Source organism: Gopherus evgoodei, chromosome 3 (assembly GCF_007399415.2).
Source record: "Gopherus evgoodei ecotype Sinaloan lineage chromosome 3, rGopEvg1_v1.p, whole genome shotgun sequence".
In the NCBI taxonomy this organism is placed as follows: Eukaryota; Metazoa; Chordata; order Testudines; family Testudinidae; genus Gopherus; species Gopherus evgoodei.
In genome coordinates, this window is record NC_044324.1 from 17,981,590 (window position 1) to 18,053,453 (window position 71,864).

At 44.0% G+C, this 71,864-nt stretch overlaps 2 protein-coding genes across 2 annotated transcripts; both read left to right on the forward strand.

Annotated features, from left to right (window-relative positions):
- The first annotated feature begins 5,685 nt into the window (after positions 1-5,685).
- On the forward strand, positions 5,686-17,035 carry LOC115649478 (gallinacin-13-like). The gene is made up of 3 exons (XM_030558411.1): positions 5,686-5,743; positions 12,205-12,350; positions 16,994-17,035. The coding sequence occupies exons 1-3, from the start codon at positions 5,686-5,688 to the stop codon at positions 17,033-17,035; spliced, it is 246 nt and encodes an 81-aa protein (XP_030414271.1).
- Positions 17,036-24,479: 7,444 nt separating this feature from the next.
- On the forward strand, positions 24,480-57,037 carry MTMR9 (myotubularin related protein 9). Its single transcript, XM_030555200.1, has 10 exons — positions 24,480-25,333; positions 28,237-28,345; positions 32,906-33,031; positions 39,849-40,022; positions 43,365-43,582; positions 45,423-45,584; positions 50,851-50,992; positions 51,611-51,831; positions 53,898-54,049; positions 54,752-57,037. Exons 1-10 carry the CDS (start codon positions 25,149-25,151, stop codon positions 54,913-54,915), a joined length of 1,653 nt encoding a protein of 550 aa, XP_030411060.1. The 5' UTR covers positions 24,480-25,148; the 3' UTR covers positions 54,916-57,037.
- Positions 57,038-71,864: the final 14,827 nt, after the last annotated feature.

The window sequence follows — 71,864 nt, forward strand, 5'->3', positions numbered from 1 at the left end:
TTAAGGAAAAGGAAATTCGGGCCCCAAATATCTGCCTACCTTTAGTTCTCGCCCCAGGTACCATCTCAATGACAAATCAGAAAAAGGAGCCAAGAGACATAAACAGTTTCAGATTCTGATTTCTGGACAAATCCTGACCATAATCAGGGTCTGGGAGAAGGGCAAAAGAGGGACCTTATCTACTGTCTATGAATGGGACTGAATTAAGACAGCTGGGCTCCTTTGAAAACCTTCCCAACAAGAGCATCAAGAAAGGAAGGGAACTTCAGATATGACAGGCTTTGTGGGGAGCTGCTAGGACAAATCTCCCTGCAGTAGAAGGGCAGTTGTTATAAACATCTCTGAGTAACTGCCCTTTCCCCTATCTGGATACACCGATCCCAGGCAAGATAATGGAGAGGCTGATACAGGACTCAAAAAATAAAGAATTAAGGGAGGGTAATGTAATTAGTGCCAATCACTATAGGTTTATGGAAAATAGATCCCATGAAACTAATCTGATTTTTTTCTTTTTATTTAGATTTTAAATTTGGTTTATAAAGGTAATAACATTGATGTAATATACTCAGAATCTGTAAGGCATTTGATTTGGTATAGCATGGCATTTTAGTTAAAAAAAAACTTGAACGATATAAAATTAAAATGGCATGCATTAAATGGATTAAAAGCTGGCTAACTGATAGATCTCAAAAGGTAATTGTAAATGAAGACTCATCATTGAATGGGTGTATTTCTAGTGGGCTCTTGCAAAGATTGGTTCTTGACCCAACACTATTTAACATTGTTATTAATGACCTGAAAGAAAACATAAAATCATAAGAACATAACATAAGAACATAAGAACGGCCGTACCGGGTCAGACCAAAGGTCCATCTAGCCCTCTGTCTACCGACAGTGGCCAATGCCAGGTGCCCCATAGGGAGTGAACCTAACAGACAATGATCAAGTGATCTCTCTCCTGCCATCCATCTCCATCCTCTGGTGAACAGAGGCTAGGGACACCATTCTTTACCCTTCCTGGCTAATAGCCATTTATGGACTTAGCCACCATGAATTCATCCAGTTCCCTTTTAAACATTGTTATAGTCCAAGCCTTCACAACCTCCTCAGGGAAGGAGTTCCACAAGTTGACTGTGCACTGCATGAAGAACTTCCTTGTATGTGTTTTAAACCTGCTGCCTATTAATTTCATTTGGTGACCCCTAGTTCTTGTATTATGGGAATAAGTAAATAACTTTTCCTTATCCACTTTCTCCACATCACTCATGATTTTATATACCTCTATCATATTCCCCCTTAGTGTCCTCTTTTCCAAACTGAAGAGGCCCAGCCTCTTTAATCTTTTCTCATATGGAACCTTCTCCAAACCTCTAATCATTTTAGTTGCCCTTTTCTGAACCTTTTCTAGTGCTAGAATATCTTTTTTGAGGTGAGGAGACCACATCTGTACACAGTATTCGAGATGTGGGCGTACCATGGATTTATATAAGGGCAATAATGTATTCTCAGTCTTATTCACTGATAAAATTTACAGATGACACAAATTGTGGGAGTGGTAAATAACTAAGAATACAGATAACTAATACAGAGCTATCTGGATTGCTTGGTAAGGTGGGCACAAGCAGGGCCGGTACAACCATTTAGATGACCTAGGTGGTCGCCTAGGGTGCTGGCATTTGGGGGGCGCCATTTTCTTTGGCAGCAACTGTAGCGGCTGGATCTTCGGCTGCCCTGGTTGCCGCCAGCATTTAGCGGAGGGAGCTGGGGCAGGGTAGCTCAGGGAGGGCCGCCTGCAGCAAGTAAGGGAGGGGCCGCATGCACGGGAACTCCCCACCCCAGCTCACTTCTGCCCCACCTCTTCCCCAAGCACGCCATGGCCGCTTCACTTCTCTCACCCCCCAGGCTTGCGGCGCCTAAGCTGATTGGTGCTGCAAGTCTGGGAGGCGGGAGAAGTGAAGCAGCCATGACGTTCTCAGGGTGCTCATGGGTGGAGCAGTGGTGAGCTGGGGCAGGGCGGGGGTGCCTCAGGGCGGGGGGTGGGGAGTTGCTGCAATGGGGGACGCCTCAGGATGGAGGGGGGGAGCTGCCGTGGGCATGGGGTGCCTTAGGGCAGAGGGGGCAGCGTTGGCTGGTGAGGTGCCTCAAGGCTCGGGGGGAGGGCGCAAGGTGGAAGTTTCGCCTAGAGCTTGAAACATACTTGCACCGGCCCTGGGCACAAGCAAATAATGTGTGTTTTAATATGTCTGAATATAAACGTATACATCCAGAAACAAAGTATGTACTTACATGACGGTGGATTCTGTCTTGGGAAGCAGTGACTCTGGAAAAGATTTGGGGGTCATGGTGGATTATCAGGTGAACATAAGCTCCCAGTTTGACACGGTGGCCAAAAAAGCTAATACAATTCCTAGATCCATAAACAGGGGAATCTCCTGCCAGACGGTAGGGGTTATTTTACCTCTTTATTTGGCAATGGTGCAACTGCTGCTGGAATACTGTGTCTAGTTCTGGTGTCCACAATTCAAGAAGGATGTTAATAAAGGATTAGAAACATATTTTATAGTAATAAACTCAAAGAGTTCAATCTATTTAGCTTAATAAAGAGAAGGTTAAGGGAACAAATACATAGTAGTGGATTCTCCAATGAAGCAGAGAAAGGTATAACATGCTCCAAAGGCTGCAGGTTGAAGCTAGACAAATTCAGAATGGAACTAAGGCAAAGATTTTTGTCAGTGAGTGTCATTAACCATTGGAGCAACTTACCAAGGGTCACCGTGGATTCTCTATCACCGACAATCATCAAATCATGATGGGATATTTTTTTCTAAATGCTCTGCTCTAGGAATTATTGTGGAGAAGTTATCTGGCCTGGGTTATACAGGAGATCAGACTAGATATCGCAACGGTACCTTCTGGCCTTGGAGTCTAGAAATCAAGAGATTTTCGTTCCTCACTACTAAACAGGACTGAGTATTGATGCTCCTCACTGAAAATAGCCATGTTAATTGACTCTTATTTGGGAACTTAAGGCCTGATTGTCCAATCACACTAGCTTTATATGGGTATATTCCCATCTAGAACAATGCAGTTACAGCTGATTTAAGTGAGGAGACACGGGCCTCAAATTATCTACCTCCCTTTACTTCTCGCCCAGAGATAACCTGAACAACAAATCAGAAAGATTTGCCAAGAAACAAACATGTTCAGATTCTGCTCTTCAGTCTGATCCTGCCCATTTTCTGGGCCTGAAAGGAGAACAAGGGTGGGTCCTTATCTCCTGTATATGAATTATCTGAGTTGAGGCAACTGGCTTCCTTTGAGAACCATCCCAAGAGGAGTGCCAGGGAGAAAGAGGAATTCCAGAGATAAGAGGATTTATTGAGAGCTGCAAGGAGGAAACCTTCTTCAGCCTTTATGACCACCTCTGAATTACTGTCCTCCCCCGTCTGGATGCTTTATAGTTACATTGGCTGCTTCTGCTTACTGGGGCACAGGTAGGGATCTAGCTCACAGGGTATTAAATGAGCTGGTCCAGCCACAACCTCAACTGGTTCATTGGATCCTGCACTTATAGAGGTGCGGAGAGACAAGTGGCAATGGCCATGTGGAGTAGCACCTCCTTTCCAAGGTCAGAAGCTTCCCTGTGCTAGGAGACCTGGGATAGAATGACATCTACCCCGAAATTACCTCCCATGAACATTCAGCAAGGAAAACCAAATTTAAGCCACCTGCTGCTCAGCTGTGACCTTCAAGCCAATGGCCTGCACTAAGGGTGGTGTGGGGCTGCATTGGCCCAAGGGGAACACTAGGGGGTGCTGTGCCTCAGGTAGTGAGATAGAACCCCAAGGCACTCAGAGTTTAGTTTGCCCATGGCTACACACCTTCTGTAGCTGACAAGCTCTGATGGTCGAAATGGGGTGAGAGCCTGAGGCTATTCCACCTCCCCCTCTCCCAGCCTATTCAATCCAACAAATTCTGTGGTCTGCATGTGTGCAATGCTCTGCTTATCCACAGGGCCTTACTACATAACTACACTTTCTTTCCCTCATGCAGGGTCTGGGGCAGCTCGGGACACACAGTACTGTGTGAAAAATGGTGGAGAGTGCAAATTGTGTACCTTTCCCAAAAACAGAATTGGATGCTGCCGTGACGGGGCCTGGGTATGCTGTAAACAGTAGAAACCAGCAGAATTCCTGAAAAACCCAAGAGGAGATGAGTAGAATCAACAGAACAAGCTGTTCTACTCCTGGGTCTTCAGTCCACTTATTATACAAGTGGAAGAGACATGGCCTTTGCTGTGTCCTGTGTGCTGCTTGATTCTTGTCGAGTAGTAGATTTCTCCTGCTCTGGAGTCAGTCCTTCCTCCATTACTCACCCAGCTCTTCTCCACTTGGGCCTAATCCTAAATTGGGTCTCACTCACCCTCCAGGTGTAACTGGGTCACTAATTGCTCTCTAGCTCCAGTTAACTCTTTCTCTGCCAGTGTGGGTGGATGAGGTAAACACTCCCGGTGTTGCCAACTCTTGTGATATTTTTTTTTCCTAATTCAGAGCCTTTCAGCAGGGACTGAGTCCAGTCTGATGATGATGCCAGATGCTCCAGCCCTCACATGAATTTAAGCCCAGCTTGTGAGGAAAATTCCTGTCTCATTGGCTGCCCGCCCCACTGCCCTGCCTCCTGGAGCAGAATAACCAATCAGAGCTGCTATAAGAAGAGATCTTTCTGCCCCTCTTCTCAGTAGTGTGATGCCGATCTCACAGGATGAGAAAGGGGGAGGAGGGAGCTATCGAGCAGGGGGGCAAAACTGATGGGGGTTGGGGCCTTAGAGGGTGCTAAACTGAGGCGGGGGCTGTGCAGACAGGATTGATTTGGATGTCTGGGGGCAGAATTAATTGCTGGGCAGGGGACAGGTAGATGTGGGGTGAGAGTTTCTGCAGCAGGGGCCAGAATCGCCTAACCCAGTAAATTTGGGAGAATGGGCAGCTCTGTCACACACCCACACTCAAGATGGGCCCGGGGAGTTCAAAAATCAAAAGGCAGAGGCAGCCCAAAACACCTTTCTAAACACATCTGGTTATTTGGGGGGAGTCAAACCCTTGATTATCGAGGATCTTACTCAGGATTTTTGATCTCTTGATGTTAGCCATTCTGCATCCCCTCTCATGCAGGTACCGTTAAACCAACAAACACTCAAGTGCAGACAAACCCGTTGTTATTTTACACGTTGTTCATTATACCTACACCTGACAGTGTTTTGTTGAACTGGGAACTAACTTGCTACTTGTCACATTCCCTCTGAGCCGGATCTGAAGGAGGGAGAATTTCACCCCATCTTGTCCAGCTGCTGGGGCGGAGCAGATTGTGCATATTTCATGGGAGAAACATAATGGCAATGTGGAAGGGCCAAAAAAAAAAAAAAAAAAGAGAGAGAGAGAGACATGAATGCTGAATAATCAGGGCGTGCATATTACTGAGAGTGGATCCAGTGGGTCAGAGTGACCTGAAAGGGGATTGAGAAGCCAGCAACCTGTAGTTGGGGGGTGACTAATTCATGCTCCTCCCCTTGTGCTCTGCTCTCTGGTAGGGGACTTTCTATAAATACAGGGACTTCTCACATATGCCATTCAAACAATTGCACACTCAATCTATCTCGGTGCCTCTGACGGGCTAGCCACACCTTTGGCCATGGAGATCCTTTATATTCTGTTTGCAGTTCTCTTTTTGGTCTCCCTGGCGACCGCAGGTAAGACTGAAACACGTAGGGGACTGTGTTATGCTTATTAGAAGCACGCAGGATCTTTTTCAGGGGGAAAGGCAATACACCACATTTACTGAAGATACAACCATTAGCATATGCATTCACACACACACACACTCACACTGTCCCACCAGTCAATGTTATAGTTACCAGTCCAGAGTCCGGATCAATCTAGTGGCAGCTAGGTTGATCACAGGTAGGTAGGAGCCGTGTTCCGTTGGGCACGACATGATGCTCCAGGGAAGTCTTGGCAGGTTGAACCCAAAGTTTCATGGCAAGGCACCCTGTTTGTATAGTCATTTTCCTTCATTGAGTTTTGCACCATCATGCTGTAATTAATTGTTGTTTGAGTGCTTGGTTTTTTATTATTTTTTTTAATGTTGTTCTTTTATTAAGTCTGTCAGGGAGTTACCCCATGCTGGTTTTGATCACAACTATCTCGTTCCCTTTGATAGGTCCCTGTCTCATTTTTAGTGTCGTCAATCTGCCCACCTCTGACATTTCAAGAGGGGCACGTTGCAGCTTCCTGGTGCCCTTGCATCTGGTTCTGGTTTCTTCCTAGACCATCTGGTTCAGTGATGGCCCTTACACTTCTCTCTTAACACACATTCCTCATTCCCACACAAAACAGAATTGATTTACACAGAACATTTTGAACAGGAACATCAAATTGCAATGCAAAAGCAAAACAATCACGACGTTCTTCTACTTGTTTTAAAATGCTAAGCCTACAACACACTGGTGACCCACAAAGGTCTGTTACTGCCTTGAAATTAGTCCAGACACAAAGAAATTCTGGCTGATGCATCTCTACCAATGGCACGTTAGGCCATCCTTTCTGCTACTCCAAAAGGGTGGCTGGCAGGATATGGTCAAATTGTACACCAATACATTTAATATATGCTACATTATTAGTTTGTTATTCTTTATTTTTTATTTTAAATTATACAAAATACAAACATAAAATCTACCAGTACATGTCCCCCTCTTAATTCCTCAAGAACAATTCCTGAATGGGTCATATTTTATACAATTGTTTTATAGCAATATACTGAGAGACAATTTGAGCTTGTGGTTGTAATTTAACAAACATTCTTTTCATTCAGTAGCACATACAACACATTTCTAGCAAGCAAACATAGGACAATATTAGCACAACTAGTAATGGGGGAAACATAATAGACAATATGCCTTTAGGGGTCAGGGACCAGCTTGTAAAAACATCGTACCAATGATAGGCCATCAGGTTTTTTTCAGATTTAGCAATTTTAGCATGTTTTTATTTGCATGTAATATTCGAATGACACGCTTCCCTGTGTTTCTTTGTGTTTGCTGTAAAAACTGAGTCACCTTTGTTTCTGACAACAAGTGATCAGTTAGATTGTGCCAATCCAGGCCCAGGGAAACAGACAAATTAACCAGGGTGGCAGTTATAGTGCTTTGTGCTTTTTTAAATTTTTGATAAATAGTACATTTGATTGCTAGCAGATAATACATGGGCATTACATCTCCATTCATTCACTGGGGGTTGACTGATACTTGCATTTTTTTAAAATATTGTTTCCCAGGATATAACACATACACATTGTTTGTTGTACGAAACACGTATCACATTTTTCAGTTCGTCCCATACATGTTCCCAATGATGTGTCCTTGCTGCATGGTTCTGTGGTTACAGGTAGAGACAAGCACACCCATTTCTGAGGGCTCCACTTCGTACACCCTCGGGTGTCCAATAATTTCTCCTTTTTCCCAGCCCACTGACCCATAACCTGGGGAAGCCAAAAGGATCCCATGCTCAATTTTGGGAGCGGGCTCACTTTTCAGATTTCTGTCTCCACAGACTGTTGGTAAGCAATTTTAGCAATAATTTTACCTAATAACAAATCAGGCTTAACCATGCTGGAAACATGCTGCATTTATTTATATTTGTAGGTATAGAACAAGGACCCCTTCCGTTGTTTTAAAAGATGCGTTGATACCCAAACACTCCCAGATATTACCCCAAACATTTCACGTTCAAGTGCTGCTAAACTAAGAATTTGCATGTTAGTACATTCTATGGCTAAGGCAGTTTTATTCCCTAATTCTATTTGTTGTTATATAGCAGCCAGGAGGTGGTGTTTAGCCACCTCCACATATTCCATGTTGCTTTTAGGTTTCCCAGATCTATTTGTACCAAGTTCACAGTTGTATTTGCCTGGTTGTGAATGAGATTGTCTTGCAGTTGTGACAAGGAACTTAACTTATTTTTAAATACCTTCAGGTCTATGATATTTATAATTCCTGCTTTAAAACCAATCCCTCCTAATATGGTGTTTGCTACCTGAGGATGTTTCCCTGTTAACAGACTGGAGTTCCTTGACCTCTGCCCTTTTGCAATATTGGTTTTTGTAAATACAGTTCCAATGCTTATTATTATTTTGTTTTGCTTAATGCAGTATTTTTAACACAATACACAACAATGCTAGCAACAAAACAAACAACACAAGACAAAACATAAAACACAAAACACAATTTTTGTAGATTCATGGCATTTTGGGTTGCTTTTCAACTGGTACCAGCATTTCCTGATTTTTTGAAAGAAAAAAAGAACATGTTTCTACCTCTTTTGGGGTGGGAGATTATTGCTTACAATATCCCTTTCTTTTACAAATACCCTTGCTGATTGCAGGCAAAACAGAGGAATTACCCCCATACTTTCCTGTGTTTTTGTTTTATAGGCAGGCCAGGTTTCAATGGCTTCTACTTTTTAAGGGTTTAGGGTGAATTATTCCACTGTTCAGTTATTAAATTTATGAGATGATGTACCTCAGGTTTTTTTTTTATACAGCAGACCAAGTTTGTAATGTTTTTTTTTGCTGTGCTAAGCTTTAAGTTTATTCACAGGAATAGCTGAGAAGCATCGTATGACCTTAAAGGTTCTTTTAAAAAATTATACACACTATACATTTTATTATACCATGTTTTTTTATTTAGACAATTTGTTTTTGAGGCCGATGTGTTCAATGTTCTTGAAATTTTTGCACAAGCTTTTAAATGTAATTATATTTTGAGTGTTTTGGTGAATTAAAAGGTAGGGGTATCATGCATATAAGGAGACCCCTTTTGTACCTGTCTTCAGAGTTTAGCACTGCATATGCACACAAAAAAAGTACCGGTGTATATATATTTTTTCTATTTAGGGTTAACTTGTCCTTCTTTTATTTTTAGGTTTGATTTCTTTGTGCTGCCATTTATGGGCAGTTTTCTCCTTCCGCTATCAGTTAGGTAATTTGCATTAACACAGATGCTTTCTGGCTTGTTTTTGGATCCAAAGCCATTAGCAGCTCAGAGACTCTGTCTTAAAAGGGACACAATTAACTTTCACCAGAGTTTTGATTTCTTTTTACTTTTAATTTTTTATTTCAAAACACACAGCAATCTGAAAAAGAAAACACAACCTATTGTGGCTCCCTTTGGAGCACAAATAGGATTTTAATTAAGGAGTATGGTATGTTTTCGCATTTCTTTTACCTCTCCTACAATATACACTGCACATGTTCTGGAGAAAATGCACATTTTTTTCATCATTTAACTTCTATAACATTAGCCATATTAATTTTTATATAAGGTGGAACTGTTTTGGGTTTTTTTGTGCTTACAGAGTTTTTATGTACCCTGATTAAAGTGACAGTTTGATTACCTTAAGGTTCAGTGTTCCTAATGTTTCTTTTTGTTTTGTTTTGTGCACCTCACCCCTGCAGTTGCTCCAGAGGGACACTGGGGCTTTTTTAATTAATTTTTTTTTTTTACTATAGCTTTTATTTGCTATTTTGTTACCAAAAACCAAATCCAGAATCTCTTTCCTTTCTCCTGGGTTTGACTGCTCTGCTGCAGCCACGACTTTGGTTTTTAAAAAAATATTGATCTTCATAAAGCATTGAGGTACCTTACGGGTTAAATGCTAAATTCCCAAAGCCAAACAACACTAGTTCCCTGTGTCTGGCAAAAAGTCTGTCAGTTTTGCAACTTTGAATGAAAGATTCAAATGGATTTTAGTGGTATTATTTAAAAACAAAACAAAACCAATTTATTTTAAACCTACAAAACAAGAGTTTTACAAACCAGGAATATTGGTTTAGGTCCTAAACACCCCACATATTTACACAATATATTTATACACACAGATACATACATACTTTTTTGCTTAACATCCCTTACACTGCTTTAATTTTTACACAGCTGTACATAGATACATTGACATACATTTGGGGGCAGTTAAATTCCAGTAGACACCTTTTATATTCTTTTAGCAAATTTGACTAAATTGTCCATAGTCAAATTATTTAAATTAGATTTTTTTTTGGCCTGGATTATTTACAGATATTCCTTTGGGAAAAGGGCCCATTTTCCCTCCAGAATGGCTGCAAAGAAACCAAGAATTCTCTTTTTATAACACTTTTCCTTTGGAACATTTTTACAGCATTCAACTGCTTAATTCCCTCCAGCCTCTGCAGAGTTAACGTCTCACTTTCTTTCCTTAAATCACTTGCTTATTTTCCAAAAAGACACCTTCATTAGTTCAGATATCACCATTTGCTGCCTGCCTGCTTGCCTGGGCCTGATCTTGCTTTCCTCGCTGAACTGTCCCTTCCCATGGGCACAGGCTTTGTTTCACTACCAATTTAGCAAGGAGGGTGAGCTCCTTAACTAGCCCTCACCCCTCCTGGTCCCTTTCCTTAAACTTTTTTTTTAATTGTGAAATCACCACAATATCACTCACAAAAAATACTACACTGCCCAAACTCCTATATCCTTCAGAGTTTGGTTTAACAGAGCAAGATTTGTTTAAAAGGAGTAATTTCCTGTATCAATGGCATTTTTTCCTGCTCTTTTTGAGCTTTGTTCTTAGGGGACTCTTTTATTTTTATAACTTTTCTATGCCCATGCTCATGCTGGGACTTACACACCACAAAAAGTCTATACCCACTAAAAACTGCCTGACAGAGCAGGAGGGGGGAAGGCTAAGCCCCCTAACTTTTGGCCTCGATCCTGCTACGACCGAGGATATATTCACCTAGGCAATTTTTCCCCGTCAGACGGGTCAGAGCGATGACTCTAATCCCCCCTCTATTGCCCCTCACTTCTACGACCAGGGGTGTACACACCTGAATGATCGATCACTTTATATGGCTGGAATACCTTTTAGCAATATTTAGCAGTACGTTTAACAATCACAATGCATGCTTTCCCCTTTTTGCAATTCTTCACCAAAAATTATATGCTTATAAGAAGCACACAGGATCTTTTTCAGGGGAAAAGGCAATACGCTGCATTTATTGAGGATACAACAAATGCATATGCATTCTTTCTCTCTCTCTCTCTCTCTTTCACACACGCACACACACACACACACACACACACACACATTGTCCTGCCAGTCGATGTTACAGTTACCAGTCCAGAGTCTGGATCAGTCTAGTGGCTAGCTAGGTTGATCGTGGGTAGGTAGGGGCCGGGTTCTGTCGGTTGCGACACGGTGCTCCAGGGAAGTCTTGGCCAGACGAACCCAGAGTTTCATGTACATTATTATTTTATTATTCTTTATTTTTTAATTTAAATTATACAAAATACAAACATAAAATCCTACTACTACAACTGTAAACCACAACACTAGTGAGTATTAGGAAACTACACTGATGTGGGGTACAGTTCCAGTCCCCAGTATTGGAATGAGATAGGAAATTTGGAGCATTAGGTTCCAGACATTGGGATTTGAAGGAGAATGTAAATTTGGGGCCACGGTTACTGTACTCAAGGTCTGTTATTGATGGCTTGGGAGCAGCGGTTCACACGGTGAGTCAGTCTGCCCTCCTGCTAAGTGCCAGAAGAATGAGTAATTGGTAATGGGAGAGGGTGGGTGATTCCCTTCTGCAGCACCTGGCGCATGAGTGAGAATAGAAAACCCATCCTGCTGTTGCGTTTCTGCTATACTTAGGTATCAAACACCTCTAAATCAAATCCCAGCACGCCAGGATTTTTGTGTTTAAATCTATCTTTGTTATTCATTTTATATGTGTTAGCTGGCTCCACCATTATAGGGCCTCACAAACTTTAATTCATTGAGTCTTAGGTCCCCCCCGCCCCCACCCAGGAGATAGGGAAGTGCTGTTGCTCCCATTGTACAGCTAGGCTTCTAAAGCACAGAGAGGCTAAGTGACTTGTCCAAGACCACCCAGGAAACATGTGGCAGTGCAGGGACTTTGAACTTGGGTCTCATGAGGTCCAGGTTAGCACCCTAAGTGCTGTACCATCCTTTGGCAATTAGATACTCTTCAACATAGAATATAAGGGTTGAAAGGCACCTCAGGCAGGAGGTCATCTAGTCCAACCTACTGCTCAAAGCAGAACCAACCCCCAGACAAATTTTTGCCCCACATCTTTGAATGCTTTCCCTTTTGTAGGACACCGGCGGTTTCCAGACACCCAATCTTGCATCAGACGTGATGGTTACTGTAAAGCAAAATGCACGAAGATCGATAGCCGGGTTGAAGTGAAGCTGGGGACCTGCAAGAATGGAAGGCAGAAATGCTGCCGACCTAAGCGTCTGGTAAGGCAGTTGCACTTATTTCTCTCAGTTACGGACCTCATCTGGTGTCCATCAAGCAGAATCGGAGGCTGTGGGACAGATCCTCAGCTGGTATAAATTGGCATAGCTCCACTGACTTCAGTGGATCCGTGCCAACATAGATCAGTCGAGGATCTGATTCAGTGTAACCTTTAGGAGGACAATAATGCTCACCAACCCAAAAATAATTCCCAATGTACATGCAGAAATGTGAGCATTGGGGAGTTCTATCTCCTGTAATTTCTTGCACGAGAAGGATCTGTTCAAATCCTCACTGAGAAAAAACACTGTACCCACGGGGAGAGAAATGAATTGATACTATAGGATAATGGCTTCCACTCATTTCAGATCCCCTCTTCCTTCCCATCCAGATCCCACATCCTCAGCTGGTGTAAATCAGCATAACTCCATTGACTTCAATGGAACTACACCCCTCGCTTGATAAGCTGGGCCCCTTCAAACAAAATGTATTTTAATACAGCCACATGCAAGGTCACGTATCTAGCAACAAACAACACAGGCCACAGCTACAGAACAGGGGACTGTATCCCGGAAAGCAGTGACCCTAAAGGATTTAGGGCATGGCAGACAAACAGCTCAACATCAGCTCCCATTACAACGCTGTGGCAAAAAGGGTAATGCTGTCCTTGGCTGTATACACGGGGAAGTAGCGTGTAGGAGCAGGCAGGTGATGTTACCTCCACACTGATGAGACTGCGTGCAGTTCTGGTGTCCAGAATGAAATGTGAGCAGGGGCTGAATGAGCTCTCCCCTGACATCTAGTGATGAAGAGGGGGAAGGGCTTCAGGAGCAGACCGTACTCGCATTGACACACCTACTCTGCTGAGGTTTTCAGCTGTGTTGCCAAAGTGACCAGGCTTGGCTGGTTTGGGGTTATAATTCACTTTGGTATCAAATGCAGGGGGAATGAAATGTTGTTAGACTTCTTCTATGAGTAAAGGGCAGCAGAACTGTACTTAGCCTGCCCTGATTGAGGGGGGGTCACCCTAAACTGAACCTCACTTGCTAACCAAGGGGTACAGATGCCAAATCCCGCTGTCTGTCACAAGGGATGGGGGCAAGTGTTTCTACTGAGTGGAGTAGAGTGGAAGAGAAGAGAAGAGAAGAGAAGAGAAGAGAAGAGTCGAGTCGAGTCCTAGGTGCTATTTAGCTTTTTACCTTACTTTTTAAAGAGAGAATTGCTTAGGCTCTATTGAGAGTCCTTGTTTCTGTTCAGTGCTTATTAAAGCTGAAATTGCTGTTGTAGAGGTCTAGAGGCTAAACCTTAGATCTGCGGTGGGGGTGATATTGTAGTGAAAGCCATGCAAAGGCTGAGGTTGTAATGAGGGTCCCCATGACCCAGTGAAATCATTAAGAACTGGGCTAAGAGGAGGAACCTCAGAACCCAGCATTGCAGTGATAGTGGGGACCGGCCAGCAGCAGCAGTGGGGTGTGGTGGAGGGAGAGGAGAGTGGTGTGTTACAAGGACATTTGTTCTGCGGATTTTCACGCCACAAGGTGGGAAACTGAGGTGAAGGACACTGCCAAGTGTACTCTGGGGTGAGTGTTTACTTATGGTTTAAATGCTTTTGAATCGTTGTTGCAGTATGTTTCCACATTAATGCTGAGTTCCATCTCCCTTTTAATAACCGTTTCCTTTTGTTATACCCAGACTCAGTGCTTGTGAGAGGGGAAGTATTGCCTCTTAGAGGTGCCCTGGGGTCATGTTTAGTTTTCCCAGATTACTGGGGGGGAGCCAACCTGGTTCTGTGTCATATTGTTAAGCGGCACCCCTAGATATTCAACCCAGCCCTTGTTGCACCTGGCAAAAGGGTTACAGAAAAACTGAAGAAGGTGTAGAGAAGAGCAACAGAAACAATTCAAGGGCTTTAGGAAATGCTTTTCTGTGAGGGCTGGTCCACACTACGGGGGGGGAAATCGATCTTAGATACACAACTTCAGCTACGTGAATAACGTAGCTGAAGTCGAATATCTAAGATCGGATTACTCACCCGTCCACACCGCGCGGGATCGATGTTCGCGGCTCTCCCTGTCGATTCCGCAACTCCGTTGGGGTTGATGGAGTTCCGGAATCGATATAAGCACGCTCAAGGATCGATATATCGGGTCTAGATTAGACGCGATATATCGATCCCCGAGCAATCGATTTTAACCTGCCGATACGGCGGGTAGTCTGGACGTGGGCTAAGAGATGTAGAGAGCTCAATCTGTTTAGCTTATCAGAAAGAGGCTGGATGACAGTGGCTGGATGACAATGTATAACTACCTTCACAGGGAGAAGAACTAAGATACAAGCGGGCGATTAACAACTGGAACAAACTACCAAGGGAAGTGGTGGATTCTCCATGTCTGGGACTCTTCAGATCAGGACGGGAGGCCTTTTTGGATGTTATGCTTTAGCCCAACACAAGTTAGTGGGCTCAATACAGGGGTAACTGGGTTGAATGTAATGGCCTTTGTTATGCAAGAGATCAGACCAGATGAGTTAATGGCCCCTGCTGGCCTTAAAATCTATGAATCTATGATGCTGTGAGGCATTTTTACAAGCTGAGGAGCTGGTCCCAGATATGAAAATATCAGGTTCGTGGGGCCTTAAATATCCAGCTCATAGGCTGCTGCCTCTGCCAGCACTGTGTAGGTGCCTTCCCCATAGCCATCCCCCTTATTAGGTTTAAATTGCACTATGGCTTCCTGGATCATATGTCCTGCCACGCAGACTCAAATGACTCCACCTGCCCCGCAACAATGTATTGAGGCCACAGTCTGTTCTAAGCAGACATGGATTTGGGGTGCTTCAGTGAGTGGGTGCCCTTCAGGTGTGCCAGACTGGACACTCAAGAACTCAGCCCTCTCCCTCAATACCCTCGATCAATCACTTGGGAAAGTTGTAGAGACGCAGCCTGTATTTAGTACCCACATTTCCTACTGACTACCACGGTAGTGGAGTTTCTCAGCAATTCTGAGGCCCATAATCCATAACTATTTCAGTGAACCCCATTTCTTCCAGCACATTGACAACCCTGGCCATGACTGACAATACAACACTTGACAATGAACCACCAGCTCTACTTTTCTGGCATTACACAACTGAAGAATAGGATAAAAAAATGCACCCTCTGCTTACCTTCTACGGTCAGAAGGGCCCCTTATGATCATCTAATCTGGCCTCCTGCATAACCCAAGCCAGAGAAGATCACCCAGTAATTTGTGAATCAAGCCTGTAACCTCTGATTGAGCTGCGACGTAAGCGTCTGAAAGGCATTCAGTCCTGACTTTAGGAACAGGGTATTTATTCTAATGTCTCCCTCTCCCCCAACCCTTCATATGCTGTTTGCCTTCTTGGAGTGTGTGGTCTTCAAGGCAGAGATGTAGTTCTTGTTGGTACAGCACCTAGGACAAAAAGTGCTCAATCTTGACTGAGCACTCCGGGCACCAATATAACATAAATATTAAATGTGAACATCCACCTATTTCTGAGTGATCCAACCAGAGCAAAGTATCTATGCTAATAAAAAGAACTGGAGACGATGGGCATATTTAATTTTGGATACGCTTTGCCCTGTTGAGTCTCACTGGGGAGAAGCCCAGAGGACGACCCAAGTTTTGCATTAATGTTTAGAACTTCCCTTTGTCTCTTGGACATAATTCTTTGGGAGTCTCTCGGATTGATAGCGGCCAAAGCAGTAGCCCATACTTATAACATCTCCCTTACAGAGTAGGACAGAAGAAGAAGAGATGTCTCTACTTAGGCTGTCAATCGTCACTCACTGATACTTAGACCCTGAAAAACTACCTCAGGTCTCGCTAACCCAGGACCTGCTCCAATATGTACTTTGCACTTTTGTTAATTCATTAGACCCACAACTGACATCTTCATGTTTGCAACTAATTTGCAAGTTGTCAAATTCTTTCTGAGCTGGATAGGAAGAAGGGAGAATTCCCTGCCTACACCTGCATGCTGGAGCTGGATGAACTGTGCAAATGGCACATGATGAAAGGGCTCATAATACAGTGGGAGGGCCAGTGACACAACGAGATGAAGTACACGGGAGCTGAGTATTGTCGTGAGCAGATGCACTGGGGCCGAGTGACAACAAAGGCTGTGTGAACAGCAAGCAGTGTGCACAGCTCAGTTAATTCATGTTCCTCCCCATATCCTGCGCTGTCTCAGGAAACGCTGTATAAATGCAAAAACAATGAGGAAGAGAGTGCTAACGAGGCCAATGTAGCTAGCACTACAAAAGTAATTTTCCCTCTATTGATATTCACCCTTTCTTGTCAGCTGCTGGGAATACGCCACTCCCATCTTAACTGAGTAGGCCTCGCTAGCACTGACGCCCCACTTGGTAAGGCAACTCCCATCTTTTCATGTGTTGTAATATATATACTGCTTACTGTATTTTTCACTCCATCCATCTGATGAAGTGGGTTCTAGCCCACGAAAGCTTATGCCCAAATAAATCTGTTAGTCTCTATGGTGCCACCAGGACTCCTCGTTGTTTTTGCTGATACAGACCAACATGGCTACCCCTCTGAAACCTGTACAAATGCAGAATCTTATTATCTTAATCACATAATGATCTCACTCTGACTCTGTTTCTTAGCTCTCCAACTACACTGGGATCCTAGCCAACCTTCAGCCATGAGGCTCCTCTACACTTTGCTGTTGTCTTCTTAGACTCCGTGGCTACTCCAGGTAAGAGGTGAGACTGTAAATAGGGATACTGGCGGTTTCAGGAACAGAATTATCAGTCTCATTAGGGGCTGAATTTGTATCGCCAGACTGGATTTAGGGGGCTTTTCAGCACTGTTCATTAAATGTCACTCAGGTTATGGGATTCCAGCATAAGGAAGATTCCCACTTTTACATTCTGAGACCTGTGAAGTGAGTTGTGAACATCAGAGCGATCACTAAGGGATGTAGAGCAAGGAGGTATGAGTCTGTGTAATCAGGAAATCAAGACAGTCTTGCATTCAGTCCCAAGCATGGTGTATTGTGTCTTTATTTTCTCTGCAAGACCCACCAAGTCCCCAAACACCATCACTCAGATAGCTAACTACTAAAGCAACAAGCAGGACACCCTGCACTGCATAGGTTGGCTCTGCGTGGGCTCTGATTTTGAGACAAAAGTCTGTTGTCTCCTAGTCAATCTTTCCGTCGTTATACAACTGCCTGAATTCAACACCAAAATAAGAACTATCTCATGGGTGGTAGAGTTTAGGATGTCTTGCTCTTTTCCCAAACAATGACAGAGATGAGTGTGCTCCACACACAAATGGGGTAGGGGGAGGCATGGTTACTCATTTTAGATAATTGCTTCACACTTATAGGTTACACAAGTGGTTATTATATTTCAAAAGCAGCAGGCACCTATGGCAAATTATTCTTGCTGCTGGGGCTTTTTACTGCTTCTCCTTGCCCACGCCACCAATTACAGTGGTTATAGAGCACAAGTCCTAGCTTGGTTCAGGCTTTGGGCCTAGGCTTAGGCCTGCCAGCCGCAAGGTGAGCCCCAGCCAAGTAAGCAGAGGCCTGGACTATTGGGACTAGCCCAATTTTCCCCCACATTTACAAACATCTACAAAATAGTGGACAAAAAAGAATAGGATAACATAGTTTATTTTGTATCAGGGGGTAGCTGTGTTAGTCTGAATCAGTAAAATGCAACAAAGAGTCATGTGGCCCCTTATAGACTAACAGATGTATTGGAGCATGAGCTTCCATGGGTGAATACCCACTTCATCTCACATAGCGTATGAAGAAATGTATCAGTAACTGGCTAAGAGACAGGAAACAAAGAGCATAGGAATAAATGGTCCATTTACAATAAAGAAAAAAGGCTAACAGTGCAGGGCCAGAGGTTCTGTTAGAGGAGTGCTGTTTTAATGGTCCATGAATAAATTTAGAAGGTTAGACCCATTGGAGTCTTGCTCTTTCACTTGAAACCTTCAGTAAAGTTTTGACATTCCAGCTAACTACTGTGCACCCCTTGGATACTCAGTAGGAGGGATCCGGGTGGATGGAGCCTGCCAAGACCTCTTGGGATAGATCCTCACCTGCTGCAAATTGTCACAGCTCCATCAACCTAAATGGAGCTGTGATAACTTACACCAGCTGAGGATCTGCTTATGTAACCCTGGAAAGTTATAAAAGACCTCCCCTCTTGTAGAGCTACCAGCCTTCACGAAGGAAAGCAGGTCAGTGTCATAGTGGGTGAGGTCAGGCAGGCAAGTGCCTTTTTCTCCCCTATTGAGATGGGATTCATATTTGGGTTGGAAAATGAGCTGACTTCAGTGTCCTCATTTTTTATAGTGATACTTACGGCCGTCAAAAGCAAATCTGGGCTATTGTAGATGTCCTGGGGCAAATTTGCACCCAGCTTTAACCAAGCCTCCGTTTATGCACCTGTAGTTTTGTTGCTGCTCTCAGACAGCTAGGCCAGTGCACCTGCAAATCTGATAGTTGTCCAAATGACCTCCTCTGCTAGTACTGACAATTGTGAATGTGCAGCTACACCCACAGTAACTTGCCCTTACGATAAGCATGTAACCAGAGACCAAGGTCTGAAAACTTTGTTCCCAGCGTACCAACAATGAATGAGCAACTTTTCTTGTGTGCATGTTTCTGGGTTGATCTGTTATGAAAATTCCTGTTTGCCTGTGGTTTTGTGCCTACACCAATAACCTCAAACTGTTTCTCTTGTGCAGGAGATGAGCACCCTTGAATACACACGTCACTGCAGCCATCCTGGGTAGTGACTGTAAATAGGCCCATACTTGGTGTGAATTCATTGTTGAAACTTCTGAGAGGAAGAGATGTTGTTTGGATATGCAGTCTGGCCCTAATCAGAGCTGAAGAAAGAAAAAGAAGATGGCTGCGATCATCAAAATAGCTGTTTCTCTCTTTTTTTCAACTTAGTGGCCAGTCCTCTTTTTAAAGACCCTCTTTGGCCCCTACATGTTCTAGGTGTTTTGATCTTTTCCAAAGTTAAGCATAAGATTGGGAGTAAGGATTTCTGGGTTTCTGACAGGTTAATAAGAACTGCTATTCTGGATCAGACCACTCCTCCATCTCCTCAGTATCCTATTACTGACACCGGCTTCGTTGCGAGCTACACCTTAGTGGGTGCCAGTGGTATAACTCTCCCTTCGGGGAAGGTTCCTCTTTACCTCTCAGTTCGAAGTTTGCTTCTGTGCTGGAGCATGAGGGTTTATATCCCCTTTAATCTTTAAAAAAAATCTTACCTGATGTAAATGTTGGATAGCTTAATTATCCATATCAATATGAAGATCCACCGAGGATATAAATTGTTACAGTCCCCAGCTACAGAGCATTAAGCTTATGCTTTTTGCTCTGGAGCTCCTTGTTCAGTCCCCAGTGTGTCGACCAACATCGTGGACGTCACATAAATGAGGACTTGTCTGGGATTTGAATCACTGTGGGCCTCAGACACACAGGACAAGCTTTCTTTGAGCAGAGAAAGTATGTAACCCACTGGGAAGTGTGTGTTACAGGTCATTACCTTGCATTGTAGGCATCAAACTTCATCTGCTCTTGCGTTGCCCATTCATCCAGCTTGGTTAGGTCTCTCCAAAGTTCTTCACTATCTCTCTGGTCTCGACTAAACTAAATCTGTAATTTCAAAATGTTGCCACCAATCCCCCATCTACATATCAGTAATGAACATGTTAAACACGTACCCTGATATAGAACCTTGAAGCATGCGGCTGTTAATCTTTTGCCAAGATGAAATTCATCTGACTCTTTCATTTATGTGCATTAGCCAATTTATCAGCCATGACAATACTTTGCCTCTCGGACCCTTACTCCTTAGTTCCTTTTGTAGCTTATTGTGAAGGACTTTGTCAAAGGCCTTTTGAAAGGCTAAAATAGCCAGCTCATTCACCTTTAAATCCTATTTTATTAACACTATACAAAGAATTCTAAAATTACTGAGCATGATTTTCCTTTGCCGAAGCAGTCCTGGTTAGACCCTTGTATATCATGGTCTTCTAAGTCGGCAGTTCTCAGACGGTGGGTTAGGACCCCAAAGTGAGTCACAAGCAGGGCCGGCTCCAGGCACCAGCGCAGGAAGCAGGTGCTTGGGGTGACCAATGGAAAGGGGTGGCACATCCAGGTCTTCGGCAGCAATTCCAGCCGGTTCCAAAATCCCTCTCGGAGGAAAAGACCAGCCGCTGAATTGCTGCCGAAGAACGAAGTGGCACAGTAGAGTCCCCACTGCAGCGCCGCCGATCGTGGCTTTATCTTTTTTTTGTTTTTCTTTTCTTCGCCTCTTGGGACGGCAAAAAAGCTGAAGCCAGCTTTGCTCACAACCACGTTTTAATGGGGTCACCAGGGCTGGCATTACACTGGCTGGGGTCTGGGACTGAGACCCGAGCCTCACTGCCTGGAGCTGAAGCCCTGGGGCTTTGGCATCCCTGCCTGAGGCAGAGGGGCTCAGGCAAGCTCAGGCTTTAACCCCCTCCTTTCTGGGGTCATGTAGTGATTTTTGTTGTCAGAAGGAGGTGTGGCAAATTGCCAGTACTGTTATGCTGGGTCTCGCGCTTTCTCTTCTTTGGGGAAGGTTCAGGGCACTATCGCTTGCCTCTGAACCGGTATTTTAATTACCTCACTAGTGTCCTTGAGGAGGGGAGTGGAGAGGGAGGGGCCTGGGCCCACCCTCTTCTCCAGGTCCCAACCCAGAGGCCCTGAGGTTTTGTGGTGAACCACTTGAACTAGCTTTTCCTTCCCCTGGGCTACTTCCCTCTCCTGCCCTTCAGCTTAGGAAGGGGCTTCTTGCCCTCCTTTTACACAAGCCAGGTGCCCCTGACCTAGGGTTTCTTTTGGATTTCTCAGTCCACCGAGCACTCCTCCAAACTTTCCTTTTGTCTCTCTTCAATACTGTTCTCTTCTCCAACTCCTTCAAACTGCTCTCTGCTCCAACCAAACCTTCCTGCTCCAACTCCCACACTGTCAGACTGAAGCAGGAGTTTTTATCACATGACTGACTGCTGGTGCTCTAATTGGCTTCAGGTGCTCTAGTTAATCTATAACAAACCTTCCTCCCCTTGCAGGGAATAAGGCTTCCTGCTAACACTCTCCTGCTGCCCTCTGGCCATGCTGTATCATATAGGTCACAGTGCAATGAAGTTTGAGGACCCTTGAACTAGATGTTTCATAATCCTATTTTAAATTATCATTGCAAGCAATTTAGGAGGTACAGAAGTAAAGTTTACTAGTCTCCAACTTCCCTACAACATACTCCCTAGTTCTCCAGAAAGGAAGGTAAACCAAATGAGATTGCACATTTGTGGTGGCAGCTCAGCCACTTCATTCTTAACCTCCTTCAGGAATCTTGGACATATCCACCTGGGCCTGGAAATCTGTTGCTGCTTATTGGATTTGTTTCAAAACCTCCTTTTTATCCAGCTCAACCTCTGACAGGTTATTATTACGAGAAGAGAGTAGGGTTCGGTAGTTACCTCCCCAACATGTGGTGAACAAAAGTGAGCAAAAGTAATAATGTAATGTCACTTTAATGTCTTTATTCTCCCTGAAATGTCCCTTTCCACCCTGGCAGCCCAGTGGTGCTACCCATTCTCTTGCAGGCATCAGTTTTTGATCTGCATATTTGGCTAATTGCTCTTCAGATTTCCTCCTACTGGTTTGAATTTCCATCTTCCTTTTTACTGGTTAAAATTCATGCTCCTGTCTGTATAGCTTCCCCTGAGCTGGGTTTCCGTCTTTCTAAAGGGCACCTTTTGGCTCCAATAGCCTTTGGAACCACACTATTCAACCCCCTTGTCTCCCTACCTCCCTCTCCTGTGCATGCCTTCTGGGATGCCATTTAGGTATGGTTGCTCCATGAGGAGTCTAAAACTTTTAATTCCTTTCTGTGTGAATTGAGAGATTTTTTGTGTAGTACAAATAGAACTATTGCTACTCTGTAGAATTAGACAGATTCCAGGGGAGGGGTGAAAGTTAAGAAAATGTTGCCAAGTAATTATGTGTATTTTACCTGTTGGGAAAGGAAAATAGAGACGTATGCTGGTGTAACTAAGCAGAATTTTGTCCACTGAAGACAGGGCTGGCTTTAGGGGCAGGTGACCATCTGGGGTGCCAGGCTTGGGGAGGGGGAGGTCAGGCTCGAGGTGCTGTTTTGTTGTTAGCAACAAAAGGGGAAACAGAATGTTTGAAGTAAAATGTTTTAGGTATTCCATATGTGGATTCATTTTTCACTAACCTCCTAGAATGTTCTGGACCTTTGTAGAATCTCATGGAACCTTCCAGACTTTCTGAGAATTACATTTTCTTCGAACCTCCTAGAATCTTGTCAGCCATGCCCTCACAGGTATATGTGCAGTCACCTATTGTAACACTATTTTAATACTGGTGGTGCACAGTACAATTTCTTCATGTTATTACATTTCAGTTATTCTTAAAATTCACACGTTTCTATAAGCTAATAGGAATGCATTTTTTATTTGCTTATACTTGGCACAAATAAATACAGATTTACAGATCCTAGTGTAACCTACACACCTTCTGGGTGTGGTGTTTGTGTCCCATCTAGTGGCACTGAGACCACTTAGAGAGAGAGATAAAATGAGTCTGCTCTACAGCCTTAACGAACAGCCAGTTGGCTTTTAGCTCGTACAATAAAGGCTCATGCATTAAGCTCTAGAGGTTGTCCTCTGCTGACCAGACTCTGTCAGCATTACACTAGCATTCAAATGTATGATGTTATACAATAGGAATAAATCATGCATGCAAACTGTGCATCAGTCGTGAAATGGGCTACAAATGCTTCTTGCGTGGGGCGCCATTTGATCTAGGGCCAGCCCTCACGGTAGATGAGCTTATGGGTGAGCAATATCACATGTATACGTCTATGCACTGACTATTATCAACATTTCTGTCTTCCTTCATTTTGCTCACACATGAACAACGGTGGGAACTCCCAGGACGTGATGACAGTGCTGAAAGGGAAGTTGGCTCTTGCAATTGGCTGGTGCGATGCTGTCAGACTCCCTCACCCAAGTGAGGGTGGAAGGAAGGACATGAGAAGGCTGGGGATCAACAGGAACCAGTGCTGTTGTGTTTGTTTGCTTAATGGGAAGTTCTGCCTCTGTGCTCCATAAGACGTGAGGCCTTTATCCATTCTGTTTCTTCCAGTCTTCTTTAGGAGACTGGTGTCCTATAGCAGAGATTTAAGTCTGCATCAAGACATCTTTTAACCCTCTACAGAGATCATAACCCCTATTTCTCCATTTACCAATGGGGAAACTGGGGCACAAGGGAGTGAAGGGTCTTACCCTACCTCAAACAGAGTTAGTGCCAGACTCACCCCCTACTCATCCTCTTCAGCCCCTCCCCCTTCCCTTCAGCTCCCCCTTGCCCCCTCCCCCATGAGCGCCTCCCCCTTCAGTCAATCTGACCCCTGAGCTCCTCCCTCCTTCCCCTTCAGCCCCTCCCCCATTACCCTCTCCTCCCTTGGTTCCTCCCCCATGAGCCCCTCCCTCTTTGGCCCCTCCCATGAGTTCCTCCACCTTCGGACCCGCCCCCTTCCCTTCAGCCAATCCCACTGCTGAGCTCCACCCCTTCAGCTCCGCCCACCTTCCCCTTTAGCCCCGCCCCTTGGCCTCGCCAATGAGTTTCTCCCTGTTCAGCCCCGCCTCCTCCCTTTCACCCAATCCCAACCCTCAGCTCCACCCCTCCAGCTCCTCTCTCGGTCCTCAGCCCCCCTCCCCAAGTACCTGCTCTTTCTGCGTCCCGCCCTTATTCCCCCAGCCCCTCTCTCCTGCCATTGCCCGGCCCCCACCCTCCTCCCGTGGGTTTATAGCAGCCCCCGTGCACTGAAATACGGCAGGGCGGGTTCGAATGCGGAACGGATGTGCTAGGGTGGATGGGGCGCACCGTCGCCTTTCCGGGAGGAACTATTTCCGGTAGGGGCAGAGGCTCGGCCAAGCGGGTGTCTGAATCTCTTCCGCCCTCACGTGTGGGAGGTGGCCGGGGATTGGTCCTGCGAGGGCACGTGCCCCTCCCAGTTTGTGTCCCAATATCCGGGGAATGGGGCAAGCGGAGCGGGCTTCCGGCCGGCTGTTGTTACTGTTGCGGAGCCGGCCTGTCGGGAAGGGGCTGAGGGGTTGCGGCCAGGCCAGGCTCCCCGTTCCCAGGGCGGGGCTGTAGCGTCCCGCAGGGGCCTCGCCTGCTGGGAGCTGTGAGAGCAGCTTCCCGCCGCGGACAGGCCCCCGCCCCCCATCCCCGAGCAGCTGGGATTGTGACTCCCCTCCCCCCAGCGTGTTAGAACTGGGGTCCCCTCCCCCCGGGAGCAGGGGTCGTGCGTGCCCCTCCCCCCACCCCCGGGCTGCCCTGGGAGCTGGGACCGTAGCACATTGTGACACCCTCACCTCCCCCCCGCCCGGGCTCCTGTTCCCCCTCCCTCCACAGAGAGGTGGGATTGTGACACCCCAACCCCTCCCCCACCTCCTCCCTGGAGGCCCCCTCAGGAGTGAGGCGCCTGACTCCCTCACTCCTAAGGTGGGAGCTGGGAATCACCCTTAGAGTTATGACCCTCCCCAACCCTTTGACTCCCTGGTAGCTGCTAGGACCAGCCATAGTGGAAGATCCCTGGGATTGTGTGGATCCCCCTTTTTGGCCCCAACAGGAGGTACTGGTGCTGCTGAGTTGGGCTTGCTTCCCCCCCAGCTGGTTAGTTGACAGGGTTATTCCCAGGCCTGTACCAACCCTAGAGAAACATGGAGTTTGCAGAGCTAATCAAGACACCGCGAGCAGATAATGTCATCCTGCACCGTCCCTTCTACCCAGCAGTGGAAGGGACACTGTGCTTGACTGGCCACCACCTCATCCTCTCATCTCGGCGCCAGGACAATGCTGAGGAGCTGTGGCTGCTGCACTCAAACATCGACTCCATTGAAAAAAGGTATTTTATTCCCTTCTTTGCCCCATCCAATTTCTCCTCTTTGTAAGGGATGGGAGGGAGCACTGTGAAGAATTAGGTGGCAGGAATCTCAGGATTTAGCTCTAGGTCTGAGGGAGGGTGCAGTCCAATGATTAAAATAGAGGACTGAGGATCAGGATAGCTGGTTTCTAGTCCTTTTGGGGACATTGGTTGAATTACTTCACTTTTGTCTTGGTTTCCCTCTTCTGTAGAATGAGGGTGATAATTTCCTACCTTCCTGGGATGACTGACTTGTGCAAACTGTATGAATGGAAGGGGCTACAGTTTAATAGTATTTAGCTTTTGTACAGTGCTTTCCATCTGTGGATCTCAAAGCACTTTAAAAAGGCTGGAAGTATTAGGCGAAATGATTTGCCCCAGATGCACAGCAAGGCCAATGGCAGAGCCAGGAATAGAACCTATATCTTTGGAGACCCTGTGCAGTACTCTTTGCATGAGGCCACGCTGCCATATATGGACAAGTGCAATGGTACTATACCTACAGCTCCCTGATCATGTGGCTTGATAAAGCTGAGGAATGTTGGCTACTGTATTTCAATATAGACTCTCTCACTGAGCCATTCCATCCCATTCCACCTGATCCATTTAGAGATTCTCTCAAATATCCTTGTTCTCTGCTGGAGAGGGAAGAAAAAAGATATTACAACATATGCCCTTCTGTAGGGCTTGGTAAATAGTCCCAGCCGTGCATTGCTTTAGTTCACATGTAGTGATGACCCTAAGATAAACCAATGTGGCATTGAGCAGGCTTACAGAATTCCATTCTCCCACCTTGCTGATGTGAATCTCTCTTTGATGAGCAAGTAAAATACAGTATTTTGTATCATGATAAGGATGGGTGAGTGGATGTTTGTACTTGGGCTGGTAGTTTTTCATAATCATTTTGTGACATGAGCTCCAAAGCGTCTGCTTTTTTTTGTGTGTGTTGTCTTTGTGCCATTCTTGAGCAGCTCTCTTTAAGTATACGGCCTATTCGTCTCATTGTGGAGAAGAGATGTAGTTAATGACACTGGTGATGTCAGTATGCTTCAGGAAATTCAGAGAGAGGAAAAACAGCTTCACTAGTGTATTAACTGTTACTACAGGAAGTTATGAAATAGCAGTACAGGAGGGCATGTAGATACATGTATTGGCTCATCACTGAAACTGTACAGCTGTCCATTCATTTATCTCAATGCTTGCAGTTCTTCAGTGCTGGAGAAAGTCATGACTACTCAGTGAAGAAAATATTATTTTTTTTTAGCTGAAATAGTGGTTTAGCAGAAATAATTCTGAAACCAAATTACAGGCCCACTGAATTTTGTCGTTTGGTTACAATTCAGGTTTTATATAGTGAAGTGATGTTGGCCAAAAAGCTATTACTCATCCCATACAGACAGCTGTACAATTACAGCTATACTGCCTGTGCTGCTTGCCATGGCCTGCATTTCATCAAGGACTGCTTTGTGCTGTCAACAAATTGCACCCACCGTGAACTGTGAGGATAAAACATAAAGGAATGCCAAAACAGAACTGACCTGGTTTGAATATCAGTCTGACTGTATTATAGTTCATATTTTTGTACCATGTTTCTTCTAAAAATCAATCATCTTTGTAAACATAGCTTGGGAAGCATTCCATAAGTAATCTCTGAGGAAGATATCCACTATATGCCCATTTTACAGATGAAACTGAGGAATAGAAGTGAAGTGAGGTGATCAAAGTCACACCCAGCTGGGTAGAACTAGTAGTAGAGCCCCCAGAGTTGTGATTCCCAGTCTCTCACTAAGCCATACTACCAAATCTACCCAGACCACTTATGTTGAGTCCCACATATATAACTCTCTCTACTCTGATATGGTACAACCCCAGTTCACTCTAAACATGGCCACAACTGAACTCCTTGTCTGTCTAGCTAAACCCTTTCAGCTTCTGCTAACACCCTGGTGCTTTGAGATATTTAAATATTTATCTCCTTGCCCTTAGTTTCCTACTCACTTCCTTCCATCCTTTGTATTTTTAACAGCAACTGGTGGTTTTTGGGTTTTTTTGGCTTGTTAACATGAAGGAAACAAACCCTCTATTTATTCAAAACATATGCTTCTTTCTGCTGCATAAGGAACACCTGAGGCATTTTTAATAGGTACCTTTATCTGCATGTTTTTACATTAAATATTAAGGGCTTGTGTACATCTTATTTCTGGAAGACTTTGAGGACTGGAGAACCTAGTACAGTTATGACTTTGTAGATGTCAAGAAAGTGAAACCTATTTAATTGAGGGGGGGAAGTAGGTTTTTAGTAGACTGAAACATTTTTGTCTTTTTAGTTAACTTTTATTAACTCAAATGTATTAAAAAAATCTGTTTGATTCAACACTTTTTTGTGCATTCAGTTAGTGGATTGTAGAGCAGAGAGCTCCCTGTCTGCACCCTGTAGCAAAACCTGCAGATATCATACCTGAAATACCTGAGGTGTGGGGGTTGTTTTCTAAACATTAGAAAACAGGAAGAAAGCCTTTAACCCTCTGTCCCTCTCAACACGTACATACTCCTGCACCACCAGAAGCCCAAAAAAAAAAAAGGCACATCCATTTTTTTCCCAGGCCATCTTTAAATATTTACTTTCTCTTTTATAGAAGTGAACTGGGAAGAGATTCCTACCCTAAAGCATTAGCAAGTAACAGTTACATAAGAACATATCTTGCTGAAAGATTTGAATAGCACGTATTTTCTAAAAGAATGCATAGCAGATAAAGCTCCAACAAGTAGTAATTTATTCTGCACGTATGCGCTCCTGGAAGACACATGTATATTTATCTAGGAATTTGGACTTCCATAGAGGCTATTTCTCTTCATAGTTCAACATACTGTATCTTTCACTGCAGGTTTGTTGGCTCGTTAGGCACCATTATTATAAAATGCAAAGATCTGCGGATTATTCAACTGGATATACCTGGAATGGAGGAGTGTTTGAACATTGCTAGCTCTATTGAGGTAAGAGCTTTTAATATTTACTCATAGTAATAAATGACACTTCCATAGCACTTATATTTTCAAAGCATTGTTCAGACCTTAACTATGAACAGCTATTCAAAGTAATTGAAGAAGGGGCTAGCAGAATATTGGTTTATAGAAGGGTAAAAACTAAGCTTTAATTTTAAGTTACTGAGAAAGATCCTGATAGTCATGTTTGTCAGATGATTGAAGCAGCCCAGGGGAGGGAATTCTTATTAAGGAACTTGTATGGGCCCCAAATCAATCACATAACTGAACCCAGTGGACGTTATAGTAATACAGTAAATCCTTATTGCCAGTAAGGGTACATCCACACTACCCGCCGGATCGGTGGGTAGCAATCGATCTATCGGGGATCGATTTATCATGTGTAGTGTAGATATGATAAATTGATCCCCGATCGCTCTCCTGTCGACTGCTGAACTCCAGCTCCGTGAGAGGCAGAAGCAAAGTCGACAGGGGAGCGGTGTCCGTCAATCCTGCTCCGCAAGGATGCAAAGTAAGTGATTCTAAGTCAATCTAAGATACGTCGACTTCAGCTACACTATTGTCGTAGCTGAAGTTGCATATCTTAGATCGATTTCCCCCTCCCCCCACCCCACCATGTAGACCAGGCTTCAGACTGTTCTAGGAGGCGAACAAAGAGTGTAAAACTACTCATTTGGGGTTGGAAGAGTAATGGATTATTGTATGAAGTATGTTTGGGTTTTTGCACACTACTAACAAAAATATAATTCCCCCTTTTTCATTAAACCTCTGACCACAGCGTTTGGTTTTTCCCAAAACAAAGCAGAACTGTGCTCGTACATGAAAATAAGAAAGTGAAGCTGACTATTCTAGGTTTTGTTTTTGTTGGTTTTTTTGTGTCTAAGCTAAATAACAGGCAAAGAATAAGTAGCCTAACTAAATGCTTTTACTAAGATGAGTGAATGTTATTTAAAATGAGTTCCCTTGACTGTGTTCCTGTTTAATGAGTCTCTTGTTTCCACACTTCTGTTGTGCCATTTTGCAAATGCAACCCTTAGGAGTAACATTGCCTGGGAAATACCCACAGAAAGCAAGTAAGCATCACAAGTGTTCTAGATACATCTGTCTTGGAGTGCTTTTGTGTGTCCCACTAACTTTGTGTTAGGTAAATTATACTGCCGTTAAATTACACTGTGCTTAAATTATAGCAATTAACGTGACATACAGTGCATTTTCAGGGCTAATTATATACATTTAGTTTATATTCTCAAGCTATGCCTTGTCTTCTAGTTCCAGTAACTGGATCTGCAGAACAGTATCAGATGAACCAGAGAATTATAGAATCATAGGACTGGAAGGGACACCCGTAGGTCATCTAGTCCAGTCCCCTGCACTGAGGCAAGACTAAGTATTATCTAGACCAGGGGTCGGCAACCTTCAACTCATGGCCCATCAGGGTAATCCACTGGTGGGACGTGAGACATTTTGTTTACTTTGACTGTCCGCAGGCACGCTCCCCCCTCCCCCCGCAGCTCCCAGTGGCCACGGTTTGCCATTCCCGGCCAGTGGGAGCTGCGGGAAAGACGTCCTTCTAACCTGTTTTTGAAAACATCCAGTGACAGAGATTCCACAACCTCCCTCTGTATTTTGTTTCAGTGCTTAACTACCCTTACAGTTAGACATTAGGAAAAACTTCCCAATTTAAATCTCCCTTGCTGCAATTTAAGCCCATTACTACTTATCCTATCCTCCCTGGTTAAGGAAAACAGTTTATCACCCTGTTCTTTATAATATCCTTTTACTTTCCTGAAGACTATGATGTTGGCCTCCTCAATCTTCTCTTCTCCATACTAAACAAACCCAGTTCTTTCAATCTTTCCTCATAGATCATGTTTTCTAGACCTTTAATCATTTTTGTTGCTCTTCTCTGGACTTTCTCCAGTTTGTCCACTTTTTCCAAGAGTGTGGTGCTCAGAACTGAACACAATACTCCAGTTAAGGCCTTGTCAGTGTTGAGTAGAGCAGAAGAATTACTACTTGAGTCTTGCTTATAACGCTCATGCTAATACATCCTAGAATGATGTTTGCTTTTTTTGCAAGGGTGTTGCATTTTTGACTCATACTAGTTTGTGATCCACTATAAACCCCAGATCCTTTTCTGCTGCACTCCTTTCTACTCAGTCATTCCCCATTTTGTATTTGTGCAACTGATTATTCCTTCCTAAGTGTATTACTTGGCATTTGTCCTTATTGAATTTCATCCTGCTTATTTCAGATCGTTTCTCCAGTTTGCCAATATCATTCTGAATTCTAATCCTATTCCCCAAAGCACTTGCAACCCCTCCAGCTTGATATTGTCTTCAGACTATAAGTGTCCTCTCTGAGCCATTATTCAAATAATTTATGAAGATAGTGAATAGAACTGGAACCAGGACAGGTCATCCTCCCCCTGCGTGACCCCACTCAATATACCTTTCCAGCTTAATTGTGAACCATTGATAACTACTCTCTGAATATACTTTTCCAACCAGTTGTGTACCCAGTTTGTGGTTTGTCTAGGTTATATTTCTCTAGTTTGTTTCAGAGGGTCTTATGAGACCATATCAAAAGCCTTAATAAAGTAGAGACATATCCCATGTCCTGCTTTCCCCATCCACAAAGCTTATTACCCTGTCAAAAAAGGGTATTAGGTTGCTTTGACATAATTTGTTCTTGACAACTTTGTATTGAGTCTTTCTTATCACCTTATTTTCTTCTTGGTGCTTACAAATTGATTTTGTTTTTTCCATTATCTTTTGAAGTACTGAAGTTAAGCTGACTGGTCTGTAATTCCCTGTTTTGTCTTTATCCCCCTCTTTATAGATAGGTACAATATTTGCCCTTTTCCAGTCACCTAGCAACTCTGCAGTGACTAGTTCTCAAAGATAATCACTAATAGCTTGGAGATCTCTTCAGCCAGTTCGTATTTCATCAAGCCCTGCCAACTTCAAGACATCTACCTTATATAAGTAATTCTTAACTTGTTCGTTCCCTATTTTAGCCTCTGATCCTACCTCATTTCCACAGATGTTCACTATGTTAGTTGTCCAATCACCGCTAACATTTTTTGGTGAGAACTGAAACAAAAAAGGCATTTAACACTTCAGCCATTGCTGTTGTTGTCTTTCCCTCTTCGTTGAATAATGGACCTACCCTGTCTTTGGTCTTTGTCTTGCTTCTCATGTAATTGTAAAATGTTTTCTTGTTACTCATCATGTCCACAGCTAATTTAATCTTTTTTTTTTTTTTTGGCCTTGGCCTTTCTTATTTTGTCTCTATATTCTTGTAGTAGGGTTTTTTTTGTTTTTGTTTTTTATTCATCCATTGTAATTTAATCTAGTTTCCACTTTTTGTATGACATTTTTTTGAGATTCAGCTCATTGAAGATCTCCTCGTTAAGCTAGGGTGGTCTCTTATCATACTTCCTATCATTCCTGTGCATTGGGCTAGATTGCTCTTGCACCGTTAATAGTGTCCCTTTAAAAAACTGCCAGCTCTCCTGAATTCTTTTTTTCCCTTAGATTTGCTGCTACCAATTCTCTGAGTTAGCTTCAAGTCCATTGTCTTTAGTGTGCTCTTTACTCTCCTACCATTCCTTATAACCAGGAACTCATTATTTCATGATCACTTTCACCCAAGCTGCCATCTATCTTCAAATTCTCAACCCAGCTCCTCCTTTTTAGTCAGAATCAAATCTAGAATAGCCTCTCCACTTTCTGTAATAAAAAACGGTCTCCAGAGCATTCCAGAAACTTGTTGGATAATGTGTGTCCTGCTGTATTATATTCCCAACAGATGTCCATGTAGTTGACCACCAAGTCCTGTGCTTTGGATGATTTTGTTAGTTGTTTTAAAAAATCCTCATAAAATATTTTTGCACTTTCTGTGTTTAAAAGGCCTCAGCAAACCCTACTTTATTTTTGCTCATTTGATTGTACTGCCCTGTAAAATAAAGATGGGAACCATGGCAGTTTAGTAGGTGGTTCCGAATTGGTAATAGGATATGGAACCTTTCACCACTAGGACACTAGTTAGTCCGACCTAGTATTGGACAATTGTTACCATCTGGCTGTTCAGTGCCCTGTGAAATCAGCTGATGATCTCAGGTCACTCCAAACAGAGGTCTATATCCATCCCACAATTTACTTCCTTGTCCGTTCAATCTTTTACTTCCCTGGTAAGATAATTGTCTCCTTAGCCTCCAAGATAATATGCTATGATGAGGCTGGAGATATATCGGTGGTGGCCTGTGTTAGAGAACCTTGCGCTGCTATGCCTGTTCTGCAGAAACCCTTATAAAAAAAAAAGTACTACAATAATAGTTATAGCTATAGAGTTTTGGACTAGCTACTGTAAAATACCATGACTCTTGTGTAAGGGTAAATAAAAGACGTGTGTCTAGATCCAGATGTCCTGCACAAACTTTGAATCAAATTGTATTGTCAAAACTAAAAGATGGGAACATCATACAGACATTTTTGCCATGAAATGTCACCTGAGCGAACAAACTGACGCTTCATTTTTTTTCCCCAGGCATTGTCCACCCTGGATTCTGTCACTCTAATGTATCCCTTCTTTTACCGGCCCATGTTTGAAGTTGTCGAAGATGGCTGGCACTCCTTCCTGCCTGAGCGAGAGTTTGAACTTCTCAGTTCAGTAGTAAGTTGGATATCAGGAATTTTTGTAGCCATACAGAGAAGGTCAAACAATTGCTTGGGACTTGATCCTGCCGAATGTATTTGTGCATGTAGTCTGAGCTGTTTCATGCAACACTCTTGGACGAAGCTATTAGTGAAACCAGCTATATACCGCATGTGGATGGAAAATGAAAACTGTTCATGGGCCAAAAATAACCTGTGTGCTATTGGGCTGGCTGTTTGGCACCCATTCTTTACCGTGTGCAAGTGGGTTTTTAAGTATTTGCTTAAAGGTGACCTGCAAAGTTACATGGGGAGTGGGAGGAGGAGTTTCTTTTTTTAAATATATAGGAAGCCTGGATGACTTTTAAAGGATTGCTTTTTTGACCTTGGCAATAAATTGAATCAAGTTCTCCTGGGTTTGGAGAATTGAAATGTAGGAGTTTTTTCAGTTCTTAATTGAAGGGACTGGAATGTTAGTCTCTAAAGATCTTTTTCTTGCCGCAGTTCAGGAATTTGAGTGAAATGAGTGGAAATAAACACAAAGTTCTAAACCAGGGGTGGCCAAACTTACTGACCCTTTGAGCTATGTACAACAATCTTCAGAAGTTCAAGAGCCAGGGCTCGGGGCTTCAGCCCTGCAGGAGTTGCCTGCCATGACTTTGGGCTTCAGCTACATTCCTGCTGAAGCCCTGGCAAGCAAGACCTGTGGAGCTAAAGCCCCAAGATCCCCTGCCCTGCTGGGCAGAAATCCTACCCTACCACCCTGCTGCAAGGCAGAGGTTCCAGGCTCCCTCCCCCAAGTCTGGCAAGTGGAGGGTGGGCTCCCTGAGCCACACTTTAATTGTAAAATAGCCACATGTGGCTTGCAAGCCACAGTTTGACCATCCCTGTTCTAAACAGTCTAAAGCCTTGTTTGCAATGGGGAAATCTACCCCCCCACCCCCTCCCAAAAATAAATCCCACCTGTACTACCAGCAGTTCATCTGAACCACTGCTAACATTGACGACATCTGTAGTGTAGACAAGGCTCTTGTGGATGGATCAATTTGTAGTTAAAAACTTTTAGTTTAACTGACACAGTGGTTAAAAAAAGTCTGGCCAGAGGAGCCATGGGGTTCCCACCGATGCTAATGCTAGGTCAGCGGGACCTCCACCAGGCCAGAATATTCCAGACTTCAAAGTTGCAGTAACCAGGCAGAGTCTCCACAGTGCTTCATGTGCCATATACCACATCCATTAGTATATCAGAACAAAAAAGTAACCCTTGCTGTTTCCTGTATATAACTGATAATAGAGCGCGTAGTTTTCTTTGTTGTGGTCGTTAGAAAACTAAAGCAATCCAGAGTCACTGTGGCAGGGAGAGGCAGCAGGATGCTAGTATGGATGTGGGCGGCACCACTTAGGTGTGTAGAGAGCTGCGTAGGGTATATAGCAGGGGTCAGCAACCTTTCAGAAGTGCTGTGCTGGGTCTTCATTTATTCACTCTAATTTAAGGTTTCGTGTGCCCACAATACATTTTAGCATTTTAGCATTTTTAGAAGGTCTCTTTCTATAAGTCTATAATGTATAACTAAACTATTGTTGTATGTAAGGTAAATAAGGTTTTTAAAATGTTTAAGAAGCTTCATTTAAAATTAAATAAAATGCAGAGCCCCTAGACCAGTGGCCAGGACCCAGGCAGTGTGAGTGCCACTGAAAATCAGCTCGTGTGCTGATCATAGGTTGCTTACCCCTGGTATATAGCCTAGGAGTTCAGGCATGTAGGGCAATGTGCCTTTCCCACCTACACCATGCCTTACTGTTTACACTGCTGTTTTTACCCATGCTAGTTAGACATGCAGTGTCTGTTCTCATCTATACCCAACGGTAGTGTGCAAACTTATCATTAGTGGCTCCCTTGGCTTTCTGTGCACTTTCCAATTCGCTGCTTTACGGTGCTGGGTTTCATTTGGAACCATTGATTACTGAATGAAAACATGAGCTCTGAACAAAAAAGATCAATTGACATCTCGTATTCCAAACTTTTACACTCAACTTGCTGTTGTAGAAGTGGTGGTATGCTACTTGTTCCAAACAACCTAGATTTATTTATCGTGTCCCTAGCCTCTGTCAGAGGGTGGAGATGGATGGCAGGAGAGAGATCACTTGAGCATTACCTACTAGGTTTGCTCCCTTTGGGACACCTGGCCTTGGTCACTTTTGGTAGACAGGATGCTGGGCTGGATGGATCTTTGGTCTGACCGAGTGTGGCCATTCTTACGTACTTTTCAAGAACAGCAGTTGATATGACTGTTGGCTAAATATTTCTTATTCCTTCAACTTTTTCAGTCAGCAGGAGGGAGCAAGCTAATAGCTGCTTTAACATTTTAGTCCCAGGGCTGAATGAGTTTCAGATCCAAGGAGGCATCTTCCTATTTCTAGTTGCATTATCAAGCTAGAACTGTTCTGCCTTTATCCCTAGTTAAGTATAACTAGGGCCCTACCAAATTCTCGGCTGTAAAAAATGTGTCAGGGACTGTGAAATCTAGTCTTTTGTGTACATTTACCCTTTACTATGTAGATTTCATGGGAGAGACCAGCGTTTCTCAAATTGGGGGTCTCAACCCAAAATGGGGATGCGGGGCAGGGTCACAAGCTTATTATTGGGGGGGATTTCAGTGTTGCCACCCTTACTTCTGTCCTGCCTTCAGAGCTGGGTGGCCAGAGAGCAGCAGCTGCTGGCCAAGGGTCCAGCTCTGAAGGCAGCAGTGCGGAAGTAAGGGTAGCAATACCACAACCTCCACTGTGATAACCTAGCGACCGCCACACAATCCTCTTTTGGGTCAGGACCCCTACAATTACAAGATCTTAACATTTCAGCTGAAATCATGAAATTTACACTTTTTAATATCCTAAGACCATGAAATTGACCGAAATGGCTCATGAACTTGGTAGGTCTCTAATTATCACTGTTTTTCAGGAACTCTCTAATTCAAACCGAGTATATCTCTGAGCATTGTAGTAATTTTACATTTTACTCAATTGTATATGAGAAACTTAGTTTTACAATACTGAGGTGAAACTACAAAAAAGTTGTTCTGCTTCAACTTTTTCAGTTGTCGCATAGATTCTGTTGAGCCCCTGGAGTGTGTACCCCATGTGTAACTGTATTCATGTAAAACTGTTTGACAGAATATTACGAATGTAGAATGACAAAATTTCACACTACACTTCAAGTACAGCACTCCAGAAATTTAGCTCAAGTGTTGCTGAGTCATGCTACGTTGCAACATATTCTTGTTTTGAGTCTTCTTGGATACTGTGGCAAGAATATTTAATACAAATTTGCTTGAAAGAGGATGGAGCAATTTACAAGTTGCAATCTGCTGTCATTTGCTGATATTGTACCATAGACCAGGGTTGGCAACCTTTGGCACGCAGCCCATCAGGGAAATCTGGCAGGCCGGGACGGTTTGTTTACCTGCAGCGTCATCAGGTTCGGCCAATCACAGCTCCCACTGTCTGGGGTTCACTGTTCCCAGCCAATGGGAGCTGCGGGAACCGGCGGCCAGTACGTCCTTCAACCTGCGCTGCTTCCCGCAGCCCCCATTGGCTGGGGATGGCGAACTACAGCCAGTGGGAGCTACAATTGGCCGAGCCAGTGGACGTTGCAGGTAAAGAAATGGTCCCGGCCTGCCAGCGGATTTCCTTGACAGGCCGCATGCCAAAGGTTGCCAATCCCTGCCATTGTATGTGTGTATGTACGTATTAATGATCCTGTCTTGAGCGGGTGATGAACAGGGAAGCAGCACTCTTGCCAAGTGTCTGCCGTGCATGACTGTTCTAATAAATCCTCACAACAGCAAATTCTACCCCTAAATGATGGAACTAAGGGTATGTCTGTGCTACTGTGGCATAGCTACAGTGCTGCTGTAACACTGCAGTGTAGATGCTTCCTGCATTGGCATAAGGGGGTTTTCCATTGTGTAGTTAATCCACCTGTTTGATAGGTGGTAGCTAGGGCAATGGAAGAATTTTGTCCACAGGGAGGTTGGAGGTGGGGTTAGGGCAACCTAACTGCGTTGCACAGGGAGTAATGTAGCTAGGTCTGTCTAATTTTTAGGTGTAGACGAGGTTTAAGTCAATGTTCATGCAAAGACATCAGCTATATATTTCATTATGGGAAACAAACAACACTTTCCACTGGCTGAAAACCTGAATGTTTTGTATTGAAAGAGAACTTGAAACATGCAGAGACAAACATGTTTACAGAGAGGAACATGCAAACAAGCAACCTCATTGCAATAAATTAAATAACCTCATGTCTAGTTGGCAGGCGGTATCAAGCGGAATACCCCAGGGGTCGGTCCTGGGGCATGTTTTGTTCTTTATTAATGATCTGGATGATGGGATGAATTGCACCCTTAGCAAGTTCACAGATGACACTAAACTAGGGGGAGAGGTAGATATGCTGGATGGTAGGGATAAGGTGCAGAGAGATCTAGACAAATTGGAGGATTGAGCCAAAAGAATTCTGATGAGGTTCAACAAGGACAAGTCCAGAGACCTGCACTTAGGATGGAAGAATCTCATGCACTGCTACAGACTGGGAACCGAGTGACTAGGCAGCAGTTCTGCAGAAGGGGACCTGGGGATTACAGTGGATGAAAAGCTGAATGAGTCAGCAGTGTGTCCTTGTTGCCAAGAAGGCTAATGCATAATGGGCTGCATTAGTAGGAGCACTGCCAGCAGATCACGCGTAATGATTATTTCCCTCTATTCAGCATTTATGTAGCCACATCTGGAGTACCGCATCCAGTTTTGGGCCCCCCACTACAGAAATGATGTGGACAAATTGGAGAGTGTCCAGCGGAGGGCAAAGAAAATTATTAGAGTGGGGCTTGTGACTTATGAGGAGAGGCTGAGGGAACTGGGATTGTTTAGTTTGCAGAAGAGAAGAGTGAAGAAGGATTTGATAGCAGCATTAAGCTACCTGAAGGGGGGTTCCAAAGAGGTTGGAGCTCATCTGTTCTCAATGGTGGCAGATGACAAAACAAGGAGCAATGGCCTCAAGTTGCAGTGGGGGAGGTCTAGGTTGGATATTAGGAAAAACTATTTCATGAGGAGGCTGGTGAAGCACTGGAATGGGTTACCTAGGGAGGTGGTGGAATCTCCATCCTTAGGTTTTTAAGGCAGGAGACGCCTCTTCTTGTCAGGATCCTTCCAAAGGCATATCTGGCTGCCAGTCTGCTACTTTTGAAAATAAACTTGGCGTTCGTTGTAGTCAAAGCAAATGCCAATTTATGTAAATATCCACATGGTGGACTCCAGTGATCCACAAGGGCTTATGTCAATACAGAGTAGTTGCCTTTTTGATTGAGATACTCTGCTGGGTTGGATGGATGCAATACATGCTGTCTGTTTTGCCACCGCAGTTTGTGTGTGTGTGTGTGTGTGTGTTTAAAAACAAAACAAAACAAAAACTTATTGCACCTCCCTAGCCAAACTTTTCATAGTGGAAGACATTCACAGCAGTCCCCAGTATAGGTTTCCCAACCCCATCAGAGTATTTATCGTTTGGGGTTACCGGCTTCAGTAGAGCATCCTCCACCCTCATTTCCATAGATTAAGTCTGGTCGTGGTGGCCTGGCATTCCACTGTCAGGGCAGGCTCCCAGAGAGAGAGGTCTTGCTCATCTGAAAGTTCTGCGGCCGCTGGTTCTTATCTCAGGCCTCCAGCATGCCCTTGATCCACCAAGTACTGGATCTGCTCTTGGTCCAAACATGGCGTTCAAAGTGATAAAGGTCCGTAGCGAACAGGCACCTGAGCTGGGCTTGTATGAAGATGCAATGTGAGCCTCCCTAGCTCCTGAGCAGCCAGTGGTTGTAGCATAGACTTCAGTAACTCAGCACTCTAATCAGTGAGGTACACTTAGAGGCCTTTATTCTCTGCCGATTGTATTCTCAGCTGCTGTGTCTGACCCCAGATATCCAGCAGTTTCTGCATTGTCTGCTCTTGCTGAGCAGAGATCTGCCTCACTCCAGGCTGAATTCGGTATCTTCTCAGTACTTAGGTTCTATCATCAATCTCAGTTTCAGGGAACTGTGCAAAACTGTGGACTAGGTACCTTGGGAGACCCACAGTGCCCAGGTACAGCAGTGGTTGCAGGGACTGCTGTGTGTGGAGTCAGCATGCTGGTTTACGTGAGCTTGCACACATAGCAAACCTTTGAAGGAGAAAACTGTGTTAGAAATGTTCAACTACTGTATTTAATCTCAAACAGTTCAGTCTTCAAGCAAAGATGGACCCTCAGTCTCTTTGGCTTGGTCTATATTGGGGAAACTTGCTAAATCTTCCCACGGTTGCTATTGCTGGTGGTAGAGGCACTAGTTGATGCTGTTTGTGTTTCAGTATTATCTAGAGGCCTAGATCAAGGGCTCTTTGCAGACTTGTAATAAAAGTCCTTGTCCCAGAGAGTTCACGTGTTTGATAAATGCTGGAATCCCCTTTATATGGGATTAAAGATCACTGCATCTGTAGGTAATTCTACTGTTACGCTCGCTACAAACAAGCTAATAACACTGATTTAAAAAAAATAGCAACCATCAATTTTTGGCAGCACTGGCTTGCCTTGTTAAAGTGTGGTCCTTAGTGCAGCTGCATAGTTTGTGGGAGGGAGGGGGGAATTGTCTCCTGGTTTTGGGTGAGGCACAGGTGACAAACTAAAAATCTAAGTGACCTTATCTGTAGATTTTCAGATGGTATTTTTTAACTTGTCTTGGCTTTCCCACATTTCTTTCTAACAATGCAGCATTCATTTGCGAGTACAACAAAACTTTCTCTTGTACCTTTTCCAGACGAATGAATGGCGGCTGAGCTATGTCAATAAGGAGTTCTCCGTTTGCCCCTCTTACCCACCAGCTGTCACTGTCCCAAAATCAATTGATGATGAGGCCCTTCGGAGAGTTGCAACCTTTCGCCACGGTGGCCGCTTCCCTGTTCTAAGCTATTATCATAAGAAGAATGGGATGGTAAGTCTTGTTTGAGTGCTTTAGGCACTTAAGAGGAGTGGGTTTTCTTGGGCTGGACAAAAATATAAAGGTCTCTTCAGAACTCTTTTGCCCTGTTTATTGAAAAATAACATCTCCTGAAGGCTTTCAGTGCAGCTCATAAGATGTTAACTCACAGTCACTACCCAGCTTATTCTGAGACCGTCTTTTCATAGCCATTTATATTTAAACAAGGGAGCCTGGGCAACTCTAGCTGTTGGAATATAGGACTGCCAGTCTAGACGGGTAGTGACTGAAAGGTTATCTAACATCTGCTCAGTAGTGGATAGGAAATGAGTCATCTCTTAGCAGAGAGATGTCCACCTCATGCCAGTTGTGGAGGTTGCGAGCACTTTTTGGCTGCCTGTGCCAATTGGCTATGGACTGAACGGCCCACAGAGACTGCATGACCCTTTCACCCTGAGACGTGGTCCATCTGAGTCACGATTGAGGCACAGTGTGAGTGAAGCTAGCACTGCCTCTGCTTACACTGCACCTGTTCTGTAAACGAGCAGAGGACTTCGTTCTCCAGGCCTGTCCATGTGGCACCTTTAACGAGCAGTGAATTTTCTCTCTCACTCCCTGACCCCCTCCACTTTTAAGTAGTCAAAATCTGAGACTCTGGCACCTCTCTGACCCAGCCACTAACTGCTTGTGATTACAAAGAAATGTACCCAGAAGGTGGGTTGTTATGTGATTCCTTGCATCTAGTACTGCATGCTGTTGGATTAGATGAACACTGGTCAGATCCAACATAGGTACTGCCTGTATTTCTCCTTTGACCCAGGCTTAGAGTTAAATCATCAACTAGTTACACGTTGACAGATCAATCCTAAACCAGTGAAGGAGTTACGTTTCAGTGAAGCAGTCGTGTTAGTCTGTATCCGCAAAAAGAATAGGAGTACTTGTGGCACCTTAGAGACTAACACATTTATTTGAGCATAAGCTTTCGTGAGATACTGCCCACTTCATCAGATACATGCAGTTGAAAATACAGTAGGAAGATATATACACAGAGAACATGAAACAATGGGTGTTACCATATACACTCTAACAAGATGTTGATCAGGTGGTTCTGCAGTTTCTTTGAGAGGTGTCTTTGGCACAGTCTGTCAGCATAGTATGTAGATTGTAATGGGTTTTTTACCTTCAGTCCTTTTGGTGTGATGTCCATCTGTTTGCATTTGGAAAGGAAGATAAATTTGTTAATTTCTAGAGTGCCACAAGTGCTCCTGTTCTTTTTGAAGGAGTTAGGTAGCTCATGTTGTTCCCTGTCACTGTGGAGCTTCCATTCTCTTCCCTGCTTGGGCCGGGAGAGAGAGATTTCTTGAGATTTTTGCTCTTAATACTTGTATGTTTCAAGCATTCAAGTTGCAATGCTTGAACTTCTGATGGTAATGCCTTCTGTCATGACTTGCTACACCCTACTCTAGTCTGTGGGCGTCAGTAGATATGTTTGATTCATCATCCTCATGCTTTCAATTGACTCTTGTATTAGAGTTATGACATAGATTTCAGAGATGATAAAGCTTTCTTCCATGAAACCTTATCTTAAACAAGTGTGGAACTCTGGTTTATGGGTCTTTCCAGAACCACCAAATAAAAATACTGCTAAGGAACATGTTTGCATTACATAGTTGGCTAAAATGTTTTTTAAAACAGTATTGGCTATAGATTAAAAATAAAACCCTCCTTCAAATGTTTGTCCATTAAAGACGTTTCAGCAAGAATCTGGGGTCAGAAGTTGTGAAGGTGCTGGGCAGGGAATCATAAGCGGAAAGCTGAAGAGGCTATGTTAGGATCTTTCTCCTGCAAAGTGTCCTGCAGAATAATAACTTTTTAAGAAGCTAGATATCATTTAATCTAGTGTTCAGACATAAGGACAATGAAAAAGATGGGAAAGAACTGAAGAGTGCAGATACATGCAAGAGGAAAACAAGAGTTTGCAGCTGAAACGGGAAGAAAGGTAGAGAGAGATGGGCAGGTTTTTTCAAATAGCAGACTCTACCAAAGACAGCTCTTTGACCACTTCTACAGCCAGACTATCCAGGTAAATGCCAAGAGGATAAGAGAGTGGGAAGGACAGTGAGGAGAGAAGACTGAGCTTGGCTGATGCAAGTCCATGGAGGAACTAAAGGGGCAATTTTGACTTGGATCCTGAAGTTGCTGGAAAAGGCGTTTGAAGGCTGAGGTGAGCAGTTAACTTCACTGCAGGGACGGGATTGTTTAACCAGCAGCGTTTCTGCTTTCCTTTAACAATACGTAGAACTAAGCTGGCTGAAGCACTAGCAGATGGATTACTCTCTACTCTCTCAAAACTACAATACCCGCACACAGAAATAAGGAAACAGATCAGCAGAGCCAGATGTATACCCAGAAGCCTCCTACTGCAAGACAAGCCCAGGAAAGAAACCAACAGGACTTCACTGGCCATCACATACAGTCCCCGGCTAAAACCTCTCCAATGCATCATCAGGGATCTATAACCCATCCTGGACAATCATCCCTCACTTTCACAGACCTTAGGTGGCTGGCCAGTCCTCGCCCACAGACAACCTGCCAACCTGAAGCATATTCTCCTGTAACTACACACCACGACATAGTAACTCTAGCTTAGGAACCAATCCATGCAACAAACCTTGATGCCAACTCTTTGGCATCAGCCACACATCACCGGTTCATTCACCTGCACATCCACCACTGTAATATATGCCATCATATACCAGCAATGCCCTTCTGCTATGTACATCGGCCAAACTGGACAGTCTCTATGGAAAAGGAGAAATGAACACAAATCAGATATTAGGAATGGCAATATACAAAAACCTATAGAAGAACACTTCAATCTCCATGGACACACAGTAGCAGATTTAAAGGTAGCTGTCCTGCAGCAAAGAAAACTTCAGGACCAGACTTCAAAGAGAAACTGCTGAGCTTCAGTTCATCTGCAAATTTGACACCATCAGCTCAGGATTAAACAAAGACTGTGAATGGCTAGTCAACTACAAAAGCAGTTTCTCCTCTCTTGGTGTTCACACCTCAGTTGCTAGAAGAGGGCATCATCCTCCCTGACTGAACTAATCTCATTATCTCCAGCCTGATGCTTGCTTGCATATATATATACCCTACTCTGAAAATTTCCCCGACATGCATCCGACGAAGTGGGTATTCACCCACGAAAGCTCATGCTCCAATATGTCTGTTAGTCTATAAGGTGCCACAGGACTCTTTGCTGTCTCTGCAATATGCCACTGATGGGCCCAGACTTGTCAATCTAATAGATCTCCCTGTCTCTAGCAGCTGATGCTTTGTTTCTTCTCCTAGGTAATGATGCGGAGCAGCCAGCCTCTCACAGGTACTAATGGGAGACGGTGTAAGGAAGATTCAGCGCTTATTAATGCCACGTTGAGGGCAGGAAAGCGTGGCTACATCATTGATACCCGTTCCCTGAATGTTGCTCAGCAGGCCAGAGCCAAAGGAGGTGGCTTTGAGCAGGAAGTGCAGTATCCTCAGTGGAGGCGAATTCACAAATCTGTTGAGAGGTAGGTGAAATAAGATGGCTGTCAGGGAATCCCGTAGCCGCTTACTGGGTTTTCTTGAACCAGTGTAGCTGCCTCTCTACTAACCCCCAGTGTAGATGTGCTGTGCTGGCGTAAAGTTTTGGCTTCCCTGATTGGAAACACCAGGGGCCAGATTCTCACCTGTGCCTGCGCTCTGCTTCCTGGGAGGTAGATGAGCAATCATCAGGGAGCTAATTATGGTTCCCTTATTCTCAAGGTCAGTGAGACTTAAGACCTCTCAACTGCTCTGAGTCACACCACTGGTATAGGGTTCTTAATGTACCTTGCACCAATGGAAGATAGGCATAACAGAGCAGCACCCCCTCCCCCAACTTACATTGGGCGTACAGAGATATCTGGTGCGGGAACTGGCTGCAGTACCTTCACACTAGCAGGGAGTTGCCATATGGCGGGGAAGTATCAGAGGGGTATCTGTGCTAGTCTGGATCTGTAAAAGCAGCAAAGAATTCTGTGGCACCTTATAGACTCTTTGCTGCTCCTATGGCAGGGAGATTCCTTGCTGGCCAGTTTTGGCCATAGTCCAGTTCTTTTGTGCCACCTGCACAGTGCGAAGGGCTGATCTCTTAAGAATCTTGGCTTAGAACCTTGACACTGCATTAATGCATCTCCATTATTGTAGCTACATTAGAGCAAAAAACCAAAACCTCAGGGTAGGCATGACCTTGGAGAACTAGGGGCGTGAAGAGAACCTTTATGAATTGCTGCCATGTTTTTACAGCTGTTGTGAGCAGTTGAAGTTGATGTTAATTTTACAGACAGGCTTCAGTGTTGGTGCATTTTACTTTATATGCCCCTTTCTAAACAAAAATTAAAAGGTTCAGGTTCATTTTGCTCTCTCTGCTTATTAATTTCTTGGAACTAAATTTTTTATATCAAATCGTAATATGCTCTCTTCTTCACCACACACCTGCATCCTCTTACTTTCCCACAACCACATTCATTCTCTCTCCCCCTCCTCTCCATAGGTATTAAGCCATGTAACATTTAAATGTCCGATGATCAGTAGATCTGTAACTTTAAATATGCCTTAAGATATCATAGTAGGAAGAGATCAAAGAGAAATATTTAGTTCAACCTAAAGCACGCTGAGCACTGCAGCTTGCTAAATCTTGCAAATGAAAGTCATAAGATCCTGTAAATATAAAGTATAACGTTTTTTCAGTATATCTGTGTGTGTACATAGTCTGTCTGTCTTAGTGTGGTGGTTGTAGTCTGAAAGTGACTCCGTAAAAATGAGATGGTGGGGTTCAATATTTGTCTCAATGACCTCAGATCACAACTTCTCAATTTACAAGCAAAGACTTGTTTTCTTACTACTCTGTCTTCTGCAGCACCCATAGTAAAGATTTTGCAGTTGGAACTTGGTTAGCAAGTGTGTTGCAGTATGTGCCAGACTGGAATCCAGCTTTTTTCTTCCCAGTATTGATTCAGCCATGTTATCTGGAATAAAAAGTAGCAAAAACTTATTTAGTCAGTGGATATAACAGAAAACACACAGGGTGCAGGTAAATTCAGGAAGATGATGCTATTGCCCTCCCCTCACCCCAAATCGGGACATTTCAGAGCAGAACATGCTTTTTAAGGAGTGGAATTGCTCCAGTCTAAGCACTGGTATTTTCCCATGATACTAAACTGTGACGCATTCACAATAAGAACAGATTTGTTGAACAAGAAAATATCACTTTAATAAAGTCATGCTTCTTACCATAACTTCTCTTGAAGCATTAGTGTTTAAATCTGCATGGTCTAATAGCTTCAGTAATATTGCTTATGGGCTAAATAATCTTTGCTTTCCCCAAAGGTATAATATTCTGCAGGAAAGTCTCATCAAACTTGTGGAAGCTTGCAATGATCAATCGCACAACATGGACCGCTGGCTTAGTAAACTGGAAGCCTCCAACTGGCTGACTCACGTTAAAGAGATACTAACTGCGGCTTGTCTGGCTGGTCAGTGCATCGACAGGTAAATCCTCTCTCCGTTCTTGGTTACACTCTGTGATGCTGCCTGTTAAATATTCCTTTCGGAGGCAGCTACGGTATTTTACTACAATATACTTTCTTGCTTATTTCCATGTAAGACACCGTTTTATCACCACCGTGAAGGAGCAGTTTGGGCCAGGTCTAGATTTTATTAGTACAAGCATGAATGAGGAATCATAACAATTAGGGATGGACAATAGGTCAGCTAGTCAAGATTGCTTCCTGAGTCATCTAATGTTTTACCCAGTCTAACCTGTATCGCCAATAAAACTAGAGTTTACGCAACTGAACTACTGTTGTGACAACATATTAAGGACAGCTAAACTTGATCCTGTTTTGACCATGCACGTGCACATTCTTTACTCTATGAACATCCTTTCCATTGAGCTAGTCTAGTACTCAGTCTAATTTTAAATGGCTGAAGCAATGGGGCTTCCATCATTTCCTTTGCAGTCTTTCCCACAGTTTAACATATCTCTGCTTTTTTTGATATTCAAGCCAAATTTACTTCATACTCCTTTCTATCAGTGTTAAGGTTTCTTTCCCCACTCTGAACTTTAGGGTACAGATTTGGGGACCTGCATGGATACTTCTAAGCCTAATTACTAGCTTAGCTCTGGTACACTGCCACCACCCAGAATTTTAGTGTCTGAGGCACTCTGTTCCCCCAAAACTACTTCACCTCCCTTGGTTGCCTTGAGGGACTTTACCAATTCCCCGGTGAACACAGATCCAAACCCCTTAGATTTTAAAACAAGGAGAAATTTACCATCCCCCTCCTTTCCCCCCACCAATCCCTGGTGAGTTCAGATCCAATCCCCTTGGATCTTAACACAAGGAAAAATTAATCAGGTTCGTAAAAAGAGAGCTTTTAATTAAAGAACGAAAAGGTAAAAATTATTTTTGTAAAATCAGGATGGAAAATGCTTTAGAGGGTAATCAGATTCCTATAGACCAGAGGGACCCCCCCCCGGCCTTAGGTTCAAAGTTACAGCAAACAGAGGTAAAATCCTTCCAGCAAAAAGAAACATTTACAAGTTGAGAAAACAAACATAAGACTAACACGCCTTGCCTGGCTAATTACTTACAAGTTTGAAACATGAGAGACTGATTCAGAAAGATTTGGAGAGCCTGGATGTACGTCTGGTCCCTCTTAGTCCCAAGAGCGAACAACAACAACACAAAGAGCATGAACAAAAGATTTCCCTCCACCAAGATTTGAAAGTATCTTGTCCCCCTATTGGTCCTCTGGTCAGGTGTCAGCCAGATTTACTGAACTTCTTAACCCTTTACAGGCAAAAGAGACATTAACCCTTAACTATCTGTTTATGACAGTCAGTCTAAGCAATTTTTCTCCTTTCTTTTAAAGGATCATGACTCCTCTAACCTGTCACTTAAGCAAGCTACATGTATATATATAGAGTCATTTTTCACCCCCTTTTATCAAAATTTCCTCTGGTGTATTTATCTAGGTGAGCAGACGTGAATGTAGCAGTCTAGCTGTGGCCTGTTCACAGCTGTATGGGAAGGGGCCTATTTCCTCCCATCTCAGAGGATCTACGTCTCCTCTTTGCAAACAGGAAAAACATACTCTTTGCAAATCTGTGGTCTGAAATGTAATTCGGTTTGGTTAAGAAAATGGCAGCCAACCATCAAGACATGGCATTGACACCTGATGGTGCTAGGTTTAGTAAATATACCGGCAAGGAATTCAAACTGGAACAGGTTCAGAGAAGGGCTATTGGAATGATCAGAGTAATGGAGAGCCTGCCTTACAAGAGGGGACGTAAGGAACTTGGCTTGTTTAGCCTAGCAAAAGAAAGAATGAGGGGAGACGTGGTTGCTCTCTCTGAATATATCGGAGGAATAAACACCAGGGAGGGGGCACATTTTTTTTTAAGTTACGGTCAATGTTGGTAAAGAACAAATGGATATAAACTGGTCATCCACAAGTTTAGGCTTTAAATTAGATGAAGGCTTCTAATTGTCAGAGGAGTGAAGCTATGGACCAGGCTTCCAAGGGGATTAGCAGGGGCAAAAAACCTAACTTGCTTCAAGACTGAGCTGGATAAGTTTTATTGAGGAGATGATATGAAGAGGTTGCCTACAATGGCAGATGACCCATCCAGGATTGCTATTAGCAGATATCTTCAATGGCTGGAGAAGGGGCACTGGATGGGGAGGGCTCTGAATTACTACAGAGAATTCTTTCCCAGGTGGCAAGATGCAACTGCCTGACCACATGGTCTAACTGATGGCCATATTTGGGGGTGGGAAGGAATTTTCCCCCAGATCAGATTGGCAGAGACCCTTGGGGATTTTCATCACTTTCTGCAGCATGGGGCACAGTTCACTTGCTGGTTTGAATAGAGTAAATGGGGGATTCTCTGTAACTTGAAGTCTTTTAAATCAAGATCTGAGAACTTCAGGAACTCAGCCAGAGGTTACGGGTCTATTACAGGAGTGGGTGGGTGAGGTTCTGTGGCCTCTGATATGCAGGAGGCCTGACTAGATGATCATGATGGTCCCTTCTGGCCTTAAGGTCTGAGTCTATGAACCTTGGACAATGAAACACAAGGATTGTGCTAAAAACATCAAACCATGGCATTTACTTGCTTCTACCTTTACTATGGTGAAGGCCAATTACTTCTCCTTTACATTGAGTACAATGGAGCATTTGTAACTCCTAGCAGATGAAAGAAGCAGATTGAATTTATATGGAGCTGGCATGGGACAACCTGGAATTTCTGTGCTCCGAACCCCGTTTGGAAGCTAGTTACTACTTTTGAGTAGACAACACACTGAAGTTGTGTAATCCCCTTAGATGGAATAGTGGGAGATGGATCTATATCCTGGGACTAGGATTTTTCAGCTTGGCAAAGAGGAGACTAAGGAGGGATATGATAGAGGTATATAAAATCATGAGTGGTGTGGAGAAAGTGAATAAGGAAAGTTGTTTACTTGTTCTCATAATAGAAGAATTAGGGGTCACCAAATGAAATTAATGGGCAGCAGATTTAAAACAAATAAAAGGAAGTTCTTCACACAGGGCACAGTCAACTTGTGGAACTCCTTGCCTGAGGAGGTTGTGAAGGCTAGGACTATAACGGGGTTTAAAAGAGAACTAGATAAATTCATGGAGGTTTAGTCCATTAATGGCTATTAGCCAGGATGGGTAAGGAATGGTGTCCCTAGCCTCTGTTTGTCAAGGGTGGTGATGGACGGTAGGAGAGAGATCACTTGATCATTACCTGTTAGGTGCCCCAGAGGGCTGGATGGACTGGATAGTGGGCTGGATGGACCGCTGGTCTGACCCAGCATGGCCATTCTTATGTTCTCTTGCATCCCTGTGACAAGAAAGATGCAAGATCAGAATGATATTGTCCTTGTTTGTCATTCTACAGGAAGCACATGGACATGTTTGTTCACTTTTGCATTTACTGGAAGAGGGGGGAAGGAGAATGGTATGAAGTTGCTCTCAGTCTGGAACTACTGTGAAGCAAACTGAAAAAATACATACATAAAGATTAATTCATTCATAGCTATATCATCCAAGTTCCTTTTGGATACGCTATGCTAATTCTAGATGAAAGTATTACCATGGACTACATCTTTATGCCTCTGCTTTCTACTCCAAACAAGCAGTAATAGCAACAGAGCAATTCATTGGCGTCAGCACTGGCGCTTGCTTGATGGATTGCTCTTATTTACTAACAGTTCATAGCTCAATTTAGGCCTCTGCAGATGAACAAATACCACCTACCATTTAGTTTTGTTTTTTTGTTTTTTAAAAAAAGCTAAAAGGGTATTTGCACAAGTGAGCCAATCTTGTCATGTTTCAGGAGGGGGAGATGCCATAAGACATTGTAAATAACGTCACAGGAAGTTTGAAGGAGGCGCTTGGTGTGATGTTTAGGGGCACTTAGCCGGGTGTGGTATCAGAACATAAATAGAACAATGCAGGGGGATTGGCTGTTCTGAAAAGTCAGTGGGAGCTGGGAGGATTGAATCTTAGCTGTATGTAAAGCAGTGGTGCCCAAACTTTTCCTGTCATCGGCCCTCCCCTCCTTACCAGTAATGGAATCTGTCCGCGTCCCTCTCCATTATCGTATGGTTGGCTCAGCAGAAGAGCCTGGGCTGAAGGCGGAGCTGGGGGTTGAACTGGGGATGCAGAAGGAGCTGGGGCTAGAGACAGCTGGCCAGTGGACAGAGAGGGAATGAGGGAAGAGCTGGGCTGGAGGCAGAGCAGGGGACGGAGTGGAGCTGTAGCTGGAGTGGAGGTGGGGTCTGAGCCGGAACTGGGTTGGGGCTGGAGCTTGGATGAGGCAAAATGGAGCTATGGCTGGGGGCAGAGCGGGGCTGGGTGATGCTCCCTCCCAGCCTCATATGGGGTCTGGTCTGGGCCTCGCTGTGTGGGGGGCCCCCCTCCGAAAGTTTTTCTGCACCACCCTTAGGGGACTGAGCCTCACACTTTGGGGACCACTGGTGTAAACCATTACTCCACTTTCACTATAATTTCCTTAGATTTTTCGCTTGCTTTGTGGGCTTCTGATTCATCTATACAGAGAGGTGTGTGATAGTCATTATGCTTGGCTCTGAGGCAGAGCTAAGCGATTAACCAGAATATTTCTTGTGCCTTTGTAGGGCAAGCCTTCTATTACATATTACCCCTGTCCATTTGTAGTTCTGCTTTGTATTGCTGTAGCTTCTAAATACCCTAGTAAGGAGCATCAGGAGTGTTCGATGCTCTACAAACACGCAAGAAGACATGGTCCCCCGTTAAGATTCTGAAGAGGTTTCCAAGTAGCCTGTTCTTCCCAGGAGAGTCCTAGACGCCTAACTGAGCTGCTCAGCCTCCTGATCCCTTTTCTAGTTGAGCTGGGATCAGTCTTTGGATACTGTCTATTTGATAGGGTGGATTCTAAGTTGATGGATCCAGGAAGACCTCTTCTGTGTGTGTGACAAATATTCTGGATTCCCAGAGCACACAGCCAGAAATTCTACTGAATCCTTAAATGATGTGAGGCATAGATGACACTGTGCTCTGGGGCTGGAAAGAGTATCAATATTTTTTTCCTCACCCTCAAAGGGGTGAGTTTGAGTGGGAGAGAAGGAATGGTTGATGGTTGGTAAGCCACCTTATGTTGTCTAAGTCCATGGCAGTTGTGCTGATGTGTACTGAGAAACTGGATTTACCTGCATCTTGCATATTTGTGTTCCTATTCTTGCCCTCTTGAATTTTCTCTCAGGGAAGGAGCATCAGTGTTAGTTCACGGGACTGAAGGAACTGATTCTACACTCCAGATAACTTCATTGGCTCAGATCATCTTGGATCCAAGGTGCAGGACAATACGTGGCTTTGAGGCTCTTGTTGAGAGAGAGTGGCTGCAGGTGAGAGATGTCACTAGATTGAGGCACTCACAAGTTGTTATTCTGTGTGTATATTGTGATCGAGCCTCAGGCCTCAAACATGTTGGACCGTATTGTGCTGGCCGCTGTTGTTGCACGTCTTGATACCTGGGGCACCAGTGTAGCTGTCTCCCATTTGCTTTCTGTCAATGGAGTGTTATGCACAAGTTGTCCTTCCCCGTTGGCTCTGAGAGGACTCTCTCAATGTGAGGATTTCCGAGCCCCTCTCCCATGTCAAGGATACTGTTGCAGTTGTAAATTTAACAAATAATTCTGTTCTGCCAGTGTTCTAAGCCAGGCATGGTCAGTAATTTTGTAGTCTGCTAAATTGTCTTCAGTGCATATTCTTGTAATTTGATGAAATGTGACATTACTTCCATACCTCTAGTGTCACTGAAAAGTGCAGTGGCTTTGTCACTGGCAATTCACTATTGTTAGCTTGAAGCCTAATTGCACTTGTTATGTGATGTTAACATGATGCAGTGGGACACAGTATCACAGATAGAAATAGTTTTGCAGAAATCTTTTGCTTATCCTCCTATAACATACCCCTCCTCTTGCTCTGTATATAGTCTATTGTTCTTTGTTTCTTGCTTATAGGCTGGTCACCCATTTCGGCTGCGCTGTGCTCAGTCTGCCTACTCCAACAGCAAGCAGAAATGGGAGTCCCCCGTGTTTTTCCTTTTCTTGGACTGTGTGTGGCAGATCCTCCGTCAGTTCCCTTGCTCTTTTGAATTCAATGAACACTTCCTCATCATGCTCTTCGAACACGCCTACGCCTCGCAGTTTGGCACGTTTCTGGGCAACAATGAAAGTGAAAGGTTGGTGAGGAGACTTGTTCGGTGCTCCCAGAAATCAGGCCACACCTTGGTACAGATGTTCTGTTGGTTGAAAGAGTGTGTGGCCAGTAGCTGTCTCCTAGTTTTGAAAGACCTGGCTGTTTTTAAAACATCCAGGATCTTTCAGTCTTCTTCCTTTAAAATAAACGGAAGTTCTGTCTGAGATACTTATCTGGCCCCTATTACTGTGGTATGTGAACACCACACAATCTTTAATAGATTTTCCTCACAACACCCTGAGGTAGGCCAGGGCTGTTATCCCCATTTACACATGGAGAGGCTAAGGCCTGCATGCACAAAAGGAATTGAGCACCTATGTCTGGTTTAGACTCCGCTGCAAAGCACAAAACTCCCCCTGAATCTTTTAGGCCCCTAAACTTACTAAGCACCTAAGTTTTTGCACTAAAAGTTCCCTTGGTGTCTTTGTATCAGCCTCTGGGCATGCGCACTAATGCCTTGCTCTAGAAGTCCAAATGCCTGTTTCCTGTCCAAGCTCCAGAGCAATTCCCAAAGCAGGGGAAGACAGACATGGTCACATGTGGGGGCTTCATCTGGTCGATGTGCTCAGAGGCTGCCTACTGGACTGGCCCCTCAAGTGTGGGGGTGGGGGGAACAGGACTTCCCTCATAACTTTTAGCCCAGTGGTTTGGATACTCACCTGGGCAGTGGCAGGAAACGCCTGGTTTAAGTCCTCCCTCTCTTTGATGGAGAGAAGGGATTTGAATAAGGATGTCCTACCTCCCACATCAGCACTTGAAGCATTGGGCTACAGGAAATTCTGATGTGTGGCCCGCTCAAGTCTCCCTTTTGAAGCTGTTGCGCTGTGGACAAATAATCACTGGAGCAGGGAGACTGGATCCTGGGTCTCCCACAGGAGTGCTCTAAGCCCCAAGGTGTAGAGTCATTCTCATGCTTGCGCGTGCTGTCTTGCCCCTCTCCCCTTCTCCTCCTCCCACTCCTCCCCTGGGACTCCTTGGAAGAGAAGAACAAGCATGAGAACAACTCTGTAGCACTCATCCAGGATCCAGTCGCCCTGCTCCAGTGAAAAATCACCCAGAGTGCTGGCTTTTGTGGATTGCAGTCGAAGGTGCCTATCTAGCCCCACTCAGTGTATAGGAGCCAGGTACCTAACTCTGGCTTTGTGAATCCCAGTGATTGTACCATTCACAGCCTGAAAGTTGGGTGCTGTGACACCGAGAATCACAGCGCCTGGCAACTCCTGTGCATCCAGGCCTAAGTGTCTTGACAGCAGCCTGTAATAGAGTGGGTAGCTGAGCCCAGCTCTCCCAAGTCCTGGGCTAGTGCCCGAACCATTGGACCATCTCCTCAGTCTGCGAAGAGGAGGATGTAGTCAGTAGCTTTAATTTATATAGCCTCTGGCATGCAAACTGTCCCAAGCCCCTTTACTACGCTAAGTCCTGGTACAGAGGCGCATATGACCACCCAGGATAGGGTCACACACTGTGTAGGTTTTGATTCCCTGTGTCTGTCTGATAGTAAATTGTGAAAGCTCTTGCTTGTTGAATGGCCTCTGTCAGATAGCATGTGCTGTGGAGCGTCCTGCCACAAGAGGGACCCTATACACAGGTCTAGTAGTAACCTCACTTTCACTTATACCAAGAATTGCATTAAGAGGCAGAATCCGCAGACCCACCCTTCCACCCTCCACTCCTTTTTAGTAGCAAACAGCAAAGAGAGCAAATATGATTGTCAAACTATTGCAAGGGGTCAGGTTGTTCATAAGTGAAGATGGCTGATTTCTACCCCCACTGCTAAATGAGCTCTCTTCTCTGCCCTCTTGTTTTGAATGACACGAAATTGTCCCTGCAGAATGAAATAACTTGGCGTACAAGTATGACCTTTCAGTATCATTTCACTGTCTTGGATCTCTCTTTATTAACAATCTGAGTTATCACAGTCCCTCAGCATTCACAGCATGTGGAAGACTTGCAGATATTTTAGTTCCCAGGGAGCTACCTGATTAACGCAAATGAGAATGTGCAGTTTTGAAGACAAGACAATTCAGTAATAAAACTGGTCTGTCCCAGGTGTAAACTGAAGCTGTCCCAGAAGACTATGTCCTTGTGGTCTTGGGTGAATCAGCCTGAGGAACTGAGAAAATTCAAGAATCCTCTGTTTGAGGCCAACAGTCTCGTCATCTGGCCTTCTGTCGCGCCACAGAGCCTGCAGCTTTGGGAAGGTAAATCAAGCTTCTTTTGTATTGTGTATTTTTGTGATAACAGAAATTCTCCTAATTGTCCGCTCATCCTACTTTCATGCCTACAACTGGACATCTAAGGGCATGATCCAACTCCCATTGAAATCAATGGTGCTGCCTCCTACCACTTCTTAGGCACTACAGGTGCTATGAAAGTTCTTACCCAAGGGCATCGGACTGAGCCTTTTTGGACAGTTAGTGCAACCTAAGTTGTTCCTTACTTACATATTTCTAAGGAGAATGCTCCCTCTCCATTCCTTTTATCCTTCCCACCCACCCAAGCATTCCCAGGACTACAGAGTCATGATTCAGTCCTCTATCCATACAAACTTCTGAATGTGAATCTCTGATGCCATCGAAGATTTACGTTAGCACTAAACTAAAGTGAGGGGGTGGAATCAGGCCAAGGTGGAGACTGAATATTGACCTGTCAAACTAGGCTACATGGAAAGCCAAAAGTCTAGATCTCTCTAATCACTGACTTTTTAAAAAAAAGAGGAGTAGTGAACCTATTTTGGTTATTGTCTATCTTTCAAAGCATTGTTTAGGTAAGTCCTTAAGAATTCTGATGTCGTCTGTAACACTCTGCATTTGTAAAGCACTGTATGAATCTTCACTAACTAGCAGTTTTCCTCCTGGTGACACTAGTCCATTCTGACTTTCTCCCTCTCTTTGGGGCCGTAGGTGTCTTTCTCCGTTGGAATAGATCCTCCAAGTTTTTGGATGAAGCCTACGAAGAAATGAACAACATCATAGAGTACAACAAGGAACTTCAGGCAAAAGTCAATGCACTGAGGAGGCAGTTAGCAGAACTGGAAACAGATGACGGGATGCAGGAAAACTCCTGAGATCTTGCAAGGCTTTGGACACCAGGTCTTTCCTTTCAACTCACCTTTACACTAAGACTAAACAGAATGTGCATGTGTTGCAAAACCCTCTGGTGCAATTGCTCCTCAACACTTCACTGCTGAAACCCTCACTTTACACTATCTACATCTCTTCCGTTTGGGATGAGTCTCTTGTTTTTTGTTTACAGGGGAAGTGCACTGTTCAGCATAGTGTTCTCTCTTGACCATTGCTGTCTTTAATAAATTGTGTACAGTTTCCGCATAAGCTTTGTCTCTTACCTCTATCAAAGTTTGTACAGACTAGGATGGGTCAGGAGATGGATGTGTTAAGTTTAAGTTGGGGACCATTTTTTTGACCTCTAAACGTTGATTTGTAAGAGTATTAAATATTTTTCTGAGTGCTCGGTGAAGGCATTTTTGTCTAAGGTGCCTTTTTTGAGATTAGTTAAAGCTGTGTTGTTTTCAGTGATGCTTATTTTTGGTTGGTTCTGATGTTGGGTTTCATACATTCTATGTTCCTTTTATCCAGAAAGGCAATGAGGATGCGTAAGTGGTTTAAACTGCCTCCCGTTTCTGGCAGTTACATGAAACCTCCTGTACACTTGACAAATAAGCATGTGGTGATTGAATTAAGGAACCGGAATTGGCTTGGTGGGGCTACTTGAAACAGAAGCCAGGTGGGAAGTTTGTATGCAGTATAGAACTCGTAAGGATTGTTCTGCCAGGCTCTCTGCCTTGACTTTTCAGTTGCATTGTCTCTGTATGTCATGAACAAGTAAACTCTTCATATCCCAACAAACAGGGCAAATAGCTAGCAGAAGCATTCATTTGTTAGTGATTAAACTACTAACTAGCGCACACTGCCTTTTTTGGGAGCTCTGATTGCACTGGCCTTTTTTTAAAGGTTTTAACTGATTCATTGTGATGCTAAGGTGCAAAAATCCCCATGGGTACTTTTAAAAACACCCACTTTTGCTGCAGATGTATTTTTGTCTTGCATTCTTCTGCTAGGCTTTTTATCTGCTTTGGCAAAAGTTGGAATTGAATGTGATCCAGCAATGTCTTAGAAATGTGTTATCGATTAAAATGTATAGCTGCTAAAAACTGCTTGCAGTGTCCGATTCTCCATGTTAAAAATGTTGGATTTCTCTGGCTACTTTCTGCATTTCTGTGGTTAATCTGTGCTTTCATCAACATTTTTTCACTTTTCCCACCTTTTTAAAGGGATGGCCAAGGCTTGATCTTGTGTATTATTTAACTTACCTAGACAGTTCCACTTGGAATCAAGTGGTTTGGTGTTTGTCTGTAGAACAATGGTTTTCCCTTAAGGGAGGTGGAGGGCTGTCTCTTCAACCCACAAGGATCCTCTCCCCCTCTCCCTGGCTTAGCACCTCTAGAAGGGAGTAGAGCCTGGTACGTGGGCTCTGCTGACTGAACACGTTCTTGTTGGGATGTAGGAGACTAGCTGAGGATGCTCCTAGAATTCCCTCAAGTCAGTCCCAGGAGACACTGTCGTATATGGCGATCAGAACGGGTGGATCTCAGACCCAGCCCCTAGCAAAGGAGTAGCTGCAGTCTGCTTTATGCGCCATGTCGTAGCCTTTACTACAGGAAGTAATGTGCATTGCTCGCTGCAGAACCCAGGAGCATCTGAGCATCAGCCGCAAGGAAAGCTATTTTCTGTCAGATTGGCCATGGGGATGACAGTGGTATGCATTTGCCAGTTTGCTTATAGCACAACTTGACATAAATCTGGCTTTAAGATGGCTTCCTTAATTGAGAGCTGTAGCAAGAATAGTTGAATTATTCCCTGCTTTTTTTGCTGCATTCATCCCCAAAAATCCCAGGCTGGACTGTTTAAAGCAAGTGCTATCAAATGAGGCAGCTAGACACGTCCCTTCATAATTAAGTCTTAATAGCATTTTGAGTGGACAGCAACCAGTCATGTTAGTCTTAGCTGGAAAACAACGTATCACTTCCAATTTTTGTTTTGTTTTGTGACTTTAAGCCACAATTACCCCATCACTACTGTTGAGATGTACCAATGGAAAAATTTTCCCACTAAGGTACCCCTTTGGAGCTGGTACTGAAGGCTATTCTGAATGGAGGCTTAAAATGATTTTTTTTTTTTAAAAAAAGCTTATAAACTTCAAAACTGACTAGTCCATAAATGGTCATTACAAGAAATAAACCAAACACAACTGCTGGCCAAGGCAAAGGAATAGGAGATTTGAATTTAATAGGACAATGAGGCTGGGTGGTTTTGGTTTTTCTTAGTGTTCCACATTGGCCTAATTTTGTTCCCAGTGAAGACAACAGGTGTAGAATCAGACCAGTGTGGCACATTCTAGGGTGCCTGCTTTGTGTTTAACCCAATATTTTACAATATTTTTATTCTTAAAGTGAATTGGCTTGTATTAAAAAAGAAATCCCTTGCATAATGGGCATATTTGAATGATGAAGACTAAACTACTTTAAGAATGTATTCTGCAGAAAATCCTGGTTTCTAAATATGTTCCTAATCAAGGATTTAAAATATTTTCTATATTACTTGACAGTGAGTGACCTCTAAATACCCCTGTGCTGCCTTTTATTATAAAAATCCTTTTTCTAAAATATTCTGCCTTGGGCTGATCTAAATTTAGTCCCAAAATGATCTCATTTTACTGCAAACACTAGCTTGGCTGCTTTTTATCTAACAGGGTAGTGAAAGAGAAAAATACATACAATTTGCCTAAAAGTGCTTGTTTAATTAAAACTGTTTACCCCGGGGGGATGTATGTTCAGATTCTCATGTTAAACATTTTTTAACTGTTTTTGAGGGGGTGGGGTGGGAGGGCACCTTGGACCCTAAAACTTAAGACCATGCAGGGCCCAGGTTTTTCCTGTAGTGATTAGTGAGCTCGAGTGGCCGTTGGTGCCATGTAGAAGGGTTTTCAGAAGTTCTGAGACAGCCCTCAAAAGTCCAGACCCTTTCACATGTATCAAATAGACCCCCCCCCCGCCCCAAATTACTAGCAGCTACTTTAAAATCCTGGCTAAGTTTGCTGTACCTGTCCAGTTACATTCCTTTTAACAAATATGGTATCCATAGCAACAAAATTCTGATAATGAGTCTGAAATATGTAATTACCAGCCATATTGGAATGGCTCAGAAGAGATTAGTCTATTACGGAGCCAAATATCCTTAAAACACATTTTTAAAGGTTTTGTAACTTCCAATGTAGCAATGATATATAAGACAGCAGCAAAGAGACTTTTTGGCCTCAATGCATGGGGGTTCCAGTCTCCCATGCAAACTGCGTGTGTCTTTTGGGTAGCCAGCTGTGACAGCTAACAAAAGACAGAGAAATTTCACGTGAGGCTGGTGTTTCATCTTGACTTTGTGCTACTGACCTGCATTCACCCCAAATGACATGAGTATTCACCTCGATTTTAGCATTAGTTTGGATCACAACCATAATACTGTTGATAGCACTGATTGCTTTCATTATTCCCACTGTTTCAGCCTTTATATTTCAATTTTGTTCACAGCAGAAAAAAAAAATAATCAGAGGTGGATAATTATTTTTCTTCTAAATGGACACCTTCCCCATTCCCTTCAAATTGAGGGATTGAGCGCGATCATGCTCAGCACCTTGCAGGATTGCTAGATCAGGGCCCAAAGTTCTCCATACCTTGCAAGATCAAACCCCAACAAGCCTGTGTGTTCTTAGAATATCCCCTATGTAAAATTCCCCTCTAGTAGTCCTCTTCACTTTTCTATCACCTTCCAGGTTTTGGGGTGGGGTGACCACAGATAATCCAGGCTAGGGTCCTCAGCTTCTTCTCCCACCTGTATCTTTATTCTGGGGCTGCGAGGTTTACTCCCATATTAAATGTTTACGATCCGCAACATAGCACTCTTCCTTTTGGGTGTGCCCAGTTACATATATCTGTGTTGCCCCATGAGAGACCTGAAATGCTGTTTGGTGCAGGTAGTCAGTTGCCTTCAGGTTGGACCTGAGCTGTAAGCATTGTGTGGTAAGAACCAAGCTTGGTTCTTCAGCCTGGCAGTGCCTTGTGCTGTTGCCAAGACACTGCTTCAATTTTCTTTTGTACATACATATATGTCTAGAGAGAGAGAGTTATAAATGTAATTAACAATCTGGACCTAGTGCTCCTGAACCTCAAGGAAGTCTAGAAACTTAATGGGGACACATGTTGCTGTTTACCAAAAACAGAATGAACTTGCACAGCATAGTGAACACAAAGGGAATATATACTTTCGATAGATATTTTGATTGTATTATTGATCTAACGTTTGAATGTGGCAATCTGTTAAAGTGCACTATTGTCCATGTTGCATACAATATAATTTGCACTGCATAGCATATCAACATCTGTAATGTATGCTTTTGTTAAAGCCTTGGGAAGTGCTATCATGTACAGGTTCCTGTACAGTGGAAAATGTCTATATATTAGAAATTCTACCTTTTTTGTAACGGTATGATATTGAATAGCACTGTTTGTTACGTACTATACGTGATATATCCGTTAACTAGTATGAGCTAAGCAGTAAGTGTGTTCTGTCCGAAAACCTGGAATCTCCAATAGAGTTGGCTGCTGCATAAAACTTAATTTAAAATGAACTATGTAACAGGAATTGTGTGCTATTATGTTAGATGTCTGCTGTTTGTGAACAGAATCCCAGCCACCACTACGTAGAATATATCACAAAAGGCTAATGAATTTGAGGAAAATAGATTGGCTGAAATTCTGTTCAGCTCTTTGAAAAACTAAGATACAAAATGGCTGTAAATTTTTGCTTTAGACTTGTTGAGAACATAGTGTAAATTGTCTGAATTAAAACCTTCAAAACTTGAAAAGAAATCCTCGAATTACAAAGCTTGGGTCTTTTCTTGTCAGCACTGTTGTCATAAATTGTGTGTGTGAGAGAGAGACACTGAACCATAACATGGTCTCTAATATTTCAGCCTGAGCGAATGTTGTTAAACTAGTGCAGTGTGGGGTTGGGGTTCAGATAAGGTAGTTCCATATTGCAGGGCTGCACAAAAAATAGTTAAGTTGTTTGAGGCATATAACAGGTTGCTGGTCTTTGGGCATGTCCTCGCATTCCAGTGCCCTATTCCAAGGCTTGACCTTCTAGTAAAGGATGCTGGGAGTTGTAGTCTCCACAGATGGATAAAGGCTCAGCTGATTATCATGTCTGCCAGCTGGAGACTACATAAAGGAAAGCTCCTAGCTCAGTCAGGGAAAGGTGAGGGTTGAGGTAAGAGCTCTTGAGGGAAATTCCTCCCAGAGATGTGGCAAGAATCTTATGGGATAACCAGGAAACCTGTCCCTTTCCCTTCCTAGCTGGTGGAAAGTGGGAGGAAGGGCCTTTGTTACCCTGTATTTTGGGGTGGGGGTGGGGTTGTGTGTCTTAACAATAAAACCAGCCCTCAAGGAAAGGGACACAAACTGAATGGGGGTTGGGAGCTATCTACCTCCCCTGGCTGACGAGTTTGCTTGCTGGCTTTTTGTACAGTTAGTGTGTCTCTCTCCATGTGGCAACGTTGATTAAACCTGTTGGTATTTTGGGACAGGGGGAATTTAATGTGGTGCAACGATTGTAAAATGGATCCTGTTGGGTATCCAAAAATGTATATTGATGGGGAAGTTAGATTTGATTCTCTGTGTCCTTTTACCTTGTACTGTCATTTATGCCAGGAAAAAAATGGATTGAGAATGCTGCTATTCAGATGTGGTAGCATTTTATACCTCACTGGTGTAAATGACTGCACAAGGTCTAGGTAATGGAGAATCAGGTCTATTGTCTAATTAACATAGTCATATAAATCCCCCTGAATGGCGTGACTGGTTCATGCTTGTCCTTCTGAGCAAATCTGCAAAATGCAATGAATTAGCTTTCCTAATCAAATGATCCAAGTATGATACTTCGATTAACATTCCTGGAAGAAAATTAGGACTGATTTAACTTTTAAAATCATTGAGCGAGAGGTGGGAGGAGATCGCGTTTCCTGGTTTGCCTAGCAATGTACCATTTAAAAGCAAAGTCTGTTTAGATAATTCTGTTTTCTCCAGTGGACATACAGCTGGTTTTCATTACCTGTTGTGAGGTTGCACCCAGAAGTCCTAGTCAGGGTTGGGATTCCATTCAGCTTTGTACAAACAAATATGCAAACACAATCCTTGCTCAAAGAGCATGCAATCTTAGTGTTAAGATGCCAGTTCACTAGTTGAAACCACAAACAGAAGGAAGAAAGATGAGTAACTGCAGTAAGAGCACATGGTAAGTCAGGTTAGCTGCATGCACAACTTAACGGTTCTCAATCATTTTATTATTTATGCTTTCTAAATATCAGCTACCCCTGATGGTCCACAACCCAAAAATCATTAGTTAGGTCTGTTTTTTAAAGTATCAAGCATGAGTGGGTTTTGAGGGAAACTGATGCAGAGAGGGTAATGGCTACCTTATGCATTGTTCAGTTAAAATGTATATAGTCCAATTTAGTGCCATTGTAGGAGCTCTCTGCCTTGGCTTGTCAGGTTCCCCAAAGCCTTGTCAGTTTCCCAAAGGAATGAAGCAAAACTGACAGAGAGAACAAAATGCTGAACATCACCTGGAAAGACTCTGATTGAAAAATGCGAAGGGCTGCATTCAGTTGCCATACATTCCCTGCTGCTACCTGAATGTCAGGGCAGATCAAAGGTATTTGTTGTCAGAGCCAGAGAGGTTGATCCTTTGTTCTGTTAAAAGGATGTTGTACATTGCTTATAACTGTATCTGATGATGATGGCTGCATGGAACAGTAGCCTTGGTAATGAACAGCACCTAAAGAGTCTAGATGGTGTTTGGTTACTTCTGGGAAAGTCGTCCCAGCCATGCTTCATATTTTTTAAACTTAGAAGGAGTTCTGGGGTTGTCAGGAAATACCAAGAAAGAGCGTTTGGATGCTTTGTTATGCCCACCAACTCCCCCGGCCTGGCATTGCCCTATTTTCATGTTCCAGGGCTTCGTCTGAACCAAGTGCACAGAAGGGAACACATTTCCCTTTTCAAAACTCCTCCCATATATCAGCATCCGACTTTTTTCTACAGCTCTTATTTCAGCAAGGTACCAGGAAATCCTCACAGATTAGTTGGTTAAACCAAAAAAAAGTCACAAAGTTTAGTGCTGCGAGGTGCAAATTCCAATTAGCAGTCCTGACAGATCGAATAAAGTGCAGCAAAGACTCAACCATCTTCCTGTATCACCGCACCATCCCAGATGTTGGCATTGTCGTCAATTCACAGAACGGAGCAAGCAAATAGATGAGGTTGATGTTCCCCCTCTCTATTGTGCGCATAGGTCATTGAGAGCAGAATGTACACTAGATGTGTGGAACTGGCCTCGCAAGTCCTGTACTTTTTGAGAAATGAACTTCAAACATCAGTCACGAGGTTCGCAGGCGTAAAATCAGTATTTGCTTGTTACTTTCACCTTTTTTGTGCAACACATGATGTACATTATTGGTGTAGCACGCGATGTGTTACGCAACGTCATGTGTGTGGGTGTCTTTTGGATCAGCACACTCACTTTACTTTCCATGCAGTGTTTTTGCTAAGAGTGACTACTTCATATAGTTTCGCACTTGTCGAAACTGCTTTTTGAATGGCTGTAGGCTCCAACTTCCAGCAGAAGAGAAAAGTGTTCTTGAAACGTACGCCATGGGACCAAGCATAAGGCGATTCTCACTCACAGTTGGTACTTGTCTTCAACTTTTTCCTGATGCTCGATGTACTTTCTCGTGAGTCTTGCCAAATTCATTTTATGGATGCACTTGCAGCACGTAAGGTGCCTCTGATCATTGTGTTTAACTAGGTCCTATGCTGTGGTATTCTCCAGAGATTCAGCCACTAGTTGGCGCACACTCCCCATTGATGCCTAAAAATGATCAAGCTTAAAGTAAAAAAACATGGATTTTGCAATCAATGACTTTGGGGTTGTAATTGAAGATGGTGTATAATGTATGTTGTGCAATCCTGTGCATACTGTTTGCAAATGGATTCCAGTCATTTCTGGCTACATGCTGACCTATTCACCCAGGCCTCTTTCTTCCTTTTGGCATAATAAAGCTGATAATCAGTACCACTGGAAGCCCCCCCCCCTCCTTTTTTTTTTCTGTTGATAGCGAATCAGCTTGGAGGCTCCATTTATAGGGATCTGTAGCATTAAAAAGAATGAATCAGGTATCATGTTCTGAGCGTGAACTGATAACACAGTACTGCCAGGTGAGAGCCTCAGCTGACCTTTTGTGAGGGCTGCAGATTTGACAAGCTCCTAGTAAAGTGTAATTTCTAGGCTTCTCGTGTTTGGTGCATTTGTGCTTATGAGAGAGCACACCTGACCTACTTCCACTGATGCGTTACCAAATTTCCACCAATCGGAGGACCTGGAACGAAGAGCCCAAGGAGCAGCGTGTGTCCCATGCCCACAGCACAGAGCTTGACGCCACTGAAATTATGAGACTGTAGATGTTTACTAATCAAATGGCACCTCCCTTCCCTTCTTAACATTAACTTTCCCACAGAATCACACGTGCTCCCAGGCTAATAAGGAAGTAGCACATGTTGCAAGAAACTATTCAAAAAGAAGTGGGCAAGTAACACCTCTGTAGGTTATAGGACAAAGGAGAGGGGGCGGGTTACAGATTGTTGTGCATTTAAGCTTCCAGGCCTTAGTCTTATAGCAGCATATTGGTGCCAGCGTATGCAGTAACTTTTCTGAACTCTTTAGTACAATTTTTGTATTTTCTCATCTCGCTTTGCATCTCCCTCCAAACATTTGCCATCTTTTCTCCCTTGCCCTATCTGGTGTGGAATAATTCTTTGTATTTACGAGTCTGAGTGAGGAGGGGAGAGACTCACAATGCCGAGTTTTCATGGCGCCCTAGCAGATGCTATCTTCCCCCAAACTGATATTGACATAGGAGCCCTTCGCTGAACACCATGCTTTGTTCAGTTAGTGTTTCTCAAAGCTGAGTCGTTATCTCTGCTTCCAGAAGCTGATGTTGTAAGTCAGGCAAATGATCGTGGGACAGATCCTCACATACACAGGGTCAAGAAATCAAAAGCTTCTCCAAAGTAACAGGCTTGAAGGAGGGTTTTAAAAGACAGGGAGGGTGTGTTTTCATTGCTTACTGTTTGTATTATAGAATTGGGGGCCATTGTGCTAGGCCTGTTACATACACATAATAAGACACTCCATTGAGCTCCAAAATGGAAGGGTGTAATAGCTAATCCTATTGTAGGGGGAAATATTCTGCTGTAATTATTTATTTATAAGTGGTTAATTTAGACGTGCAGAAACTACTGAGTGTGTCTGATGTGCTCAAACAAGGACTCCACTTGGGGACAGAAAAAGAATTTCTGATGCGCTGGTAGGGTGGGGAACACAGCACAGGTCCTCCCTCAGGCATATTTTCTAACTTTAAGCACTTTTTCCTGGCTGGTCATTTCTTGGGAGTGTGAAACTGAAATTTTCTTTCCAAGAAAGTGTCCTTTACGGCATGAATGGGGAGACATTTCAGAAGGCACTGCTGAAATGAAACTGATTAATGGAGAAAGTCGACAGTAAAATGAACCCCTCCCCATTTGTGTGTGGATAATTCTGTTTTGCAGCTTCCACTTTGGGTGGTGTGTTTGGCGTATAAAGGGTTGATTTTTTTTTTTTTGACTGTTTAGTATACACGCTCATGCACCAAACCTAATGTGAGTGCTTGAGGTCAAAACAGTTTAAAATAACACATGCAGTTTACAAATGTCGTTGAAAAGCCGGGGGGGGGGGGGAATCACCTATTTAAGATTAAATGAAAAGCTCCTCCTGGGCTTGGGAGTTTCTTTCCTTTGCAATAGATGGGGTTGCAACCTAAAACAATCGGGATTCTGCGTTCTCTGTACTATATTAGCTGCTTTTTAAGTCACTGCAGGAGGAAAATAGCAGCTTTGATGTACTTCTTGGTAATTAAAGGATTCTTGCTTGTTTAGTCCTGTAGGTTTGCCCTCGTATTTAGTACAAATAAGGCACAGTCCTTGCCTTGAAGAGCTTAAAACTCTAAGGGGCTGATTCTACAATACCTTATTCATCCAAGTGGTCCCACTGAGTTTAACAAAGTGAGTAAAGACTTGCTTGAGTGAGTCAGTGTTTGCAGAATTGGACCCCAAGCTGGGAATGTGGTTCTCACTTTCAAAAATTGCATTTTTAAGGGGCGTTTGTAAGTCTAAACTCATGTGCATTTGTGAATGATCTGTGATTGGAGGCCCTGAACTTGCAGTGGCTCTGAGATGGGAAGGAATGGCCTTGTCATTAAGGTTTAGGGCTAGGACCAAGAAATCTGAATTCAATTCCTGGTTCTGCCACCAACTTCCTGAGTGACCTTGGGCAAGTCACTTAACCTCCATGTGCCTCGATTCCCCATCGTTAGAATGGGAATGATACGTTGATTCTTCATCAAGCGGTGGGCAAACACAGATCAGTTACAGTTGGTACTTCAGCCTAATTGCAGTTTGAGGGCAGGACCAAACCTGGCAGGCTGTCTCCAGAGTGGACCAGATCTGTGGACTGCGTTACTCCAAGAACAGAAATTCTCAGGTAAGCACAGATGCTTTCCTATTCTCCCACCCTTTGGGTGGGTCCTGCCTAGTTAGAATGTGAACTCTTTGAGGCAGGGACTCTCTCACACTTTGTACTGTGCTTTGCGCAATGGGACTCTCCATATGGGTGCCACCTCTAGGCACTCATAATACTTGACAGCTCCATTATTGTTTGTATTGGGGGTAGCCACGTTAGTCTATAGCCACAAAAACAATGAGGAGTCCGGTGGCACCTTAAAGACTAAGACCAGGAGCCAATTCCTGTAACAAACCCCGTTGCCTACTCTGTCCCCATATCTACTCTAGCGACACCATTAGAGGACCCAGCCACACCATCGGGCTCATTCACCTGCACATCTACTAATGTGATATGTGCCAGCAATGCCTCCTCTGCCATGTACATTGGCCAAACCGGACAGTCTCTATGCAAAAGAATAAATGGACCCAAATCTGACATCAGGAATCGTAACATACAAAAGCCAGTAAGAGAACACTTCAATCTCCCTGGACCTTCTATAACCGATTTAAAAGTAGCCATCCTGCAACAAAAGAAACTTCAAAAACAGACTTCAAAGAGAGACTACACAACTAAACTTCATTTGCAAATTTAACACCATTAATCTGGGCTTGAGAGGGACTGTGAGAGTGCCTGGCTCATTACAAAAGCAACTTTCCTTCTCTCGGTATTGACACCTCCTCATCAATTATTGAGAGTGGACCACATCCACCCTGACTGAATTGGCCCTGTCAGCACTGGTTCTCTACTTTTAAGGTAACTCCTTTCTCTTCATGTGTCAGTATATTTATGCCTGTATCTGAAATTTTCACTCCATGCATCTGAAAAAGTGGGTTTTTACCCAGGAAAGCTGATGCCCAAATAAATGTTAGTCTTTAAGGTGCCACTGGACTCTGCGTTGTACTAGAGTTGTCAGCTTACTTGGAGCTGCCTAATAGATAAAACGTGCTAAACAAGTGGATCCCTGCCCTGAAGATCTTGCAGTCTAAAAGCTCCGGTGGGTACAATGTGGTACAAAGAAAGGACTGGGGTTTATTACAGCTGGAGTTGTTCCTAGCACACAGGTGTGTCCCAAGATGGCCATTTGAGAGGCAAAGAAGAGCCTGTGGTATCCAGCAATCTAAAGGTACAATGGGTAGCATGAAAGAAGGCACTAATTAGGGAGCAGGCAGAGGAGACCTAGGGCGAGATCATGAAAGAAGCGTGGGTGAGAAGCAGGGAGTGGAAAAGGAGATAGAAGGCAATTGAGCCAGAGATGTAAGGAGGGGCTGAGTTACACAAAGCTTTGAAGATGAGGGGAAGCTTTAAGTTGTTAGAGGGAAGAGGAGGGGAAGCGGTAGCCATGTTGAAATGCAACAGCAAGGTGCTTCTTCAGGTTCTAACTGCACTTCAAGTCAGGTATTCGGCCAGAAGGCTGCAAAACCATCTGGAATCCATATCAAACACTATTTGCCTCTCCCTTGTGCAGGCAGAAAACGTACTTTAATTCGAACTTCCACACGCACAAACAAGCAACTTGGAGCCAACAGAACCTGTATGTTACTGTTTGTTCCCATGTGATACACATACCCTAAAACAGGCATTGAAGGGGTCTGTTATATGTAAGGCTACGATTTAGTCGTGGGTATTTTTAGGAGAAGTCGTGGCAGGTCATGGGCAATAAACAAAAATTCACAGCCCATAACCTAGCCATGACTTATACTAAAAATACTTGTGATTAAATCATGAGGGGGAAAGATGCTGGGGGACGTATGTGGGGAGGTTCTGGGGGGTCATCTGGGGCCAGCTGCATTAGCTGCCAGGGGCTGCGGACTGCTGCTGGCACCAGTGGATCCTGGCTGGCTGGGGACTGCTACCCAGGGCTGTAGACTACGGCTGCCTCAGCCAGCCAGCTGGCTGGAGACCAGTGCCTGGGGCCAGTGGACCGCGGCTGCTCCTGCCGGCCACCTGGGGACCAGTGCCTGGGGCCAGTGGACTGCGGCTGCTTCTGCCAGCCACCCGGGGACCAGTGCCAGTGGACTATGGCTGCTCCTGTCGGCCGTGGACTGCTGCCCAGGGCCATGGACTGCCTCTGTGGCAGGCCACTCAGAGATCATGGCCGGGGCTGCCAGAACAGCAGCTGGTGTGGCTGTACCCGGGGTCACCTGAGCAGCTGGCCCTGGAGCCAGATGCGTGGGTGGCCCTCAGATCAGCCACACTGGCCTCTGCAGAAGTCACGGAGGTCACAGAAAATCACACAATCCGTGACTTTCGTGAACTTCGTGACAGACACAGAGGCCTAGTTGTACACCATCCTGGAAAGCTTGAATCCACCCCTCCCTTCATAGATACACAGATTCCGAGGCCAGAAGAGACATGAACATAAACACAGCCATACTGAGCCAAACCAATGTCCATCGAGCCCAGCATCCTGTCTTCCAGCAGTGGCCAATGCCAGGCACTGCAGAGGGAATGAACAGAACATAGTAATTATCGAGGGATCCATCCCCTGTTGTCCTGTCCCAGTTTCTGGCAGTCAGAGGCTTAAGCCACGTCTACATTCCCAGCTACATTGGCACTGCTGCAATTGATGCAGCAGTGTTGATTTAGCGGGTCTGGTGAAGACATGCTAAGTCAAAGGAAGAGCACTTTCCCCTCGACGTCTGTATCCACCTCCCTGAGAGGCAGAAGGTCAGTCAACGAGGGAGTCTCCCACGAGCACAGTGCGGTGAAGGCACTGCTGTAAGTTAACTGAAGTAGCATAACTTAGATCAACTTACAGAGTTAGTGTAGACCAGCCCTGAGAGACACCCAGTACATGGGACTGACCACCTTGGCTAATAATTAGAGCTAGTGTTTTTTCCAGCAATGAAAACAGAGTCATCTTAGATTTTCAAAGCTGTGTACAGTATTTTGGGATATGCATGACTTTAATGCAAAAATATTGTATTATATTGTACCGTTGAGAGCTAGAGCCAGCTGTGTGCAGGGGAAGTGAGGGGGGCAGAGGCGCTGTGGATGCTGCTGAGAGCAGGCACAAGCACTGTCCATGCCGCAGCCTGGCAAGGGACCCTGGCGCCCCACTACCAAGTGCCCTGTCCACCCTGGGGAAGCTCTGTGGTGACTTTGCCGAGCCTTGGCCTGTAGGAGAAGGGGAAAAGTTGGCAGCAAGTCTCAACAGCACCCAGCTCCCAGCCTCTGCCCTGCGCCCTGGGGATGAATCAGGTGTCTCTGGGCAGAAATCTGGGTGGCATGACCTAGTGTGCCCCGCCCACCTTCTGATCAGGACTTCCGAAAACCGTCATTTTGGAAAAAAACGCAGCAACAGCAGCAAGTTCCAGAAAACACCGGCCTTGCTAATGGCCATTGATGGACCTATTCTCCATGCATTTACCTAATTCCTTTTTTGAACCCAGTTATACTTTTGGCCTTCATAGCATCCCCTAGCAACAAGTCCCACAGGTTGACTGTGTGTTGTATGAAGAAGTACTGCCTTCTGTTTGTGTTAAACCTGCTACCTATTAATTTCATTGCGTGGACCCTGATTCTGTGTTTCGTGAGGGGGAAATAACACTTTCCAATTCATTTTCTCCACACCATAATTTGTATAGACTTCTACCATATCCTCCCCACTGTCTTGTCTCTTTTCAAAACTGAACAGTCTCTGTCTTTTCGGCTCCCCTCATCTGGAAGCTGTGCCATACCCATGTTCATTTGTATTACCCTTCTCTGTACTTTTTCCAACTCTGAAAGTCCAGGTACGCTATATCAATGGCTCATCCTTGTCCACGTGCTTATTGACCCCCTCAAAGAAATGTAATAGATTGGGGAGGTATGATTTCCTTTTACTTAAGCCTCTTTGACTCTTCCCCCAATAGATCACATAAATAAGAAGAAAACAAAGAAAGAAGAAGTTGGGCCGCTATACACTGAGGATGGAATGGAGATCAAGGATAACCTAGGCATGGCCCAACATCTAAACAAGTACTTTGCTTCAGTTTTTAATAAGACTAGTGAACCTTGGGATGATGGAGGGATGATAAACGGGAATGTGGATATGGAAGTGGATATTACCGCAACTGAGGTAGAGGCCGTACTTGAACAGCTCGATGGGACGAAGTCGGAGGGCCCGGACAATCTCCATCCGAGGATATTAAAGGAACTGGCGCGTGAAATTGCGAGCCCGTTAGCGAAAATTTTTAAGCAGTCGGTAAACTCGGGGGTTGTGCCGTATGATTGGAGGATTGCTAATGTAGTTCCTATTTTTAAGAAAGGGAATAAAAGTGATCCGGGTAATTATAGGCCTGTTAGCTTGACGTCTGTAGTATGCAAGGTCTTGGAAAAAATTTTAAGGGAGAAAGTAGTCAAGGACATAGAGGTCAATGGTAATTGGGACGAATTGCAACACGGATTTACTAAAGGTAGATCGTGCCAAACCAATCTGATCTCCTTCTTTGAGAAGGTGACGGATTACTTAGATAAAGGAAATGCGGTAGATATAATTTACCTAGATTTCAGTAAGGCGTTCGACACGGTTCCGCACGGGGAACTGTTAGTCAAATTGCAAAAGATGGGAATGAATACGAAAGTTGTTAGTTGGATAAGGAACTGGTTAAAGGGGAGACTCCAGAGGGTCGTATTGAAAGGTGAATTGTCAGGCTGGAAGGAGGTCACTAGTGGAGTCCCTCAAGGATCGGTTTTGGGACCGATCTTATTTAACCTTTTTATTACTGACCTTGGCACAAAGAGCGGGAATGTGCTAATAAAGTTTGCGGATGATACGAAGCTGGGGGGTATTGCTAACACGGAGAAGGACAGGGATACTATTCAGGAAGATCTGGACCACCTTGTTAACTGGAGTAATAGGAACAGGATGAAATACAATAGTGAAAAGTGCAAGGTTATGCATTTAGGAACTAATAATAAGAATTTTGGATATACGTTGGGGGCGCATCAGTTGGAAGCGACGGAGGAGGAGAAGGACCTTGGGGTGCTGGTTGATAGCAGGATGACTATGAGTCGCCAATGTGATACGGCTGTTAAAAAAGCAAATGCGATTTTGGGATGCATCAGGCGGGGTATTTCCTGCAAGGATAAGGAGGTGTTAGTACCGTTATACAAGGCGTTGGTGAGACCCCATCTGGAATACTGTGTGCAGTTCTGGTGTCCCATGTACAAGAAGGATGAATTCAAACTGGAACAGGTTCAGAGACGGGCTACAAGGATGATCCGAGGAATGGAAAAACTGCCTTATGAAAGGAGACTCAAAGAGCTTGGCTTGTTTAGCCTGGCCAAAAGAAGGCTGCGGGGGGATATGCTTGCTCTATATAAATATATCAGGGGGGTTAACGTTAGGGAGGGAGAGGAATTATTTAAGTTTAGTACTAATGTAGGCACGAGGACGAATGGGTATAAACTGGATATTAGGAAGTTTAGACTTGAAATTAGATGAAGGTTTCTAACCATTAGGGGAGTGAAGTTCTGGAACAGCCTTCCGAGGGAAGTAGTCGGGGCAAAAGACTTTCCTGGCTTTAAGACAAAGCTTGATAAGTATATGGAGGGGATGTTATGATAGGATTGTTAATTTGGGCAATTGATCTTGGATTACCACCAGATAGGTCTGCTCAATGATCTGCGGGGAGATGTTGGATGACATGGGAACTGAGTTACTGCAGAGAATTCCTTCTTGGGCGCTGGCTGGTGAGTCTTGCCCACATGCTCAGGGTTTAGCTGATCGCCATATTTGGGGTCGGGAAGGAATTTTCCTCCAGGGCGGATTGGCAGGGGCCCTGGAGGTTTTTCGCCTTCCCCTGCAGCGTGGGGCACGGGTCGCTTGCTGGTGGTTTCTCTGCAGCTTGAGGTCTTCAAACCAGTTTTGAAGATTTCAATAACTCGATCCTGGGATAGGGGTTGTTATAAAATTGGATGGGTGGGGTTCTGTGGCCTGCCTTGTGCAGGAGGTCAGACTAGATGATCAGATTGGTCCCTTCTGACCTATTAGTCTATGAGTCTATGAGTCTATGTTTATCTATATGTCTGATATTTCTATTCTTTATGGTAGTTTCAAGCAATTTGCCTCATACTGAATTTATCTTTACCAGCCTGTAATTGCCAGACCATTGTGGCAATCTAGTCTGACCTCCTGTATAACACAGGGCAGAGAACCTTCCCCAAATAATGTCTAAAGCCGAACTTTTAGAAAAACAGCCAATCTTGGTTAAAAAAATGTCAGTGATGGAGAAGCCAGCATAACGGTTGATAAATTGTTCCAGTGGTTAATTACTCTTACTGTTAAAAATGTTATGCCTTATTTCCT

Excerpts from the sequence above, each read along its gene's own strand:
- LOC115649478 (XM_030558411.1), top strand. The coding sequence starts at position 5,686 with ATGGAGATCCTTTATATTCTGTTTGCAGTTCTCTTTTTGGTCTCCCTG. Across the intron at positions 5,744-12,204 it reads GGTCTCCCTGGCGACCGCAG|GACACCGGCGGTTTCCAGAC; the intron begins GTAAGACTGAAA and ends TCCCTTTTGTAG. Across the intron at positions 12,351-16,993 it reads GCTGCCGACCTAAGCGTCTG|CTCTCCAACTACACTGGGAT; the intron begins GTAAGGCAGTTG and ends TCTGTTTCTTAG.
- MTMR9 (XM_030555200.1), top strand. The coding sequence starts at position 25,149 with ATGGAGTTTGCAGAGCTAATCAAGACACCGCGAGCAGATAATGTCATC. Across the intron at positions 25,334-28,236 it reads ATCGACTCCATTGAAAAAAG|GTTTGTTGGCTCGTTAGGCA; the intron begins GTATTTTATTCC and ends CTTTCACTGCAG. Across the intron at positions 28,346-32,905 it reads ACATTGCTAGCTCTATTGAG|GCATTGTCCACCCTGGATTC; the intron begins GTAAGAGCTTTT and ends TTTTTTCCCCAG.